The 62,508-nt window shown below is 37.2% G+C and overlaps 6 protein-coding genes and 1 pseudogene across 11 annotated transcripts; 1 reads left to right on the top strand and 6 right to left on the bottom strand.

Annotated features, from left to right (window-relative positions):
- Positions 1-1,813: 1,813 nt before the first annotated feature.
- Positions 1,814-3,987, bottom strand: LOC121266014. The gene is made up of 2 exons (XM_041169699.1): positions 3,113-3,987; positions 1,814-2,319 (listed from the first exon to the last, which is right to left on the bottom strand). Exons 1-2 carry the CDS (start codon positions 3,825-3,827, stop codon positions 2,159-2,161), a joined length of 876 nt encoding a protein of 291 aa, XP_041025633.1. The 5' UTR covers positions 3,828-3,987; the 3' UTR covers positions 1,814-2,158.
- Positions 3,988-6,460: 2,473 nt separating this feature from the next.
- On the bottom strand, positions 6,461-13,964 carry LOC121264741 (annotated as a pseudogene).
- Positions 13,965-14,748: 784 nt separating this feature from the next.
- Positions 14,749-20,594, bottom strand: LOC121264738 (shaggy-related protein kinase eta). Its single transcript, XM_041168041.1, has 12 exons — positions 20,238-20,594; positions 19,230-19,319; positions 18,987-19,046; positions 18,639-18,911; positions 18,492-18,566; positions 18,324-18,380; positions 16,767-16,907; positions 16,588-16,638; positions 16,422-16,517; positions 16,072-16,155; positions 15,671-15,772; positions 14,749-15,374 (listed from the first exon to the last, which is right to left on the bottom strand). The coding sequence occupies exons 1-12, from the start codon at positions 20,250-20,252 to the stop codon at positions 15,279-15,281; spliced, it is 1,140 nt and encodes a 379-aa protein (XP_041023975.1). The 5' UTR covers positions 20,253-20,594; the 3' UTR covers positions 14,749-15,278.
- A 4,172-nt stretch (positions 20,595-24,766) lies between these two features.
- On the top strand, positions 24,767-30,838 carry LOC121264734 (O-fucosyltransferase 8). Its single transcript, XM_041168033.1, is given in 11 exon segments — positions 24,767-25,323; positions 26,041-26,133; positions 26,240-26,270; positions 26,273-26,338; positions 26,550-26,620; positions 27,486-27,574; positions 28,108-28,228; positions 28,319-28,462; positions 29,107-29,441; positions 29,527-29,767; positions 30,357-30,838. Coding segments are annotated over 11 exon segments (1,824 nt in total). The 5' UTR covers positions 24,767-24,999; the 3' UTR covers positions 30,666-30,838.
- Positions 30,839-31,097: 259 nt separating this feature from the next.
- On the bottom strand, positions 31,098-41,151 carry LOC121264735 (nucleobase-ascorbate transporter 2-like). 3 transcript variants are annotated; one of them, XM_041168035.1, is made up of 13 exons: positions 40,659-41,149; positions 40,442-40,539; positions 40,087-40,263; positions 39,401-39,501; positions 39,265-39,304; positions 39,046-39,105; positions 33,112-33,296; positions 32,556-32,652; positions 32,330-32,475; positions 32,163-32,254; positions 31,975-32,052; positions 31,745-31,905; positions 31,098-31,505 (listed from the first exon to the last, which is right to left on the bottom strand). In XM_041168035.1, exons 1-13 carry the CDS (start codon positions 40,750-40,752, stop codon positions 31,293-31,295), a joined length of 1,542 nt encoding a protein of 513 aa, XP_041023969.1. In that variant the 5' UTR covers positions 40,753-41,149; the 3' UTR covers positions 31,098-31,292. The 3 variants fall into 3 exon arrangements, with proteins under 3 accessions (XP_041023969.1, XP_041023968.1, XP_041023970.1); XM_041168034.1 differs by having other exon boundaries at positions 39,229-39,304; positions 40,659-41,148; XM_041168036.1 differs by having other exon boundaries at positions 31,286-31,505; positions 31,840-31,905; positions 39,229-39,304; positions 40,659-41,151.
- Positions 41,152-47,158: 6,007 nt separating this feature from the next.
- On the bottom strand, positions 47,159-52,975 carry LOC121264737. 2 transcript variants are annotated; one of them, XM_041168040.1, is made up of 8 exons: positions 52,309-52,975; positions 51,697-51,757; positions 50,685-50,911; positions 49,273-49,474; positions 48,432-48,551; positions 48,215-48,315; positions 48,011-48,129; positions 47,159-47,385 (listed from the first exon to the last, which is right to left on the bottom strand). In XM_041168040.1, exons 1-8 carry the CDS (start codon positions 52,732-52,734, stop codon positions 47,319-47,321), a joined length of 1,323 nt encoding a protein of 440 aa, XP_041023974.1. In that variant the 5' UTR covers positions 52,735-52,975; the 3' UTR covers positions 47,159-47,318. The 2 variants fall into 2 exon arrangements, with proteins under 2 accessions (XP_041023974.1, XP_041023973.1); XM_041168039.1 differs by having other exon boundaries at positions 47,159-47,381; positions 52,309-52,971.
- Positions 52,976-53,794: 819 nt separating this feature from the next.
- LOC121264733 (calmodulin-binding receptor kinase CaMRLK-like) lies at positions 53,795-57,947 on the bottom strand. 3 transcript variants are annotated; one of them, XR_005940548.1, is made up of 3 exons: positions 56,425-57,947; positions 55,330-56,077; positions 53,795-54,332 (listed from the first exon to the last, which is right to left on the bottom strand). XR_005940548.1 is itself a non-coding variant. In XM_041168032.1 (2 exons), exons 1-2 carry the CDS (start codon positions 57,827-57,829, stop codon positions 55,395-55,397), a joined length of 2,088 nt encoding a protein of 695 aa, XP_041023966.1. In that variant the 5' UTR covers positions 57,830-57,933; the 3' UTR covers positions 55,130-55,394. The 3 variants fall into 3 exon arrangements, 1 of the variants encoding a protein (XP_041023966.1); XR_005940549.1 differs by having other exon boundaries at positions 53,795-54,327; positions 56,425-57,934; XM_041168032.1 differs by lacking the exon at positions 53,795-54,332 and having other exon boundaries at positions 55,130-56,077; positions 56,425-57,933.
- Between the last annotated feature and the right edge of the window lie 4,561 nt (positions 57,948-62,508).

Genomic DNA, 62,508 nt, shown 5'->3' with positions numbered 1-62,508 from the left:
TATATTCAAATACATCTCAATGTGATTCACAAAATATTACTATTTACATATCAACTCAGATCATCTGAAATCACCTCAATTTATAAATTCATCTATTCGGTTGCTTTAAGACGTCCATTGTGAGAGAATCTTGCAACTAGAAGATATGTGTTGAATCTTTTTAGCATGTCATTTCTAAATCCATTAGCTTTGTATTGTTGTATAAGATAAGGTCCATAAGAAACTAAAGTCATTCTTTAATAAAAGAGAAGTGTTACGGCTATAAAAAGACCTCGTAAAAATAAATTTAGACCTGCTAAAAATAAATTTATAAACCGATACAATTTTATATAATATATTAAATATAATTTTATAATTTAACATATCAAGTTATATTAATTTATAAATTTACTTTTATAAAATTTCTTAATAAAAGCATTTCACTTAATAAAAATAATGAAGCACCGATCTGCTTTTATAAAGCGGCGGGAGAGTCATAGACACCTTGATTTGAAGATGATAGACCTGCTTTCAAAAGAACTAACCGGAAAGAAACACGACGAATGAAAACGCCTTAGATCATCTAATTAGATGGAGGTTGGGTGAGTGGAGTAGGGAGGTAGGGAGAGGGAGCAACAATACCACGTACTTGTGGCCCACACGCTACTCGAAAAATTGTGAGATGGGTTGGGTGATGGATCCGGAGACGCATAGATCTAAGTAACAAAAGTCATCTGCCATGCATACCAAAGAAAGAAGCCAAAATATGCAAGACAAAGCGAAAAAAAAAAAAAAAAAAAAAGCGGAGTTAAGATCATATACGGTGAGAAATGGAAGGGTGAAAGAGAGGATTTGGAGCTCCTCGCGGAAGGGAGCAAGGGCTGGTGTTTCTTTTTTAAGAGTCTTATGTTTTCTGAACACTCTCATTTGGTGTGAGAGAGAACACCGCATGCTCTTTTGCTCATGAGTCGTGAATCTCTTCAAATAATGTTCCCTTGTATAATTTCTTATTCCACCTAAAATGTCAATCTCGAGTTTTCTACCCGATTTCTAAGTGGATTTTGAGAAAGAACAATAGAACTTGTCCAACTGAAAAACTCTCTTGGATACCAATCCAATCCACTTGTAACTGTTTCCTCAAAGATAATCATACAAACAAGAAACCAAACTAGTCTCCCATCTCTCTCTCTCTCTCTCTCTCTCTCTCTCTCTCTCTCTCTCTCCTACCTCCCATTCGTTCATCACTCCCTAGTTTTTATGATGTGGAATTTCTTAAAGGCAGGGCCATCCAGACTTACATTTGGAGAGTAAACCCAATATACATCACACCTTTTAGAACCATATTTATTATGAAAAATTTTACTCATCATCTTTACACCACACATAATTTTTTAATTTTTTTTTCTCTCACCAAATATGTAGTGTATAGATGATGAGTAGAAGATCTCAATTACCTTAGGAAGAATAAAACCGAAAAATAAAATAAAAATAAAAATAAAAATAAGTGTAGTGTGCGTTATGTTGAAATGATAAGTAGAAAAACTCATTTATTATTATATATATGTGCATGACTGACTTTTGATTGCGGATCATGCAATAAGTGCTTGTAGAGTTTTGAAAAAACAGAAAAAAGTTACGTCCAGGGCACTTGGGAAACACCACAACACTAGCAATATACATCAAGCTTCTTTGTCTCCCAGAAAACCAGAGAATGTAAATGGCTCCCATATACAAATGCCTGCCATACTTATGGCCAACAAATTTGTGGTTCAGACAATGTTTCATCCTTGAAACATGAAATTTAAGGCAAAATCTAATTCTTTTGGATAAGATATGAAACCAAGGAAGAAATTCTCATAACATTACCGGCCACACCAACTGCAAAGCAAAGAACAACAGTCTGATCTGGTGCTGCCTAGTTGTCAGGGCGACAACTTTTATCATCTGAACACTGAAGCCTCAAACTTTCAGGGCCAAATGTGAAGACCTAACTAGGCAGTGTGTCTTTGTCACACCAAAATAATGCCAGAAACCCCACATGATGCACCAACACCATGCATGCGTGAAAAAAAAAAAATGATATTCCCAGGAAGAACATTGCAATTTTATTCACTACCATATCAGAACATATTTACACGAAAAAACCATGGCAGCACGAAAGCTATTACCAGGCATGCCATCAGGAAGTTACAAAATGGCTGTCCCCGCCAACATCCTCCACCTCTTCCTGAGGAGTTACTACTGCCAGCTGTAAATCTCCTTTCATTCCACTCCTCCATAAATCTGCTATGCGTAGCACCCTTAACGTTTTTTGCAGTCTTACCACAAATCTCACACAATCTGCATGTATAAAAGAAAGAAAGAAAGAAAGAAAGAATTGCATGAGTAGTGAATTCTGACGCTAGTTTCTTATAGCACTTGACAAGAATCCAGCAAAAGAGTGCGGTCATTTCAGGATACATCAGCTAATCATGAAACTAGTTTAGAACACGGGAACTTGCAGATTCACTTTGATCAACTAACAGTTTTCACCAGAGTCAATTTCATAAAATTTTAACAGCTCCCTTCATACACATTTGGGATCATTAGTGCATGAAACCATTCACCATTAATCCTGAATCTGACAACCAGATGACTATTTTACTCCATGACCAATGCACCATATAGAAAGAGCATCTTGATTCCACATATCAAAATTAATGAAGTGCCACAGAGGACAAACCTTATAGATAGACCTTTGCATGATTTGCAAGGATACTATGAGAAAAGAATTGTTCCAAGCATGCACAACAACCAAAATACATATTGGTAACAGGTGATCAAAAGGATACATATATACAGTATCTACACAAAGACGCATCATTCTGCTTAGAAAAGGCAACTAACAGTAAAGGGACAAAATTATTCTTGAAGTCCAGATTTACCGGAGAAAAAACTGAAATCAAGATGGAGAAACCAAGGTTTAATTCCCTCAAAGGAAGCAAAACAAAATTAAATAAATCACATAAGAAGACAACCAAGGTTGCAAACTGCAGCTAAAATCCCAACAATGACACATAATACTTTCCTACAAATACATATAAAAGAAATTCCAGATAAATTTTGAGCCAAATAAAAAAGGCGAAACAATTACCTGTTCCCCTTAGCTTGAACCACACTTCAGCACAGTAACTATGTGCAATGCCAAGTTCATCTTTACACCCACAGCCAAGCTGAATTAAATCTGTTGTTGTCGTCATATCAGAATCACCAGCAACCAATTCCGTCATGTGAGATGATTGCTCAGAACCCAAATGGCAAATCCTACAAACCCTCTCCCCATCCCGATTGTCGCCAAACCCTATAGCACTACTGCACATCACATCAATCACACACGAATTCTTCTCCGATTCAGAGACCTCTTTATTCACCTCTTTGCTAGGTACCTTACTCGACAACAATTCATTAATTTTTGCTCCCAATCCCCTATCATCTTCACCAACAGGCAAAGCCTCATCCGAATTAATAACAATCCCAGTATCAGAAACAACCCCACCACCCAAACTACTCGAATCCTCACTTGTCCCTCGATCAACTCGACTCGGTTCCTCACCTCCGCCACACCGATCAATCACCTCCTGATTGACCCGATGTTCAAGCCTGTCCATTAGAACCTTACTTGACCCCAACTCACAAGCCAATTCGTTCAAAACCCCATTTTTTTCTTCACCAACACACATAGATTCCTTCTCTTCTGAATTCACCGAAATCATAGTCTCGGGCACCACCCCATTAACTGAACTGCTCGAATTCTCACTGGTCCCCGGATCAAGCTGACCCGGTAGTACCTTCTGCTCCTCCTGACCCATTAGCAAACAAGATTTCGGCCACCACTACATCAAATTTCAAGATTTTCTCACAAAACCCACCAGCAGCATTGTCTCTATATGCACCAAATCAGACAACCAATATTTATTTCTATGAGAAGCAGAGCATAGACGATGTAATCAAACCCAAGGTGTTTTTTTTTTTTTTTTTTCTGATCTACTCAAGCTCATTAAAATATACTATAATCTAAAAAAAAAAAAAAGCAAAAATATATACATATAGAAAACCAAGAAAAACAAAACCTTATCTCAAACAGCTCCAATCAACAGCTTAGTAAATTATCAAAATCTAAAAAGGGAAAAGAATAATAATGTAAAAGCCGGAGGTGAAGGTTTCTCTCCACTTCCAACCTCACGAACTGTAAAAAAATCTCTCTGCGTGCAGCGTGTTAGTGAGAGAGAGAGAGAGAGAGATCTCAATTCCTTGGAGTTGGCAGATAGATAAATAAAAGGAGAGTGCGAAGTTAGGTGAAGGAAGGGATTGAATTTGGATTGGATGCGTTACTTTCGTATTGCTGTTTCAGAAGCAGTAAGCAACGCGAATTTTCGCTTCGTTTGGCTTAACCATTTCTTTTGGATTTTTCGGATGACGTTTTGAATGGGTAAAATAATAATAATTATTTTCAGAACTGTATTCATTGTTGTTTTGATTTATGTTATTTCACCAAATTTTATAGTATAAATTGATGGTATAAAACTAAAACTTGTGGGTAAAGTCAACTTTATTTGATTGATTTGTTTGCCGTCTATCAACCTTGTACATACATGACCACTGAAACAAACCCGGGTACTTTTTCACTAGTCCGGTTTGGATATAACAAAGTTCCGTTTGAATTGTGGTATAAGATAAAATAATTTTATATGAAAATTGAATCAAATATTATTAAAAAAGTTATAATAATGAGATAAGATGAGATGAAATCGTTTATATATTTACACGAGGCTAAAATGTTTCATCTCATCTCATCTTTATAATTTTTTCAAATTTTCACACAAAATATAATAAATAATTCAAATTTTTCAAATTTTAAAATAATAATAATATTAAAAAATAATATTCTAATAATATTTTATTCAACTTTTAACTTACATCCTAACTCATCTTATCTCAACTCAACTCAACTCAACATACAAACGGCACCTAAATGAAATTGCAATATGGTGGGATGAAAATGGGCCCATAAAATTCATTGTTTGCAGCAAAGCTTTGAAAATGTTGGTCAATAATGTAGAGTAAGATTGGCAATTCAAAGTAGACTCTCATAATAACATGTTCATGTAGTAGGTTTGAAGTTTCCGTGTCAGTCGTGCATGCATTGAGCCATCAAACATGTTTTTTTTAATGAGGATACTCGAGAATTTGTTCATACTAATCTTATGGTATGTGTAATATAAGATAACTACAGGGTCGTGTTAAAAGTAATTAAAGTAGTATTTTGAACTATCATCTAAATTATATAAGATATTCATTAAGACTCAACTTATTATATAAAATCTTCTTTGAAATTTTACCTTCGAACAATACCTATTTTAACGTTTCTTCTAAGAAAATCAACAAAATATTCGATGTAGCCACCTTGTCATTTCTTGAATTTTCATAGTGGGATAAGAAGATCCTAATACACTTAAAAGAGCAATCTAAGCTAAGAATGGAGTGCTAATCACTTCATTGTTATCCAAGGAAAGGATCAAAATAATCTTTGTGATAAAAGCATTGCACTATATACTTGTCATGTATAGACCAAAATAGGAGGAAAGTGGTCCTACTTACTTTATCAAGCAATCAAGTAATCATGTTATGGTTGTATTGTGGGTACGAGTGCAATCCCAAAAAACAATTATGGACCCAATTGAGAGGGGAAGTTGGAGGTCATAATCTCTGCATTGTAGTAAGGCAATTCCTGATTCAAATCTGCAACATCTACCATTATTAGGAGGACAACGTACATGTGGGATATCAGTGGGTAGCCATGTTGGGATATGAGTAGATAACCATGTATTCAAACTAACATTATAGTAATTAATTTATTTATATATAACATATATTTGTTATATATGGTAGTACAAAAACTACATTAGAAATGTAATTCAATATGGGAAAAAGTCTTTTTCAACTACTCAAGATATTTTCATTACTCTTAAGTATATATGGCTCACATTTATGATACGAAAGCTCACTAATTCTTAATATTGATTTTTTTCCGTTCTTTCTTCAACCAAAAATTCGGTAGATTCAATATTTTCAAGTTGAATAATTTTTCTCATCAGTCACTATTCACTACCACATACCTTACGAAAAGAACAAAAAGCTGTCAGGTGTGAGGATGAATAGTGGCTGATATATAACAAATCTCTTCCAAGTTATGACCCTAGATATGAGAGAAAGCAAATGAGAATAAGAAAGAGGCTGAAAGGGGTAAGAATTGAGAAGAGTCGTGTGAAATTTGTTAGAAGAGAAAAAAAAATGGACTTTTATGAAACGTACAGGTGCAAACATTCAATGTTTAAGGGGGAAAAATGTCTTTAATATTTTAGACTAAACTTGAGAATTTTAAATGCATGAATCTGAGTTGAACTTATAAATAGGTATAGACCTAAAACATTAAAGGAACGTGGGGCCTAAAATAAGCAGAAAATTAAATGTTTGCAGCAAATACACGTCTCACCCTTGGTATGAAAAACGAACAAAATGGACTTAAAAGTACAAAAGTCATGGCTGGCAGCGGGAAATGGTCTCGTGGCATGTTTCCTTGCCAACAAATTTCCTTGTAATTTCCTTGGGCAAAGGGAATCGATTCCACTTCGGATCGCCAGTGAATCAACCAAGTGGCCCGAAATTAAAGGATCAATCATATGAAAAGTGTAATGTTTTGCCGACATGTTTGATTACACATGTATCTGTCATCTTATTTTTCCACCATCTAAGCTTGGCATTGTCTCTAAGCTGCACTCCTACACATGGCAAGGCAAAGCAAGAGTTGGACTGTCAACTTGAAATATGCACAAGAATCCAAGCATGCAAGCCATGCATGCATTTTTCTGTTTATATCAGGTTTCACAACTTAAAAAAAACTTTGATGACTTTACTTCAACCGTGAACAATCACTAATATATCAATTCTCAGAAATCCAACTTCAGAAAACGGATACTTCATACTTATTGCATACTGTGTGGGAGCCTGTGAATCCAACATCAGATGCTCAAGAGATTTTATAAGTTTTAGCTCTCCTGCAGATGATGCAATCCCACGTGCATTGATCCAAGCAAAAGAAGATGACAAGTTTGCATATTGTATCTGTTCTGATGAGGCGCAAAACTCATTTACAGTTGAACTTGGATCGTACTAAACTTCTTTGTCACTGAGGTCCAGAAAGCTCCATGGCTTCGATTGTAAAAGAAGATTCTTCGTGAGTGTCACTGTAAATTCTGGAAAAGCTACAAGCCCTCGCTTCACAAAGGTTGGTTCCACCTTGCGAATCCTCTGTATGTCCTGATTGCTCGACAAGACCTTCCAAGACCTTCAAAACTTCTGACATCTTTAGCCGGAGGCTGGGATGTGACTGTGTACACTGCAGAGCAACCTCTACTACTTTCTCCAGCTGCAGTGCATCGAAACATTCTCATAGATCCCTATCTGCTAGCACCTTCAGCCTCTTCTCCTCATATAACGTTCTAACCTGCATAGTTTGACTGTTATTTAGAAACATTCCTTATGCAGCTTTTCCATTTACAGCATGGATGAGACAAACAATATTTAACTTTTACAGTGTTGCTTGTTGGAAATATTTTCAAAATAAGTATATATAATATTTATTATTAATAATATTTTGAAAATTTATTTTTGGAAGTTATGAATTATTTTGGAAAGAGAGAAATTAAGGAAAGTTTGTAAGCTATTGCTTATGGTTATAATAATTTGGGTCCATTGTTGTGGTCGTTATTGTCAACTGGCTCAATGGTATTTACTATCGTTATCTACTTTGAAGTTAGAGGTTCGAACCACATCTCTATCAAAAGGAGTTTTAATTATTTTATAAGAAGGATGGCCTCCACTCAGTCCAAGCACTTGTGCGTGAAGGGATGCGCGTGTGGTGCTCAAAAGCCACAACTCTTGGCAATGAAAATGCCAAAAGTCGCACCAGTCACGATTCAAGTTGGTGGAGAAGCAATGTGACCGTTGGACTTACTAAGTCCAATGTTTATGTCACTCGATAACAGGTATAATATATATATGTTCGGTTCAGATTTCAGAAAAATGAAAAGTTACATCTTTATTTCTCTATAAATAGATACATTGACCTATGAATTCAAGAGAGCTTTTTAGAATCTTAGAGTTCAATAAGGCAATTTCAAAATTCTCTCTCTCAAAAGTTTTCATTTCTTTAAAATTTGTTATTAAGATCTGTTCATTCTGCAGAGAATAGATTTCTAATCTCTTGGTTGAATAGCAAAATCTAAGAGTATTTGGGGTCTAATTTCGTGTGTGCATAACGTAGTTAGACAAACAGACTTGTTCTGGACTTCATTGTATCTTGAAGACAAATTTATTTATAACCTGTGTGCATATCATTATTGGTAGGAGTGAATATTATCTTAAAAAAAGCGACATTCGTAATGCATCTTGAAGTAAACTTCTCTCTCACTATTTTTTGTTTTGCAGCCCTTTGTACCAACAATGGAGGAATCCGTCCCGTGAAGATGATAAATTATCTCCCAAAATACGTGAAGTAGGAATCAAATCTTATACACGTTGAGAAATAGGAGAAACTCGAAGTACGGGACCACTAAGAAAAACCAAATCCAGATATGGACAAAGAAAAAGCATAGTGAATCCATCTAATGATTAATCAATAAAGCTGGAGAGCAGGTATTGTCCCAGCATTAGGAAAAACTACCTTTTTAGTATGCTCAACTGAAGGCCAAACACATCCTCCAAAATTATTAAATTGCCACTTGTCCCCAAAGATTAAGTTAATGAAATTAGATGAATTTAATTATTTAATAAAAAAATATTTTCATCAACTACTATTTACCACCTCACATTTCACACCTTATGAAAAACACTCATACACCCTATGAAAAACACCTTCACACGTTATGAAAAATATTATAGATGTAGAATGTGAGAGTGAATAGTAACTGATGCATAGCATTTAATTTACATTCTAGCATTCCCATCACATATATGCAAAACTCCCCCTTAATAAATGGGCCCATCACATGATGTATTTAATTAATTGGGGGTGAATTAGTATAAAGTCAAGGTTCAAACTAAAAGTTTATGTTCTGATATAATGTTAAATCATCAATTGTTTCAAAATCTTAAATTAATGGGAAGAAATAAATTTAACCATCTAATTTATATTTTAACACAAATAAAAGATATCAGGCCACATAGCACCGAAGTACACCTTTACAAAACGAGTCATCAAAAACAATTCCATGGATTTTAGTGGAAACTAGAGTAATAACCATGGTATTGTCCTCACTGGAATTCACATTTTACAGAGTCATGAATGGCCTTTTATCAATCGTTATCCATAAGACCAAGGGAAACAACTTTACATGACTAAAACTACTTACCCAATCAAAAATCATTCCTTTCTGAACCTGACCATTTCCAGCATCTGGTGCCTTTTGACCTGTTATGAGTTCTAAAAGCAGTATGCCAAATCCAAAAACGTCAGTTTTTTCAGAAGATTGTCCAGTTGAAAGATACTCTGGGGCAATGTGTCCTACGGTACCACGCACTGCAGTAGTGACGTGTGAATCCCTCTGATCTAACAACTTAGCAAGACCAAAATCCCCAACTACAGCTTCAAAACTTTCATCAAGCAAAATGTTTGCAGCTTTGACATCCCTGTGGATTATTTTTGGATTACACTGTTCATGCAAGTATAGAAGCCCGCGGGCAGCTCCAACAGCAATCCTCATTCGTCTGTTCCAATCAAAGGACGGTTTCTCTTGACAAGTGTCTGCCAATATGAAGCAAGCAATATAGGAATCATCAAAGGAATAAGAGAAAATCTGCACTAGGGGTTTAGCTTTAATTGAAACAAAAAAGGGATGTATGAAATAGCTTCCAAATCCAGGGAATTAAGTATATATGTAGATAGGCACTTATAGCAGGAAAAATAGTTACTCATACTTGTAAAACGGATACTTGAAAAAGGCTATAAATGAAAGCACAAAAGATATATATTATCTGTCCCCGTAGAAGAATTCAAGTTGGTACCTCAGGCACGATCATTTTCTGAAAAAAGTTAAAAGAGGGGAAAAAAGATTCCCAGTCACTGAAAAAACTAGAAACTGTGGTTGAGATTTCCTAGTCCTCAACAATAAGATGTTGCAGCTGAGAAGCACTAGTTTGAACAAGTTCAGTTCTTCCACACACACACACACACGCACGCCACACACAACACGCACCACGCAAGCCCGCCCGCCCGCCCGCACACAAGCGCACACACACATGCACGCACACATGCACGTGTGCGCACACATGCACACACATGCGCACGCACGCGCACGCACATGCACACACGCGCGCGCGCGCACGCACGCACACACACACACAGGCGTGGACAAGCCACTATGAAACAAACCTCTCAAGCAGTCAGCAACCCTCCCATTTGGCATGTAAGGATAAACAAGCAACCTTTCATCTGATGTCATACAATATCCATTCAATCGTAAGAGATTTCGATGCAAAGCCAAGCCAATCACTTCAACTTCAGTTTGAAACTGCACTTCTCCTGTGTAATTTGGATCTTTCAACCTTTTAACAGCCACCATTGTCCTATTTGAAAGATATCCTTTATAGACAACTCCAAATCCACCTTGCCCAATGATGTTTTTGGGACTAAAATTTCCAGTGGCATTTTGCACTTCACGAAATGAAAACCTCTTGAGATGACTAATATCAAATTCCTAATCTTTCTGCACTGAAAATATAAATATATGAGCACATCTAAATGTAACATCCCTGTCTTATATTGGGAATATAAATATAACACCTCTTGAGATGACTAATATCAAATTCATAATCTTTCTGCACTGAAAATATACATATATGGGCACATCTAATGTAACATCCCTGTCTTATATTGGGAATATAAATGTAACACCCTACAACTGAGCCCCACATGGACTCCTTACTAGGTGAAACTAGATTTTATAAGTGATTCTAGGGAAGCTTTCAATTGACTAGTCCTTCTATGGATTGTTACATATGGCATCAGAGCCACCTAATAAGGCCAGTCATGTGAAACTAGAGCATTGCATAACACAACTATGACAAAGACGTGTGAATTTAAGAGGAGGAATTTGTAACAACCCTCTCCCATAGTAGGAATATGATTAACCCTCAGAGTTGGTAGGTTATAAAGGTACTGATTAGTGTTAAGTCTCACATGGCTACTCACTAGGTGAAACTAAGATTTATAAGCCCCTCTAAGTAAGCTTCAACTTGACTAGTCTTTTCGAGGTTATACTGCAAATGTGGCGCTAGCTCTCCCCAGGTCGTTGTATCTAAGTCCTCACTTCTTACAATCCCCATCATATAATTGATTGATAGAAAATGCTATAGTTTAGGAAGTACCATAAGGTGTGAAAAGAAGCCGAGACCTGTATGAATGCACCCAACAAACAAGCAACATCACAGAAACCACAAATGCGCAAGTGATGCCTACAACAATAGAAAGCGCCCAACGACGATGATTGCTGACTTTCTTAAATGAACCTGTATCTGTAATTAAATTACCATGCAGATGCATTCGGATGTATTTAAGAACTATTGCCAATGAGTTTGACATTTTGCAACAACATATCATTTATCAGTTTTGAAACACTGTGCAAATTTGCACTGATGAAGGAATGCAAAGAAAGGTATTCCCTGTAATACTGCAACCAAAATATAAAAACTGTCAAATAGCCGAAATGGCATATCAGGAAGAAGTTTTTTCTTAAAAAAGAAGAAGAAAGCATGCTGGAGAATGTAATGATGCTGAAAAAAAATTATCGACTGCTTAACTCAACATTGCTATGAAAGATTTATTTTCCTATTGTAGACCACAAAATTGTATATATTAAAATATGAAGTGCTGAAGCACATTCACAAAGAGAAGCTGCAGCAAAGATAATTTATTTTGTTATATATAGAGAAATTCCTTGTATGGAGAAAATTTGAGTCTGAATGGCTGCTACTTTGGTTTTGCACCAACTTCATTTTTCCTGTTCTAGTATTTCTGATACATAACACAGCAGCGCCCAACACAAACACCCCAAATGAAGATCTGACAGATAGGACTTACATATGAGCAACTTTATAAAATCAGTTAAAAAAATCAGAAGCCAAAAGAGGACCCTAATATTAAGACAATAGAATAGCATAAGCTTCAGATATGTGTTGGAGCATCCAACTGAAAGCTTAAGCTACCAGGTGGGGAGGCCTCATTAGTATATAATCCCACCCCTAAAATGAGTCTATCGTTGAGTGTAGGATCATTGGCATAAAAAAATCCGACATAAAATCACTTAACAAGTACTGGAAATAGAATAGGATTTATCGTTACAAAACAATTCCTCTTTCACAAAATACCTCACCTGTAGCCTTTCGCTAGTATTTTTGGAGTGGGACAACTGAAATTATTAAAATAATCCCTGTGCAACACAGTGAAAGATAATTAAAATCATTTTAAACAATTTAAATAGAGAAAGCAGAGGTGAAATCGAATGGAACACATACAAGTATGAAAGACCTGTGAGATTAGCAACAGTTTTAGGAATCTCACCAGATAACTTGTTTTTACTGAGCCGCCTGAAAAGCTTGCATGGCAGAGGTATACAGAACATATAGTTAGAGAGAACAAAATGTTAAAATGAGAAGGAATAGTACTGCTCAATTTATCTTTCAAGCCATACAAGTAACTTGGATGAGTTAGATATCCCAAAGAGCCAGGAATTCCTCCATCAAACTGGTTATTCGAGATGTCAAGAGTTTGACGCTCAGAAAGCTTTCCTATGTCAGGTGGGATAGAACCAGATAAGTGATTGTTCTGCAGTAATAAGGAATAGAAAAGATCCATTGGTGAATGCAATATAATGTATAACGTGCAGTAAGCATTGTATCAAATTCAGAATTTAAAAGGTGATCCCAAAAAAGGAGATCCCTAAAAGTAAGTCTCATTATGATGATTGAAGCTCCCAAATGAGCCACATTGAAAAAAAATAAGCTAACAATAGAAGTGAAAATTCGTAGCTTGGTCAAGTATAACCAAACACGCAATAGAAATAAAGTCAAGCAGAATGCCAAGAAGTCTCACATTGTTCGAAGATGACTAAGATTGCCAATACTTGGCGAAAGCGTTGCTGATAAAACCCATATTGGCCATTTCACTACCAACGTCAATAGGAAACAAGTAACAATGGAATTAGAATGAAGGGTATGATGTATATAGACCAACACATTATTGTTTAAAACTTTTCTCGGAGACCAAACAGGAGCAACAATGTGATGGCAGAATGGGGGACACTCACAGAGAAACAACGAAACCTTCAGCAGAGCAAGCGACCATGTTCCACGAGCAAGGATCGACAGAGTTAATATCCCACCCATTCAGCACATGTAACTCGTCCTTCATCTTACTCTTCACCGCCATCAGAGCAGCCACTGCTTCATAAAAAAAAATGACAGATTCGGTACAAAGGAAACAGATAAGAAATAAATATATCAATGAGCAAATAACCAAAGAAGAAGAAAGGCAAGACATGTTTTTTGTTTTTTTTTAAGGCCCTCGTGGCACATACCGTCATAGTTAACACCCTTGGGAGAAAGTAGACCGTCAGTATTAGCAGTAACCATTGGCATCCAAAAGAAGAAGTGAAAGAAGAAAAAACCAAAACCCAGCTTTACTCTTTCCATGGAACAAAACTGCAAAGCAAAAGAAAACCAAGAACCAGACAAGTAATTTGAAAGCTTTCCTGGGATTAAAAAGTACATGTGGTTCGGCCGTCGGACTGACAGTACGTCAGTATAATGCTATTAAATTGGAAACTAAAGTCCATCCACCATTGATTGAACATTAAACGGGGAAACCTTTTATGGAAGGAATCTCTCTTGCCTGAGGAAGCTAATGATAACTTCAAAAAAACAAATAAAAAGAAGAACGAATTCGAGATTGTAGTAGCAAATGGAAACGAGGGTCTTGAGTAACTCGAGATTTGGGAAATGGACACTGGTTGTCGGCTGGTATTTTCAGTTGGGGATTGTGTGTAGTCCGCTTGTACGGGCTTTTAAAATCTGAGATGCGAGTGGGCATGTTTAAGCCGTCGATTGTTAGTATTTTATTTGGAAATGGTAATCGACGGTCAGGATATGAGGGAGCGTGTCCGGGTGTAGGTGGTTTTACTTCTGGGACTGCTCGCTATTGGCGCGAAGAGTTACTTTTTGTGTAATTATTTACATAGCCTATAACCGCAGCACATCTCAGTTAAAAAAAAAAATCAGGTGTGAGATGTGCGGATAGTCTCACTAATCCCATAACCAAAAAAGGCAGTCTGAGCTGAATAATGAGAATCAACGAATCATATTAGCAAACGAATAATGCTATGTATCCTGATGAATGCTAGTGGATCTCGATTCAATTTTTTTTTTTTTTTACTTAATGATTAAGAAAATATTTTTTAACGATGTTGTAATTTTTTTTTAAATGTTTTAAGGATATAAAAAAAATGTATGAAAAAAAAAAAAAAAGCCCCAAATGGCCTTCCCGGAGAATCTATCGGGCTACACCCACGGTGGGTGTAGCACGCAACTTCTCAGTCAGCAATGCAATTCTAAGTCAAGGTAAATATGCAAAAGCTTATCCTCAACAAGAATCAATGCATAGAACAAGCAAAGCGGTACTGCACACAGAACAATAGCATTTAATTCGGAAAACAGTAAGTAGCAACATTAGGCTGCAAATACAATTCAACCAGCAAAAAACCACCAAAGGACTAACGGAAACAACATATGCAAATTAACCATACCCAACAACCAACTACAAGACCACCCCCTTTTGTTCAGGCATTCTATCAGGGGCTTTCTTCCTAGCTATAGATACACTTCCCCTAGCTGTTCCTCTGCTAGCAGCTTTGATCAGTCCATCTCCAGCTATTTGAACTATCAAACATGTACAGAAACAAAATGGTGTCTTAAGGAAGGAGGCTTGGAAAGAGAAGTTTGGGGGGAGGGATAGGGATGGTATCCTAGAAACGAACTCATCAAGGAATTGCAGTTATCCAGCCATTTGAGTCTCTGTGCGTCTTGGTAGAGCGCAAGAGCGATAAATGATACTGGTCAGGCCTCAATGCATGATGATTCCAACACAAAGATAGTACCTCCCTGTGCCAAACATTAACCGGTAGACGGAAATTCCCATATAACTTTCACACTTAGGAGCCTGCTGGATGCAAGAAACTTAGACCCATTTGGCGTTTCACGTGCTCTGGTATCAACTTATTAATAAGCTCTGGAGAAGCCCCCGACAACTGTAATCATCACAGAGAAATAATGTAAACAACTTGCTTCATAGTTGCAAAAGATTTCATTTTTCCCGAATAACCCAACAAATGAAAAAAAAAAAAAAAAAAATTGGAGCCATATCCACAAATTAAGTGGCACATACATTAACTGGTAGATTTGACATGAAAAAATAAATAAATAAATTCTTGGTATGTCAGTATTTGGCCATTAAAGATCCGTGCTGAAGGATCATCCTGAATCCAATCAATAATGGGCATGCATATTAAAGATAAATTGGCAAAAGAAGCACATCCATACATACTTCCTGTTTAAAGTTGAAAAGCGGTGGCAATGGGCGACCGTTTGGTAGGCGAGTGTTGGGTTCTCGGAGTTCATCAAAGAAAGAGTGCACGCATGCTTCTAGCTGTGATAACAAAAGATGCTCGCAGTCAAAAGGAGAACAATCACAAACACACCCTTTCAAAAAAATAAAGGTCCGTATACACTGGCACATATACACAAAAGATAATAAAATAACAGTAAAACTCTTAACCAAAAATATATTGGTATTAACATCTCTTTTGGCCATTAGTTAAGCTCAACTCACGTATCAAAAAGTAATGTATTGGTGGTATTTACAAAATAAATTCAGATCAGTATTGGCTACACCAAAATAAATGCAGTCCCATATCCCTATAAAAATAATAGCAGAACTGAACTCACTGCTGTGCAGCGAAGACTTGGCGAGTATTGCAGCAGTCGTGAAGCCAGATCAATTGCTTCTGGAGGCATCCTTTTGTGGAAAACCTAAATCCAGAAACTTAAATGTAAGCTGGAATGTACCATAAAATTTGTAGAAGGAAAACATTAGTATTAGAATAATCATATTAATTTTTTAATCATTTAAGAGCCTTTGGAAAATAAACATTGGAAGGGCACCTAAAATAAACAAGGAATTAAGAATGTAAATCAATACACAAAAAAATTCCAAATGCAAATGGCAGATGATGCCTATTCATATTAACTTAATCTCCTGACAATTCCATTAATTAGAAAGGAAATAAAGTGCAAACCTTGTGCCAAGGGTGTGCTTTTATCTGTGGAAACCTAAAATCGGTATAACTCGGATTCATGCAACGGATTTCTTCACGAGTTGGTGTACCAAGAACCTGTATGATAAAACATTAGATGTTGATCGCAAGGGTTGCATGCACTAAAGCATCATTGATAAAACCAAACCTTGATAATTTCTACTAGCTGGTCCACTGCGTTTTCTCCAGGGAACAGTGGCTAAAAAATTACAAAATAAATAGGTCAGATATAACATACTGCATTTTTGGGGGGGGATAGAGAAAGAGTAAAAAAATCTTATTCATGCAAAGACTGCAGGAAAGTCAGATTTGTGAAAAAATGCTAACCTGCCCCAAAAGAAGCTCTGCAAGGACACAACCAGCTGACCAAATATCGATTGAGGTAGTATATTCTGTGGCACCAAATATAAGCTCGGGAGCCCGATAGAATCGTGAACATATGTATGATATGTTGGCTTCACCTTTGACCTGATCAAAAGGAAAATTATAGCAAATGTCAGAAACAATAAACTAGAAATAAACCAAAGAAAGAAAGAAAATCCCATTTGGCAACATAAAATTGTAAGCAGTCATAAATCAAAGTGTCTTCCAAATACAAACAAACAACCAAAAGCTGGCTAAGCAGGCAGCTTAAAGACACAAAACCACCAGCACCCTCAAATTTAACCTCCCCCTCCCCTTGCCACAAAAAAATAAAGAGAACCCAAAAATAAAATCCCTTTCTGATCGTTGAAAAATCTCATGGCTGCTAAACTTCCCTTTCCAAGACCTAATAGAAACAAATCAAAAGAGAGCCTTGCTAATAAAAAGCACCATCATCCTATTCTGGCTGCTAGATGAATGCAACCTTTTAGCAGGAAAGGAATATACTGTCAATTACTATACAAGTAGAAACTATGCAATTAGAAACTATGCAATCCCCCATAAACAAGATTAGTAGCAACAGAACATATTGCGTAGTAGTTACAATAAACTCAATAAGGCACTTCAAATCTTTTGCCTAAACTGCAATAACATTTTTTTATTGGCACGGGATGTCCGGGAACAGCGTCCCAACTAATCCTGCAGGTGCAATAACTTTAAATAAATTTAAATAAACAATAACATTATTCATAACATGATACACATAATAATCTGTTTTTGATGATCTCTTTAAGTTAAGGTGGGTAATAGACAGGTGGCAGATCTGTTACGTCCTTGGAAGTGGTGGTTTGATATTCAGCATAGTGAGACCTAGTGGAAGATGATCACGGATTGTTTAATGTGGTACAGACAGAGGGAAAGAAATTATCAACGACCACTGAAGACCTTAAAACTGTCTTCTTCAATGTTCTATAACAATGGGTGGCAGCCAACACAACAATTTTCCATAAACTCCTCTCTCTCTCTCTCTCTCTCTCTCTCTCTATCATTTGATGTACTATTGTATACACCATGTGTACTTCGATTAAGTCTTACTTTTTTTTATAAGTCTTACTTTTTTATAATCAATAAAAATGTTCTCAAGTATTCAAAAAATGTTTTATTTTATAAGTAAAAAATTTATTAATATCAATAGACATAGCCAAGTACACTGGAAACTGGATGTATACAAGAGAAAACACCTAGTTGGGGTGCAGAAATAGATACAAGGAACATTAAGCCCATCTAGGAAAATGAACCTAACAAAGCCCTAGCTGAAGCCCAAAGATGCGCCTGCCCCAAACCACCACCAGTGTTCAAAAAATATGTTGCGACTAAAAAAATCACAGAAAAGACAAATCACGCCACCAGATTGACATCCTAAAGAAACCTGGAGTATAAATAATTAGTCGACTGGAAAATTATAATTGCATTAGAACTGGAGGAAACATGCTAAACTTTGAGACTAAGAGGTCGACATACTAGCAGCTTTGCACTTCCAAAATCACAAAGCTTAACCTGATGAGTGAGAGGATCAACCTGTAGACAATTATGAGTAATTAGTAAAACCAGTCAAAAAATTGTATTCTCGAATTCTTTTTAGCAAAGTTCCAACATTCTGATCATTTTCTTTCAATGAGTAGAGCATACCAAAAGGTTTTGAGGCTTCAGATCCCTATGGCAAACTCCAGGGACAGTGTGTATATAAGCCAACCCCCTAAAAATCTGGAAGCACCCCAGTTAGTGTCAGGGAGAACATGCGAGAAGCCAGACAGCATAAGCAAGCATCATGTATACCTGGTACATGTAAAGTTTCACGTAGATGAGTGGCATCCTCTGATTTGCATCACTGTAATGTTTCAAGACCCGATACATGGTCTCTGGGACATATTCCATTACAAGGTTGAGAAAAAGTTCATTTCTACTCGTCGTGGAAAAGAAACAATGCTTCAAAGAGATCACATTTGGATGATCCATCACACGCATCAATTGCAGTTCACGATTCTTATATCTTCTGTCCTGCAAGACCTTCTTTATAGCCACTGTGTCCCCAGTTTCCAAGCACTTTGCCTAAGAAAAGAAAAATCTAAGTCATATTTCTTGCTAGATAAAAGGTATAAAGACAGGTAGAGCTGCAAATCATACCTGGAAAACAATTCCAAATGACCCAGTCCCCACAACACGCTCTGCCATGTAACTAATTGTCTACAACGAAAATCACACAAAAGACGCCAACAACTTCACATGTTAGGAAACTGAACCTAAACTGTCTAAATCTCCAAATTGTTCAACATCCATATTTTTAATAATTAAAACAGTTAACACCATAGACTTGATAGAAGAAATAAAGAGGAGAGCAACAAAAGAGGTATTCCCAAGAATGTGTACCTGCTTAGGTTCTCCATTTTTGCCTCCAATCGTAGTAGAAATTATGTGACCCGTCGGATCATTTCCATCAACAACAGTACCAGATATGTCCTGCAAAATATTTCACATCGAGGTTTGAAGGATTTAAAGAAACAATACTTTCAAATAGGTGTGCACGATATTGGCAAATGACTTCCTTTCCAGGAAGGGCTGGGAAATTTTGTTTGGTAGAAAACACTAATTAGCGGGTGCCATTGCTTCGACTATGAAAGAAAAGAAAAACACGCAACTCAATAATTTGAGCGCATACTATCAGCTTAGACTGTAAGAAATGAAATCCGTAAAAATACCATGAGAGCTACAGATAAAGAAGAATTCAATGAGCCGGACACAGTTGTTTGCCAGTAAAGAAGCCAAAATGCCTCAAAACTTGAAGATGTTACATAACAACATAAGCAGACCAAACCCACTAAACTCATGAAGCACTCTTAATCTAAGCAGAATACAATGGCCCCTCACCAAGAAAATTAAGCAAAAACACTGGAAATTCTAGTCAAGAACCGAGGCATCTATCAAATAAGCTTGATCTGATGGAAACCCAATGTTCAAAATCTTTGACCGAGTGAATATAATTGAGCTTTGAAAACTGATAATTAAGTCAAGAGGAAAAAGATCCTTGATGGTAGAGGCAGATCAGAGAGGCGAACAAAAGCCTAAAAATCAGAAGCAAAAAGAAAGAAGATCCAGCCATCTGAAGCACTAGCCTCGATCTCAGATAAACAAAAAATAGACCAACAAGATCTCGCTCCAGAATCTCCCCACAGATCACCGCAAACCCTAATACGCCATTTGGTTGCACAGAAAACAAAAGAAAAAGAAAAGAAAAAAACACAGAAATCATGGATCCCGCATTTCCCACTCGAAGGCCGACGCTCCAAGCAAAAACAATCCAGCTCATTTGTAGGTTCTCTCAGGAACGGAACCATCAATACACAAACTTCATAGTTGGGGAATGTGAACGGGGAGTACCTTATCGTCGGCCATGCCGGGCGGAGGAGGAGGGGGAATATTCTCCTTGAATCAATCGGTGAAGAAAAAGAAGAAGATCATAGTGTGGAGGAGGAGGAGGCCCCAGCGAGAGACAAAAACAAGAAGGCCATGTGATTCCCACTTAGCTTTTTCTCTCGACTTTCTCTCTATACTTTCCGTCTCTCTCTCTCTCTCTCTCTCTCTCTCTCTCTGTCTGTCTCGCTCTTTCTTTGCTGTTGGGGGCAAAAGGGACCCTACAGTTTGACAAAATTACGATATTGGACTTTGAATTTTTGGAGTCTCTGCCGACGTCAATCCGATTGGCTAATTTCTGCCTGTCTGCCTACTTCATTCTTCTTTTTCTTTTTTCCCTTTTTATCCATTATAAGCAAAAAATAGGAACCAAACCAAAAACAAAATCATGTGTACAACGTCCTATTATTTATTATTCGATTTTTATTTATGGATAAAGGTTGTTACACTTTGAACATTCGCTATTATTTGGTATCACCTTTCTTATTATATTATGAAGAATTTACTTGTTATATTTATTTTAGATGCATATATTCTTCGTAGCATTCTATCTGTTTCTGCTTGTATTTTTTTTTTTAAATAAAGAGTAGGTTTGGATAGTGAGTTGAAATGAGATAAAAGTTGAATAAAATATTATTAAAATATTAAGATTTGAAAATTTTGAATTTTTTATTGTATTTTGTGTAGAAGTTTAATAAAATTATAATGATTATATAAGATGAGATAGGTTGAGTCAAGAGGCTACATCAATTCAAACAACTCTTAAATATCATCAAGTCCGCTAGTGCACTCCTAATTGCCAAGCCTCGTGATTGTGACAAATAAATCTATAAGTTAGATTAAACTAAACCCCTGTTTGTATTAGAAATTCACCTCAACTCATTTCATATAATTGTTATAATTTTTTCAAATTTTCACATAAAATATAATAAACAATTCAATTTTTTCAAATCTCAAATCTAATCGTTATTATTGTTTTGAGATTTGAAAAAGTTGAATTGTTTATTATATTTGTGTTGGAATTTGAAAAAGTTGTAATGATATGGGTTTGAGATCCAAGCGTACAGTTTGAAAGTTGAGATGAGTTGAATTGAGTTGTGAATAATAGTTTTTGTGAATCCCATTAAGATGGATTTAACTTTTTTAATTTGATACGGGTTTAACTTTTTTGTAGATCCCATTGAAATAAGTTTAATATTTTTAGATTGAAATGTATGAAATATATTGAAATGAGTTTAATTTTTTTAATAGGAAGTTGAAAAAATAGCGAGTCTTATCAATGATTAATTTGAAATGAGTTGAATTTGATTCAATAACTAAACACAATCTAAAATTCCAAATAGTTGTTTATCCTTAATAAGAATGGGTAGGGATCGTTTGATTAACATTGAGCGTTTGTTAAGATCCATCGCTCCTCGCTTTAGCATCATTTAAGCTCTGTTTAATATTTATGTGAAACGTATTTATAGAACAAAAACTGACCACCACCACCACATGTAATTTCCACCTCACTCCACATGCTGTTCTCTTTTATTTTTATTTTTTTTTCAAAATTAGCAAGCAGTTATGTCCGGATAATTACGAATCCCAAACATTTTATATCATATAATACCAATTATTTTTTTTATGATTGATGTGATAGTATATGAACGTTTGTCACATCAATGAACGTTACACCAATGTTAACCAATCACTAACAGCATGAATATTCATTTTCAAACATAAATAAATCTTGTTAGAAAATAAAAAAGGGAGAAAACCCACCTTGAAAAATCGATGAATATCAATTTTTTTTTTTTTTAAGCGAAGTCTTTAATTATATGTAATTTTTAGCCCATGATTTTGTGGTAAATGCACCATTTTTTAAGTACTCTACGACACTATGCATCGGTTGAGTAAAGCACGAGGAAAAATAAATGCATAAGACAAACATGTTCATAAATACATGAGTATGATCAGTGGAGAAGATATAGGAGGAAGCGTGGCTGTCTTTGATTCCAGGCTATTGGCCTTGGTTAAAGGCATGCACAAGGGGGGAAAGGAAAATGAAAGAATTAGTAAAAGAATATGAAAAAGAGGGTGTCTTACTTTATGAAAGTAACGTCATTGCCCTTTCTCAGTCTCCAAAGAAGACTTTTGAAAATAAACAAGCTTTCTGTATTTTCTTATTCATATCCCATCAATGGCAACGAATACTACAAGCTGATTGTATCAGATACTTCCAATTAACTCAAAATTACTTTGGGTTATTGTTCTAATGTGGTGATTAGGTAATTAAATAGTCCATGCATGCAAACATTGTGACTTTAATCTTTTGCTAGCATTCATAAACTAGGCTTTTCAATGAGATAACCCAAGAATGCAACACTGCTAGGATAAGTAGGCTTTTTAGTTGGTTGTAATTCAGTTCACTAGAAGTTAGCCCAACTATCTAAAACGTGTCCCTAATATCGAATTAGATAATATCATTGCTGATGAAAGATATAGCTTGGTTTCTCTGTAATTTTTTGTTTAAATATTGAACTGAATTGAGATGAGTTGAGTTTTTTATGAGTAGTAATGAATTGAGATGGTGGAGTGAGTTTTATAGAGTCCACTTAAGATGAATTTAAATGTATTTAGATGTTAAAATGAGTTTAAATATATTCATAGAAAGTTAAAAAAAGTTGGGTCCTACGTGTAAATAGATATTGAATTGAAAAATATTATGAGTGATGCATGTAAAAAGATTTTGATTTGAGTGTTTAAATGTTAGACTCAATTTAAAATTAGATTGAACTGAATTGATCTCAATTCAGTCTAAATTTCAAACGAGACCTTATGAAAAATTAAGAAGATCTACAAGAGTGCCAATTCTCTTGCGTACAACGTGATCAAATGGGCCGCCTCCAATGGAACTACTAGAAGCATTCAGATCTCATTTGTCATAAGACTGAACTTATCTTCAACTTCTGTAACAAATCTAGAATGCACATCAGCAAACATTTTCTCCATGTTAAATGTTAACAAGACCGAACGTGCAAAAAGGGAAGGTTGGAAAATTCTAACTAGGGCCGGTTTAAATTTAAAGATGAGATGAGATGAGGTGTTTTAGATAGAATATGAAAGTTGAAAAAATATTGTTAGAATATTATTATTATTTTGAGATTTAAAAAAATTGAGTTGTTTATTATATTTTATGTGAAAATTTGAAAAAGTTATAATGATGAGATGAGATGAGATGAAATATTTTCTAAATCCAAACGAGACCTAAAGCTCACAACCATTCTCATCTTATCTCATTTCATCGTATCTAATTATTACAATTTTCTCAAATTTTCATATAAAATAAAATAAATAATTCTACATTTTCAAATTTCAAAATAATAATCATATTAAAATAATATTTTAATAATATTTTATTTAATTTTTATCTTTTAAACTCATTTCACCTCATTTCATTTCATTTCATATACAAAAACCATATAGAACTGATGGCCGAACATGATAGATAGAAGGCCCGATTAATTTGGTAGTGGGCCGCGTGAGGCAATGAGGAGGCCCAATGACAAATGTGACCAGTCTTTCCCTCTTCCCCGTTTCGGTTTAGGGAGCTCGGCTTGCTGCCAAAGACTGGTGCAGTTTGGAGAGAGAGATTTTCTCTCTTTTTGAATGTACAGGGGGCTGGCTATTTGTTTTCCTGCATTTTGCAGCTTCAGCTATGGATCAAATGGCAAGGTAGATGTACTCGAACTAGTTCGCCAAATTTGCAAGCTAGACAAGGAACACTTTCACTGTAGGCTTGATCTAGCTGTGCCTCACTCACCCCAGAGATTTTTGGAAGTTAATTTCTGACATGATCATTTGATCCATATATTCGGTTGGTCAAGACAGCCCGGGTGCTCCTTTTTTTCATGGTAGCTACTGGCTAATCTCTTGAAGCCCAAGACTCGAGGCCAAAGTTTCTTATCTTGCTATCTCAGAAGAACGGATAATGTAATTAGATGAGATGATCCCCGAAGCACCCTGAATTCGTTAAAGACGCTCTGAATTCGTTAAAGACGCTCATCAAGAGCATTATCAGTGATGTCCATCTAAATCTCCAATTGATGCATGACATGTCCAAAGAATACGTACGAAATCTAATTTTGTAGGGAAAATATATTGTCAAACGTGCGTAATCAAGGCAAAATGACCATGGTCGTCCGACCATTTCTGTCTCAAGCAGAGCCACTCGGCCTACAGTTTTGCCTTACCCAGAAAGCGCAAAACCAACGTTTGTTCTGGTTGGTGGCCAGTAGCTGTTACACATATGATTCTTGTTTCAAAAGGTTGGTTCCTAAATTGTTGTTGGGCTTCTGCTTCTCGCTTGCTTTTCACTCATCTTTATGTCTATTACTATCACCTACTTCTTAGCTTCGCTTTGAATAGATTCTTGGGCGTTCTTAATTTATAGATCATCTTTCTTTTTCACGATGCCAATACGTACCACCAAATCCTGAATTTGCCTCATACGGTCTAATAGGTTTGTGGTTGGTTTGTGTGTGTGTGTGAGCGCCCCTAGAAGTAGAGGTTGGTGCTGGTTAAAAAGTTTATTCTAATCGTTGTATTAATAAGAAATGGTGGTTGTGGTGCTGTGTTACATTCCTGGATACTTGAAGCTTTACACAGAGGTAATGGTCTAATGGGGAAGCAACTGCCCCCAAGAAGTTAGCGTCCTGAATTTCAGAATGCCGACTAATTTTTAGGGATGAAGGACTATCACTTTAGAGGTCCAGAAACATTACCAGGAAGTGATCCTTCAATTGGAAGGAGAATTTCATGGGGAGATAATCATTGTAATCCCAAAACTGTATTACTTAATGGATGGAGGAATGATTCTGCAAACCATACTGCTTGTAAGGGAGGCCATGTGGGGAAAAGGCATCTGTGGCTTCGAAAGCACATGAGGTCAATTGCTTTTATGGTTGTGTTGATGGGTTTCATTCTCCTGCTTGATTCCCTCATGATGTCCATTTTTGATTCGAGAAACCTTCAGTATCATCCAGCCCAAAGCAAATCAGGTGGGCTCGAGGTAAATATATTCCGAGGCAATACTAGATGCCCTACTATTGAATTAGCTAGTGATGTTAGTACTGGTCCACGACTATGTTGGAACTCGAGAGATGGAATTGGAGTTGGCCAGAATGTAGCTGTCGAGTTTACGTGACAATCATATTCTATCCCAATTGGTGCTTATTTGAGAAATTTGCTATTTCATTCTTGGTTTCCTTGTTAGTCTGCAGCCATCGTGGTGAATGGTGATTAAGTTGTCTAATTTTGTTACGTTTATTTATACTTTCTACCTGTCACCAAGCACTCCTGTCAGATACAATTTAACAATTATTTTACTATTCGTTTTCCTGCTGAGACTGATATATAAGCATTATTGATGGATTTTTAACGCTTCAATTACTGAAGTCCACTTACGTAACATTTACCCTGTTGTTTGTCAAGTAACCTGTGGATTAAAGACGTGCATATGTATATTTTTGTTTTCTCTACAAGACTTGGAAGCCATTCTGTACCTATTTTCACTCTGCAAGCTCAGATTTTAGGTGGTTATGGGCATTATGCATTTTGGGTGTCCTTTATGTGAATCATTTGGTTTATAGAGTATCTTTAGTCATTTGCCAAGGTTTTTCTCTAATAATGTGCAAACTGTAATTAATTATCAATTTTATAATTCTTTTGATATGCTTAAGTCATGCCGACTAATTGTTCTCATATATACCGCATCTTATTTTCAAAGGAGGAAGATAGAAGTGCCTACATCAATGACGAAAAATTACCAATACAGATGTATGACCGGCTACTAAACTTGGCATCCAGTGCTCTTGCAGAGGTTAGCTGCAAAACTTCTATGGTTGGTACACATTTTCAGATTCGCTTGTCAAATTAGGTAACGGGATTTCTTTATCCCAATATCTGAGATGTTAGCTATGTTATAGAAAGAGTTTAAGCAAGAGACGTCAAGACTCTGGAGGAACCATATTCAAAGGCATCTGCATGGAAACCATGTGCGGACCGAAAGCTTCCGAGCAATCTAGGTATTTGAATTTTTATCCTGCCTAGATTGATTCATGGGAAATATGTAGTGCTATAAGAGTATCAATAATATTGTCTTAGAAATTAACAATAAAAAATAATAATATTGTCTTATAAATTTTTAATCATAGTTTTTATTTTAATTTTTGCAAGTCAATTGCAGCAGGTTACCATTACTGTAAATACTCTTGAATTAGTTATATTCCTGGACAGGAAAATTCGACAAAAATAATGGCTACATACTAATCAGTGCAAATGGGGGTCTCAATCAACAACGAGTTGCTGTAAGTACCAAGCTGCCCGAGTTCATAATTATCCACACACAATAATTTAAACCCTGATGAATTTTTTGGAGTTAGAAAAGTAAAATATTTGGGGGCAACAATGCAATTCCACTTATTGAGAAAAAGAAATACTTAGGACAGCATTAGCCTCGTTATATCAGGGGGCTCTTTGTCTGAAACGTTAGTCTAGAAAATGGCCATGGATCCTGCATTTTTATGAAGAATAAGGGCTTTGAATTGGGGGAGAAGCTACAGTTCAAGCTTCACCCACTCACCATTATCTGACACTTGTTAAAGGAGAGACGTGTGTGTATATAGTTCAGAATGAGTCGTTCATGAAGCAAGGAGTAATTATCCTGAACTATTTTGTATTGGATTTTGTGTGCTTACTAGTATAAGTTTGCTAATTTCTTCTGCAATTAATATGGGTTTTCTGAGAGCTCTCTCAGGTAATGGGTTCTTGATATTGAGATTTGAGAACTATAGTTCAATCCAGGGGAATAATAAAATACCTAGAATTTGACTTTTGAAAAACTTCAGGCTGCTTATGTAAGAATAGGGCATAATATAAACTTAAGGCCAAGTGTTTAATCTTTGGCTCTGTTAGACTGAATCTTCTTTCCTCAATTACATAGATTGAGTTGCAAACTTCATGTATCAAACAAAATATGAATTTGTCTACTTGAAAATAAGTTGAGCACACATTATTTGCATATCAACTATAATTTTTGTTATTATTTTGATTATTTCTAGCTTGTTTTCAGATGTATTTCTGGGGAGCTTATTTTGTAGTCTCTTCTTGTGGTTTTTCTTCAGTTACCTACTCCACTAGCTGAACTGACTAAGCTATTGGTAATGCTCACAGATCTGCAATGCTGTTGCTGTGGCATCTCTTCTTAATGCAACTTTGGTTATTCCAAGATTTCTATATAGCAATGTTTGGAACGATCCCAGGTTTGAGATCATATCTATCATTTTTCCCAATAAAAAAATCAATGCAAATATGTAAACTCCCAAAAAAACAGCAGTTCATGAAGCAAATCTTACATTCGACAACAACTAATTAAGTTGATTTGTTCAATAATATTGACCTGAAAAGCTAAAGCAATGCAAATATTGATGCCGTAAGTCACTATCACCTTTATGAACCTAAGATTGAGGTTGATGATCAGCATGGATGACATGACTATGAATAACATATTTATAGCTTTACATTGTATACAGTTAGTAGATATTATATACAGTAGTATCACAAGTTTCAATGAACAATTGCTTCCGATCATCTGAAAGACATGAACCAAAGAACATATTCTTAACTATGCTGGATTATACACTCATTCCTTGGTTTCCTGGTTGACCACTGAGGTTTTTCATGATATCCCTGATTCAATTAGGTTGCCTAAATGGAATTAGTGGTTATTTGGAAATTTTTAACCTTGGCGTTCATGCCTCAGTTAATTCATGCATTTCATTTGACAAAAGTGCAGCCAATTTGGTGATATTTACCAAGAGGAGTATTTTATGAATGTTTTGAAGGATGAAGTCAATATTGTAAAGGAACTCCCTCCTGACCTGGGATCACTTGACATTGAAGCATTAGGTAGCCTGGTATGCTATCTTCGTTATTTGTGTAACATACTGTAATGAATAAATTACACTCATTTTGATAACGTTCTAAAGCTTTTACCTTGCTTTCAGATTACTGATGCAGATCTTCCAAAGGAGGCAAAGCCTGCTGATTACATCAGAAATATACTTCCCATCCTCTTACAAAATGGAATTGTTCACTTCCTTGGGTTTGGAAATCGACTAGGCTTTGATCCATTTCCTTCTAAACTTCAGGTTATAAAACTTCCCCTAAATGTTTGAATATTAATATACTTGTTGTTGATTGGGGCTTAATTTTTCACTTAATATTCACAAGCGTGATGAGTTATGATCATCATTTTGGAGTTGCTTTGCGACATAAGAAAATTTCTTTGCACATTAGGCGTATAGCATATATTGGAAAACAGAAATGCACACATACACAAGTACATACACATTTTATATAACTAAAATGACTTACTCTAAATGCACTCTTCTATAGGCCTTTTCCTTCTCTGGCGCTTATCTCAAGTCAAATCTTTTATGCTCCCTAGGTGGATTTTTTTTCTTAATTGGTTAACATACCCTACAAGTTTGAATATTCTGACGTCATACAATAATTTTTTTTTACCTATGCATACTTCAATCACACAATAATTCAGAAGCATGCCTCCCATTAAAGGGAATGTCTACTTCAACTCCAGGCCCAATGATTTACTCAAAAAAAAAAAAAAAAAAAAAAACTAACTGATTACTGTTATGATTTAACTGATTTACTCTTCACCATTCCATTTACTCGGATTACATGTAATTTCTTGAATTACTCCTGTATAGTTATCCAGTATGCATGATCATGATGCCTTTACAAATCAGTTAAACTATACTTGAACTTATGACAGAGATTAAGATGCAAATGTAACTTCCATGCTTTGAAGTTCGTGCCAAAAATCCAACGAGTTGGTTCATTATTGGTCAGAAGGATTAGAAAATATGATGCCGCACGGAGTATGCTGGACAGACAATTACTAGGAAACTTTATGCCCGAAAATCTATCGAATGAGAATGATGCTGCTAGAAGCCCATCCAAATACCTTGCTCTACATTTGAGATTTGAAATGGACATGGTGGCTTACTCCCTGTGTGAATTTGGAGGTGGAGCAAGTGAGAAAAAGGAACTTCAAGCCTATAGAGAAATCCATTTTCCTCTGCTTATTGAGCGCTTAAAGAACTCAAGGTATGGGTTCTTGAGGTTTAACATTGTTTTTACGAATATATATTAGTTTACCAATCTATCTGCCACACTGTATTGCTGTTTGCAGCCCTGTTTCTCCAGCAGAGTTAAGAAAGTTGGGAAGATGTCCACTGACACCAGAAGAAGCAGCACTGGTCCTATCTGGACTTGGTTTTAAGCGTGGAACTTACATTTATTTGGCTGGTTCTCATATTTATGGAGAAAAATCCAGGATGGATTCCTTCACCAGTCTCTATCCCAATTTGGTCACAAAGGAAACCATTCTAACTCCCCACGAACTTGCACCTTTTAGAAATTTCTCTTCTCAGGTAAAAAACTAGTCTTCTCTGAAAAAGATAGGTTCATCATACACAGTATGGAAACTCTCTCTTTAAATTCTTGGAAGAATTTAAATCTATTCCTTGTATAGCCCCAAGACAAACTGAGAAGTAGGCAATGGCCACCTTGTTCAAAGGATTTAAAGTTGTACGTACTAACTGAACAGGATGCAAATCTCTAATTGGTAGTCGGTGTTCTTTATTTTGAATGCCATGAAATTCTGTCATTCATGAAACCAAATTATATTGTAGTGCGAGGTTATTTTGCATTAAAATTACCCCATATACTTGCCTAGGAAAAGAATGAATTGATTAACACCATGTACTGAATTAATTAGCACCATGTACTTGGTAAGTGATCTCGTATGTGTCACTAATAATCACAGTGCCTTCCCTGATGTCATATGGTATTAATTAAGAGAGTGCATAAGATGGGTGCCTAGAGTTATACGGAACAGGATCCTCTCTATTTCACTTGAAATGGATAGTATCGTTAGTATACCTTTACAATCTGGACTCCAATTCTCTACTCACGTTGGTTAATATATTTACTAACGATAAAGAGTTGCTGTGTATGCAGTTAGCTGCACTGGACTTTATTGCATGTGCAACTGCGGATGTTTTTGCCATGACTGACTCTGGAAGCCAACTTTCATCCCTGGTGACTGGACTCCGAACTTACTATGGTGGTGGCCATGCTCCTACCTTGCGGCCTAACAAGAAGAGGCTGGCAACAATTTTGTCGGAGAGTAGCACAATTGGATGGAACAGTTTTGAAGAGAGAGTGAAAAAGATGATCGACGAAGGTCAAAGGGTGCGTGTGAGGGGCTTTGGTCGGAGCATTTATCGACAGCCAAGGTGCCCCGAGTGCATGTGTAAAGCTCAGTAGCATGTCCTATCTTGGCCACTCTTTTAAGCTCTCTTATATTTTCAACGTTTTTTTCCCCTTATCTGTTCAGCATAGTTGAGATTTTCAAGCGGATAGCATATGCAGAGTGTTCAAGCTTACAGTGTAATTTTTTTTCCCTTATAATTATTTCTCTTATCTTTTTTTTTTCGATGTAGTTGATTCAAAATCTCTGACAATTGGAACATCTTTTGATAGCAATATAAATGGGTATAGATGAAGCCCAACACATTTCTGCATATGTATTCGTCTCTAGATTTTGGTACTACCATCTCTTGAATATCAATGAGTGTGTTCAGAGCCCTATTTAATTTTCATTGGGTCTCTCGAATAGCTGCTGCAACTTGTCCTTCTCGAACCAAACTGATTGCTAACGCCGAACGGGAGGTACAAATTAGTGCATTATACCCCAAATAATCCGAGTCAAATATATTATAAAGCAATGAAAAAAGGAAGAGCAAGCAAAGGTGGCATTCCTTTGCCATTCAGAGAACATATGGATCTTTGTTGCACGCTTCTTTCACGGAAATTGTGATCATCATGTAATCCTCATCAGGAAATGATGCTTTTCCTCTGACATCTTTCTTCTTAATGGGCACCACCACTTGTTCAAGATGGAGGGAAGAAACGGTTGAGATTAAAAGGGAGGGTGTAGAACTCCTCATTACGGCTGTCTCCCTTAAATGTCCGAAATTTAACCCACCATGGCATTCCCCTGTCTCTGGCACTATCCTTGTAGTCGAGTGTGTTGTCCAAGAAAATTGCAACAATCATTGCAACAGTCGGGGATGAAAAGAAGATTGTATTAAGGAAATCGTTGAACTGCACATCAAAGAAACACAAGTAGATCAAATTTAACAAAGAGTTAAGGTAATGTAAATAATGATGCTAGTGGTGATATGCACAAGTTACTACTCTAAATCAGTACAAAAGCATGGATGAGAAGATATTAGAAGTGCGATCCTTTAAATGATAATCTTTTTTATAGATTGTAATTTCTCGTGGCGGTTGTGTACAGTTTCAAATTGCAAACTTGAGTACAGATAACGAGACAAACTCACCCATCCAGCACTGGTATGTGCAGGACCATGAAGAGCTTTGGCAGTGTATTCCCTAAAATACTCGGGAACAGACAAACCTAGGAAGAAGGCTACACCTGTGATAAAGAGGTTCCTCATCGAGTTCATGTTCGTGAATTGCAGAAATGACAGCCCCACCGAAGCTGAAAACAAAATTATGTCAACACTTGTGCAGAGAAGAGGAGAAGAGAAGCTATGAGCATAACACACACCAACAAGACCAAACAAAACACAATACACAGCAGCAAATATAGTGAAGGGTATTGATGCAAACAAAGCTCCAAATTTTCCTGCACCAATCAAGAAATCAGAGTTAAGTTAAAAGCGAAAACATTAGTCTCAAGAACAAGAAGCGTGATTATACAGGCAAGTACATTGAATAATATATTCTGTCCCTCACCTAGCATAGAGAAGAATATCATAAAACCAGCAGAGATTTGGATAACCCTGCGGCTTCCAACACGAGTGCTTCCCAGAAGCCCTACATTTTCTCTGTTGTTTCACATAAATTATGAGCCACAGCATATAAGTGAGAAAGTTAAAAAGGCAAGAAGGAATCATGCATACACGGAGACTGTTGAGCCAGTCAATGTTCCAAAGAGTCCACTCAGCAGGATCCCAATTCCTTGCCAGCCAATACCACGGCTAAGAACATAAGCTGGAGGTGGTGTAGCGCTTGCTAGACGTGATGCAGCCTTGTAAGCACCAGTTGACTATAAAAGCAAACAATAACATTACTCTCGTATCAAAACTACTACATCTTTGATGGATCCCATAGTTTACACGGTAATACCTCAATCAATGAAACTAGAGCGGCAGCCATCATTCCAAAAGCATGACCCGCGTCAAAGGTTGGAGCACCCCATTGAAGAGGGTATGGGATCTTTATCCTGACAACAAATCAATTTCAAGGTCAAACAGGCAGTTGATAAAAGTTTCGTCCAAATTTTCACAATCTTTCTACCAAGTTTGGGAGAAGAATTTATGAATATTCTTTCAATCATTGTATTACATCATGTTCTAGTGCAATGTGTGAGATGGAGGCAATCAAACTTTCTATTTGCCGCTTCCCTCTTTATGATTTTCAATTGCATATCACAAGCCCATTTTCTTCTCCAGAAATTTCAAGTAAACAAAATTTAATTAGAGTGAATTTTTTTAATTTGTTGGGAGGGGGGAGGGAGATTAACCACCTCCCCCACCCCCCAAAGGTGATGTGACATTCAGAAACCATTATGATCCTCAGCAGGATGAATCCCGGATATTGTGTATCATCATCTATCGGTGAGAGTCTTTAGTCTCTTACATTTGATAACATTTATTTGACAAGGGCTACTTTAGCTACCAACCATGGAGCAGAAGAAATGAGATTGGCCCTGTCAGTTCGACAGTTAAGTTGGGTTAAATCTGGTCGATGTCTGTATGCGCCACTGGCTGTCAAGAGGTGCGCATATGCCCATATCACAGTGATTGATATCAAGAGAGCAAACCTCTCTAGTATTGGAAGTTGTCTTGCCTGAAAATTTTTTAGGTACTGTATACAAAAAAGCAAACAGCCACGGTTAGAATGCTTATCATGTATCTTTTTTTTTTATAAGTAAGATATAAACTTTATTGATGTGAATGAAATAGGCATATACCTAGTACACAGGAAGTATACAGTTGAACACCTAGATACATTCTAAGAGCGTTAAACTAAAGATAGGAATTCATGTATATCATCCCCATTTAATACAATAGCTGAAAACCAAAGCAATAAAGTGTGCAGAAAATAATTCTTCAGCTCCATCATTGTTCTTTCCTTGTCTTCGAAGCATCGCATATTCCTTTCCGTCCAAATACACCACATGATACACAACGGAATCATTCTCCAAACTGCTGCCACTTGATGACTGCCCTGCAATTTCCTCCAACAACCCATCAGCTCCACCACTCTCCTAGGCATTACCCAAGCCACACCGACCCGTCGAAAAATCTCATCCCACAACCCTCTTGCTACATCACAATGTAGTAAAAGATGATCTACCGATTCTCCACTCTTTCTACACATGTAACACCAATCCAGTACAACGCATCCTCTCTTCCTCAAATTATCCGTGGTTAAGATCTTCCCAAGGGCGGCATTCCAAACAAAGAAAGCAACTCTAGAGGGCACTCGAGACCTCCAAATGTTCCTCCAAGGGAATGAGGTGTGATCCTGTGAAATCAAAATTTTATAATACGCTTTTACTGAGAATTTCTTATGATCCTGGAACCTCCATTTCAAGCTGTCTTGTTGCGCCATAGTAGACCCTAAAGAATGTAGCAAGCTGAAAAAATCTGAAACCATAGATAATTCCCAATCATGAATATCTCTATTAAACAGAATATTCCACTGATGCGAACCATGAGCAAATAATCGCACTTCCGCCACAGAAACGTCCTTGTTAATTGCAATACGATATAAAGCTGGAAACACCCTTTCCAATGCATGATCTCCACACCACACATCCCGCCAAAAACTGATTCGGTCACCCTCACCTGCGACAAAACGAATATGATTTACTAAAATAATCCACCCCTTCCTTATAAACTTCCATAGCCCCACTCCATGCCCCCCTCTCACTTCTTTAGAACACCAACCACCCCAATCAACCCCATATTTAGCATCTATTATTTCCCTCCACAAAGAACCCTCTTCCATATGATATCTCCAAAGCCATTTCCCCAACAACACTTTATTAAAAGTTCTCAAGTTACACACACCCAACCCCCCATACTCAACTGGAGAACATACTGTCTTCCAATTAACCAAATGAACTTTCTTCTCCTCCCCTAAGCCTCCCCAAAGAAATGCCTTGAAGAGTTTCTCAATTCTATTCACCACCCCTGCAGGCATAGGAAAAAGGGATAAAAAATAAGTGGGGAGGTTTGTAAGGGTACTCTTGATAAGAGTGAGACGACCTCCTTTCGATAGATACACCCTTTTCCATCCTGCCAACCTTTTCTCTATCTTTTCTACCACCCCATCCCATATAGCTCTACTCTTGAAAGTAGCACCTAATGGAAGACCTAGATATTTCATTGGGAATGAGGACACCCTGCAACCCAGAAGACTTGCTAGATTGCGTATATTAGAGACCACACCCACCGGAACCAACTCAGACTTGTCAAAGTTCACCTTAAGCCCTGATACTGCTTCAAAACAAAGTAATAATGCACGCAAAGTTTGGACCTGACTCCTATCCGCTTCACAAAACAACAGAGTGTCGTCTGCAAAAAGAAGATGTGAAATGATACAAGAGCTACCAGAGCTATGTCCCACCTGAAAACCAGATAAAAAACCCCACTAACAGTAGCCTGCAACATCTTGCTCAATGCCTCCATAACTATGACAAAAAGAAAGGGAGATCATGGATCACCCTGTCGCAAACCCCTCAAACTATGAAAAAAACCTGCAGGAGTGCCATTAACTAACACTGAAAACCGGGCCGTTGAAATGCAAAAACGCATCCAAGAAATCCACCTATCTCCGAAACCACACCTCTTCAATAAATACAAAAGGAAATCCCAGTTCACATGGTCATAAGCCTTCTCCATATCTAGCTTGCAAAGAATACCTGGACTTCCCTCCCTCAATCTAGCATCCAAACATTCATTTGCAATGAGCACCGAATCAAGTATATATCTCCCATGAATAAAAGCATTTTGAGGCTTGGAAATAATATTTTCCAGCACTAGACTAAGCCGATTAGCAAGGACCTTTGAAATAATCTTATAGACACTGCTAATCAAACTTATTGGGCGAAAATCCACAATATTCGACGCCCCATATTTCTTTGGAATGAGTGCAATAAAAGTCGCATTAAGTGATTTTTCAAGCTTTTGATAAGCATGAAATTCACTGAACACCTGCAAGACATCACCTTTCACCACATCCCAACAAGTTTGAAAGAAACCCATTGAGAAACCATCCGGACCCGGCGCTTTGTCCTTAGCCATACCAGATATGACCTTGAAAATCTCATCTTCCACAAAAGGTCTCTCCAATACACTCACAAGCTGCGGATCAATTGCCTCAAATGGTAAGTCATCAAGCTTCGGCCTCCAAGTTACTGGTTCGGTAAGCAGAGTCTCATAATAATGTGCAATATGACTTTCTAGATCAGCCGAAGAAGATAGCACCTGTGTACTTGAATGTAACAACTCAATCGCATTATTACGTCGATGAGAATTAGCCATTTTGTGAAAAAACTTCGTACACCTATCACCCTCTTTCAACCAGAGGGCTCTGGATTTTTGACGCCATGAAGTCTCTTCTAACAGCAACACCCTTTCCAACTCTGCCACAACCGTTACTTTTCTCAATAACTCCTCCTCCGAAGCCCTTCCCAATAATTCCTTACCCTCCAACTCCTGCAACTCCTCCATCAAAATAGACTTTTGATTGTCAATGTGACCAAAAACTTCCAAGTTCCATTTCTTCAGGTCTTGCTTTAGAGCCTTCATCTTACCTGCAAGAATAAAACTCGGAGTGCCACTAAACTGGTACGAAGTCCACCAAGTTCTCACCATCTCTACAAACCCATCCACCTTAAGCCACATATTTTCAAACTTGAAATACCGGCGACCCCCTTGAATGCCACCACAATCTAAGAGGATGGGAAAATGGTCTGAGCTAACTCTAGCTAACCTTTTCTGACTAACTTCTGGATAGTGGGCTTCCCATAACGGTGAGACAAAAAATCGATCCAATTTCGACCAAGCACGGCCATTAGACCAAGTATACTCACCACCCACCAAAGGGAGGTCCATAAGATCCATATCAAAGATGAACTCAGAGAATTCCGCCATGGCCAAAGATGATGCCCCGATCGTTCACTAGGAAAACAAGTAATGTTAAAATCACCCCCCATACACCACGGCACATCCCATAAAGAGTGTATTCCCGTCAACTCCTCCCACAACCGTCGTCTATCTCTATCTATGTTAGGACCATAAGACCCTGCAAAAGCCCAAATCCACCCATCGCTCACATTTTTGAATAGCACCGAAACCGAAAACTCTCCAACACACTCCTTAATCGCCTCAACCACTCTTTTATCCCACATTAATAATACTCCACCTGATGCTCCCTGAGAGGCCAAATAGGACCAACCCATATAAGAACATCCCCAAATACTACGCACAAAACTTCTATCAATAAAACCCAACTTTGTTTCTTGCAAGCATATCACATCTCCCTTCCATGATCTCAATAGCGCTTTGATCCGAATGCATTTGTCCCTATCATTGAGACCCCTTACATTCCAAGAAACGATCTTAGGCTTCATTAAAACTTAACTTACCCCTCCCTTTTGATCTAACCCTTCCACTACTCCCCTCCTTGACATCATAATTGATGGAGCATGTTAAGCGTTTAAGTTCCCTATCTTGTTTTGAAGCTGATTTCGAACGGCTAGCTTCAATAGCCACAAGAAGGGCCATAAATTGTTCCTCATAACCTCCAAAAGAGACCCCAAAATTTTCTGTAACTCCTCTACCTTTTTAAAAATCCAATTCGTCGAACAACTCCCATAATCACTGGGAGGGAGTGTACATAAAGGAGTAAGAGCCCCCTCTTCCCCAACACTGTTATTGGGAATCACCAAAACATCCAGCTTATTTGTTTCACCACTTAAAATCATATTATTAAGAGGAGAATCATCCCCAGAAAATAACTCATCAGGTCTACTCATCACCAAGAGTGAAAGACCACTCTGAACCACATCACTGTCCCGCAAAAACACCTCACCGCAAAGGGACATCTCTCTATCCCTCAAGCTTGACTGCTCGTGCACCACTTCTGGGACTTCGTCCACCACGCATAGTTTCGATAGTCCCTTCTCCACAGACGCGGAAGTCAACGCCAGAAACTCCCCCTCCTCTACCTCTTCCCCGTCGGAACTCCTTTACCGTTTCACCTGAGTGGTCGACCGAGAGTGTCGGCAACTTCTGTGCCGGCAGGGTTGCCAATAATGCACTTATCGGCGCCACAGGAGCAACATGACCCTGGTCCAACATCTCGGATCCGAGTCGAATCTCCTTTTCCGTCTAACCAGAGGGTTCGACCGAGGTTGTCGACAGCTTCTGTGCCGGCAAGATTGCCGGTAATGAACTTATCGGCGCCACCCGCTGTCCCTGGTCCGATATCTCGGATCCGAGGACCTTCCCCGACCCAACTGTCTCCACTGCCCTCCAGGCCTTCACAGGGCCTGATGCCTGACCCTTGCCCAAGCCCATCGCTCTGCCCAGACCCATACCAAGCCCACCATTTCGGCCCACCACCTCCTTACCTTTAACACAGCGTTTTAGATAATTATTTCATCTAACACAATGCCGATCTTCTCCTCCAATCCAACTAACATCTTCAAAATGCTTTCCTCATTTAGCCCCGCCAATCTGCTTTCTGCTACACCATGCCGCTGCACGTCCTCAGAGATGGTTACACCTGACACCACGTCTAATGCAGCACGATGCGGTACCTTCTTCAGCACCTCACTGTACGACCTTGCACCTCCTGCCCACGATGATGGAGCACCTCCCTCACCTTTGTTCTTCTTTGCAGCAACTATCTGGATATCAGCCATCTCCATTAAAATATCAGCAAGCTTCTTCCATCCCTCCCCCTTCCTTCCTTCCGGAATCACAAGCAATCCTCTCCTCTTATCACGACCAAGTATATCTGTTTTATGCAATGAAGAAACCAGACCTGGCACAATATAGCACATTTGGCAACAGTGAAAGAGAGATCCCAAGGACATTTTTTCCCAATTTGCCCGATCACCCTTTTAAATCATCCATATAAATCACTAGTAGTTTTAGAAAATGTAATATTGTTCAATTTCTGCACAATTAAAATGAGTTTCCTGAGAACTTCTCTTAAAATTCGGACTGTGTTGACTCTTAAATAGTACATTTGAGTTTCAACTTCCAAAAATTCTCACTTTGACAAAGCTTAAAAATTTATGATATAATTAATAGATATTCACAACCAAGATTAACCTAACAAATTAATTTTTTAAGTAAAAGTTTCTCCTAAGCATGGAAGTATTTATGCTACTCAATGTGGCATCTCTTTTCTTTTTTTCCCTACAGGATGTGTTTTTTTTTTAATCAGTAAACAAGATTTTATTGATGTAAAGAATAGGTAAAAACCCAAGTATACAGGATATATACAATAGCAATGCCTAAGCGTGCTTTTATATATTTATCAGCACAAATTTATAAGTAATCTTGGCTAAAAAAAGACATAGCAGTAGTACCTGGGAGAAGGCTATAAACAGAATAAGCATGGGAACACCAATTTCCACACACCGTCCAACCTGATAGAAATTCACTAAATCAAAATACAGTGTGAAGGACATAACAAGTGATACTTTTTCTTTAGGTTCAATTTGGAAAAATACTGAGGATTAAAAAGAAAGTTGGCAATAATATTCTTATACCACAGGGAAACCTCTATCAAACAGACCAAAACCCACCAGCGCAATCACTGGGGCCATTCCAAGAGGGCTGAAGAACCTGAAAAGGTGAAAAGAATGCAATCATGTAATCAATGGAAAAAGAAAAACTGGTACTCGGATTCGTAACTTTGACTAAGACTGTTAAAATCAGTACCTGGAACAGATGGCCCACATTTGACTAAATCCCAAAATAATTTGTACGCTTGATGCTACTATCAGAGCACCTTGGACTGCTCTCATGGTGTTGAGAAATCTCTACAAATAAATGCAAGCCCTTTAGTTTTGCTCTATAAAACAACAAGTAGGCACTCAAATTCTCCAAAATCAGCATATGAGGTATCAGGTACTTATGATATAACATGTTAAAAAATGAATGCAGCTAAATACAACAGCAGCTTGCCCTTGGATTCATCCTTAATTCATCCAACGTAAACTTACGAGAAACTCTTTATCGAGATCTTATGCAACTCCAAATTATTAGTTGGGACTTTGCTATCAATACTCAATGCCAAAGGAAACAAAAAATATTGCAGCTTGCCATTACATTTAACTGATAAGAGTTGCTGTGAATTGAGAATTTAATATTAAAAAGATAAGATTATGTTCGAAAACACACTTGGACCCACCAACTCGCCCATCCACACTGGAACACCTTTATCGATCTTGGATCTTCACACAAATTTGAATAGATTAAATTTGATATGATAAAGACAACTGGGTAAGTGAGTAGGTCACACGAGTATCCACCGAAAGAACATGTCCCTTCCACTGAAGGTTCAACTTTTAAGAAAAATAATAAAGAAGTGAGCACTGAAAAATGATAGAAATCATTGGACTAACCAGATGAGGGTCTTCGATGCTCATCAGGGACTTATCATGAATTATGGATATAATAGGGACCATGAATGCATAAGATCCTCCGATCACTGTTGGCAACCGGGTCCCAAATAATGTTTGTAGTAATGTATTGATTCCTTCAACGAAAAGCAGAGTCTGTACCACCCTCACTTTATCATTCTGGAGGATCAAAGGCACACAAAAAAATCGTATTAACTATGCAAGCCCATGTAGATGGGCAGGAAAAATAATCACACTTTTCTTAAAAACTGAACACAAAATCACGGAATTTACTATCTGATTTCCAACTCAGAACAAAGTTGTGATAAACAATCTAAACCACAGAGAATTGGCTCACATCTGTGCCGCCCATTAAACGGACAAGGAATGTTGGGATCATAACTGCAGTTCCTAAGGCCAAAATGTAATGCTGGAAACCCAGAGCTATTGCCTCCCCTGTTTTCATACGCAAACATGAGAAGGTAAAAAACAGAGAACATTAAAAAATGGGCCAGAAAACGAGAAATCAATGAATGGAGAAACGGGGTTGGGAAAAGGAATAAAACTGGCCATACCCCATGACGGGTTCGAGTCAATACAGTACTCAAGGCCTTGAAGTTGGTCCGTTGGTGGATGATGGCTTATCTCTTCTGGTTTTGGAGCTTCCATGGCTCACGCCCACTTCACAACTCTTCTTTTGCCACCAAATCCAAATGGATAGAGGGGGGTGGAGAGAGAGAGAGAGAGATCCTCTCGGGGTGTTTTGCTTACCGCAATGGAACCAAGACAAATCAATGCAAGGAGGGAGAGAGAGAGAGTCAATGGCGGTGGAAAGCAGAAAGAAAAAAAAAACAAATGGACGATAGAAGCAAAAGCAAGAGATTGAAGAAAAAGTTCAGAGAAAGAGAGAGTTAACAGTTGAGGATAGACTGCAGGATTAAGAAAGAGAACGCACTGAGAAAAACATTGCACTTGCCGCCCAACTATGAGCTCTCTCTCTCTATCTCTGTAGTTACATCTCTATCTCCCTTGCTTCGCTTTTCACTCGTAAAAAAGTTCCGTTAACCTACAACTGAAGGTTACCGTTGCTCCCTTTTCTCTCATTAATTTTACAACTCAACTTCTTTAATACATGGTTGGCATGTAAATTTATTACCCAGAAAAAGTAACTGCTGCAACAAATAAAAAGGGCAAGTTGGGTGTTTTAGAAGAAGATGTTTCTATCTCTGCAAAATATTTTATTCTTTTGTCTTAAAAGGAGGGAAAGGAAAAGAAAAGGGAGAAAGAGATGATCGTTTTGCATCTAATTTCAGATGGACTAGCACTCATAATTTCTCTCTATCTGCGCCTTTTTACTTTACATTTGCATCTCAATTCTCTCTCCCTCTCTTTTTCTTGTGTTCTTGTTTTCTTTCACAATCTGTATGTGTTTAGTCTGTTACGAGTATTGATTGGTTGGCTGAGAATTATATAATCAAAAGAGTTCTCTTCTCTGCTATATATCTTATTTTAAAAATACTGGTATCTTCTTCCGTGTAAACGAAAGAGTGCCCCCAACGTGTGAAGGAACAGTGTACGAATCTCGAACGTCTTTTTCATGGCAAAAGACAAGCTGCATCGAAACTAGAGCTCCTCTGCTCACACCTTTTTCACTGCCAGTGCCAGCAAACTTCATTCATGATATTTACCGCTCTGACCATCTGCCCAGGCCAAGTTGCTAACCAGAGAAAAAAAAAAAAAAAGCAAAAGGAAATTAGTTTATAACATTTATTGAGCATTAACAGTACTGTCAAAATACTTGCAGGAATAATAATAGAATAATGATGGATCCTCTATGGTTTAAGTCCTAGAGCTGATCAAGCAGCAATGACACTGGAAGATCTTGACCCTGTAAAGCCCAGTTAAGAGTTGAGGAAGGGGCCAACCAGTAATTCAAAGATAACATAAATAATAGAGAAATGCTTTCCAACAGTCCGGCTGAAAAGTTTACAAAAATAATTTTCTATTCAGCTAACTCCACATAAGCCAACACGTTGTAAGAGAAATACAATTCACCACAAAAAATCATGATTGCATGCTTTTAGCCCTTTTGCCTTCTCATTTGCACCCCCGCCCGTCTCTGCCCCTCTCTTCCTCGATGCATCCCTTTGAACCACCGCCCCTCTCTTCCTTGCACTGTCTGACTCTGCCCTTCTCTTCCTCGTTTACTACAGAATTATTGCCAACCATCTCCATCTCAGAATAGATCTTTTTTATATCCTATTCGTTTTCGTTTCTTGGATCAAGAAAACCAAAATCCAAGCAACATGTATATATGTCAAATTACGCTTAGGGAGGCGAAGATGAGGTCGATGATTTTGACCAGTACGATCCAACGCCGTACGGGGCAGTTTTCTTCTTTTCTTCAACTGCAGGATATGTTTGTGTATTGACAAACAACTCTCAACAGACTCAACACCTGCAGAAGTAGTTCCTACAACGTAGGAGTAGGATATGGTGATCCTGTATTTGAATTATAAATTTAAGTTAGTGATTGTAATCAAGTATTTTGAATTTTAAATACTCAACGATAACTAGAACAAAAGCAATAAACTAGGACTTCTGTTATACCAGCAGCTTATATAAACACAACAATGTATACGTTCAAGTTCAATGAAAAACAGAGTGTTTTCAAATCTCCTAGTTATCGTGTTCTTCTACATGGTATCAGATTGAACCATTTGACCCACGTCCTTCCATATCCTCTCCTTCTTCAACTGCAGGATATGTTTGTGGAACTTAGATGGAATTGGGACTGAAAAACGACAGCCAAAAATAATAGAAAAGGTAGTGAGGTCGAAGATGGAGTTGGTTTCGTTGCAGACGGAGGACCCATGTTGTCTGGGCTGCAATCTAGGTGATCGCAGAGGGAGGAGATGCTGTGGTTTACGGTTGGGTTCTTTTGTGGTTTGCAGCAAGGCAAGGGCTGCGACGTTGCTCTGTTTTGTGGTGTGAAAACAAAGTGTGCATTTGCGTATAGCTTGCGACATTGTCGTGAGAACCGTGGTGGTGTAGGCGACGGTATAGGGCTGTAAGCTGGTTGTGCTTTTGTGACCTTGAGGGAAAAGGGCCTAGTGATTTTCATTTCGATCTTGCAGGAGAAAGCTGCGCAATGTGAGTGGTCTGGCTTCTGCTAGCCACGTAGGGCAGGTCTCCATTGGTTCTTTTTGCTACCCTAGTTTACGTAAGATGGTGGAGGAGCTGTCTGTGGCTGAGGGGGTTCCTTCGGGTGTCTCAGTCGTGGGGTTGAAATCAGCTGGGGGTTCGGGTGCGAGGGGTAAAGGGCTAAATTATGGTGCAGTGTTGCTTCAGGAGAATTGTGATGAAGGCTTACGTGTTATCATGTGATTGAAAGATTGTTATTTTGAATATAAGCAGCCCGACCGGTTGTAAGAATTTTTCTAAATAATGTAGTGATTCCACCAAAATCGTTGCCTTTCTTGTAGTGAGTTTGATTTGGTTCGTTATCGATTCTATTTTTTTAAAAATTAATCAAAATTGATCTACTTTCTTTTTTCTTTTTTTAACATTAGATTAAACCGATTCATATATATATTTTAAATTTTTATATTGTATAAATATTTTTTATATAATTTTCTGTATTATATAAAATTTTAATTTTTCTTCAAAAAACAGAAAAAATACGAGCAACTCTGATAAATCAATTTCAAATATAGAGAGAGATCTGGAAAGGGGCCAAAGTCGAGCTAAGGAAGGGGACGGCAACTTCAAGCTGAGGAAGGAGACGACCGTCTCGAGCTGACGAAGGGCTCAGATGGATGTTGCACTGAGGAAGGGGGAAGGGGATGGACGTCTGCCAAAACAATGTGTTTTTTTTTATTTAATAAAACGCATCGTTTCATCACAAAAGACGTGCGCGTGCAGTCCGACTACAAACATAATTTCTCATAACAAAATAATGAAATTGAAATGAACAATTACTATTAATACTCATGTCAGAGACTTTGGTTTCCAGAAAGTCCAAGTAGCAGCAAACTGAGGCCCCCTGGCTCTTTGCTCGGGTGACCGAAAACCTACCCAAGAATAAGAACCCAGTTGTATCGCAACGGGGCCTGTGACAAAAGTCCCTGCGAAAAGAGTCCAAGCAACCATAACTGGAAACCAAAACGAGAAATTTTCATCTTCATCTTTTGTCTTTGCACTAACTAGATTTGAGTGAAGTAAGTTTGTATGGAAAGAAACTAAAATTGCATAAGACGACGCGTTGGAGAGAGAGAGACCTAATTCGTGCAGAGGAACTTGGGAGGGAGAGGGAATGAGGGAGGGGATGTATTTGGGATGAATGAAACGAGCCGTTTCATTAATTCGTGCGCACCCAAGCCTCAACTGGGACTGTATTTAGAATTATTCTAAAAATGGAGAGTAACTATTTCAGAAGTTAAAAACACCTAACTTTCGGTAACCATGCAATGGAAGTGTCAATGTCGTTTAGAAAAGAAAAAGCAGTTTGTTATCATGGAATAAACCCCACAGATGCAAAAAGCTGTATCTTCAAAAGATGAGAAGGCGAAAATATTCTTGTCTCTTATATAATTAAGGTTTCAGTAATATATATACGCTCACTATACATGAATCATGAGATTCTACAGCTTTAAGGTGCTATATATATATATATATATATATATATATAGATCAAAACGCAATGCTCCCACCATTAATACCACGCACATGAGTACTATATATGTTAGGGCGACCATGCTATTGCTGAGAGTTTTTTCTCCTTCATATAGATTGTACGTTTAAAGATCAGGAAATGAGGTTGCTTTATAAAGGTTCATTGTAATGCTGTTTTGTTTGATCACGAGAATCACTACCCAGAAAAGGAGCAGTAATCAGGGACAGGAAAGGGAAAGCTACTTCCTCCTTTATTAGTAGAAGCTGAAATTAAACTGAATATCACAGTCCTGAACAAAAAGATTCGACTCTCGACAAACAGGCTGATGATCAGTCTGTTATTGCATCCTCTTAGTATGTGCACATCTGCAGCACTCGAAATCCTTTTGCATGCAAAAGCTTGTCTAGTCGTCAATATATAGCATTACAATCCCACGTACAAGAAGTTGACCATCTGCATGTGATAATTCACTCTCACGCACGCAAAACCAAAAGATGTCTAGGGAAGCTGTGATGCAGCATGATCTAGCAGAGAAGGGGGAAAGTTACTGCACAACTCAACCTTAGAATACATGATGTTGAATCTATATATAAGGATCCATACATAGAGATCGATCTAAACACACGTACACACTAATTAACAGCACTACTTGAGAATATTTCAGAGGCTTTATTCAACTAGCATTATATTTAAGGAACAAGTACTGAATTGTGTATTCTGATTGCATTTTTGTTCCTTTTCTCTTATCGTTCATAACAAAAAGAAAAAGAAAGAAAGAAAGAAAAGGAAAAGAAGGGTAGAAAGAGATTTTGTTTTTTAGGCCATTTATTTTTAAGAGACTAGTACTGCTTTAATATTTGGTGGGGGATTGAACCCCAACCATGAACCCCATAATCCCTAAAGCTCACTAAGGGCCATTAGCCTTTTCCTTGAATCACACAAAACACCATTTCTAAAGTCATTTAACTAGGAGATTTAAAGCGTGCAGAGCAGCAAAATGGTCATGATGAATATGTAATCGCAAAACAATACTTAGAACAATAGATAAAATACGTACGAGATCATTGCATTTGTATGTGACTTCGAGTAGAAAAGCTACGGGGGAAGTAATATTGAGGTAACAGACGCCGAAAGGGAAGGCTGCATGGCTTTCGATGGGGACAGAAGTAGAATCAACAAAGCATGAGTACGTAGTAGTAGTGGAGGCAAATTAGGATGATTTTGTCGACTGCCTGCCCATGGATACCAGCTAGCTAATTCGACGTTGACCTCGGAATGATGGGCTGGGGGAAAAGACGACCCCTCAAGCAAATGATTTGTAAGATCACGCCATTCAAATAAAGAAAGATGGAAAATGATAAGATTACTCCCCATTTACTACTAACTTACTATCTTTTTATATTTGATTTTTTTTTTTTAATTTTTTATTTTACTTAATGGTTAAGGAAGTGACTATTAGTAAAATTATATATTTTTTTAATTTTTTTTAGTGATTAAAGATATTAAAAAAATACTTAAAAGAAAATGATAAAAAAATAAAAACTTTAAAATATTGTATGAGTGATAAAGGAGGAGTAAACTGGTTGAAAGTGTATCATTACCAAAAAAAGATAGCATGTTGATGATATGGGCTAGGTGGGCTAGCTCCTAATTAAGATTCCTTCCGGTTTGGATAGAGGATGATTTTTTTTTTTACTAAAATAAAAAGGGTAAAGAAAACTAAATAAATTAGGAATACCAAATTGCTCATGATGTAACCAAAAAAAGAAGGGGAAAAAAAAAAAAAAACTCTCCTCCCATTTCAAAAAAACTCAAATAAAATAAATAATTGAAGATGATCTTCAACAATTTAAGAAAAAATTGCAAACCATACGGTAGGAATGGCTCCTTTATATCACAAATGATTTCCCCTTCCACGAATTAGATCCGAGAGTACTTTTCACACTCTATTGAAAAGGATGGTGCGAAATGCTGACTCCTCTATCAACAATCTTACTTTAATTGGACGTGCATCCTTCGTTGTTTGGGCTTTATTAAATATTTTTCGAGTTGGAGAGCACAATAATTAAACCTTCCACTTTCCACTGTTTTTCAACACGCTTATCTACAACGAGTATTAATTAGAAGCTGTAGGCTGGAGTTCCTGAATAATGGCTATTGATTTAAGGACAGATTTTCTTTGGTGTTTATTTGAATTGAACATGAAGCAATAATTAGAGAGAGTACCTGTTCTTGATTTACTATAATATTAAGGGACGGAAACAAAAACAAAGCCATTTAATCCGTCAGTATAGACATCGATACTTCCCCCACAACAAATTATATTCCTACCAAGAACGATAAATTAAAAAAAAAAAAAAAAAAACAAAGGGTTCCTAAACTGATGTTCTAGGAATGAGGTGAGAGAAAAATACATTTTCATTTTTGAAGTGGACAGGACGTATGGTTTAATATAAAATACAAGCCCATACATTTGCCCTTGGGCCTTAGCTAAGGAAAAAGAAAACGGATTTATCCATTTCAAAAATGTTGTTGTATGGTGAGTAGTACAATGAATGGCTCAGGATCTCCTCTCCGCCTTCCTTTCACTAGATCTTTTTTCTTCCGCCTCGCGCCGTCTTTGCTGCCTGCCACATGATGAAAACCATTAATTATTTAGTTACTTACCGTTCTTTCTTTATTACAGCAACAAAATCAGAATAAAACTGCCAATCCCACCAACAATCTTACCCAAACCCAACAACAGAATCAGCAGTTGAACTCAGATGGATAAATTCAGGTATCGGAGAACTTTAGAATAAAATAAAAAAGACATCCCTACATATTCATCATCCCACAACCCCCAAAGCTACCCATTTAACCATTTACTCGGATGCATTAGCAGTTACTGCAACATGTAATTCCTCATATAGAAGCATAATATATATGATATAAACCCAAGTATGTAATCCTCAGATGCATGCATTATGGCAGTTGAGAAAACAGTTTTCATAGCCGATCTTTGGGCAACTTGCAAGGGTAATACATGATGAATACAACAGACACCAGAGAATTCTTGCAAGAGCAATACATGAATACAATAGGCGTCTCAGAATTCTTTAAGAATCATTAGGGGCAACTAAATCATCAAATACTTTAGCATAAGAATTCTTTTTTAAGAAAGTGCACAAACACAAACTAAAATCATAAGTATAGAAATACTGGGAGAAGAAAAGTAACAAAATATCATTTGAAGCTGTTAACAAAACTTACGCAAAAGCCATGTATCCAGCGCCAGCATTAGCGGCAGATAAAAGTACAGCATGAGCCCCAGCTGAAGAAATTGAATCCTGCCCCCCAGAGGGCAAAGGATTTCTTCGATCCCCATCCACCTGAAACAAAACGAATTAACACTTAAATATGGCGAGTCTACTGCTATGATTGGCAATTATAAATGGCATATGCATTTATGAGAACCTTATCCCACTTAGACTTCTTGTTCTGTCGAATGTCCCTCGTAGCAGTGTCAGCCACAGGTGGGGCAGATGGCAAACCAGTAGCTGCTGCAGTTGAGACACCTACAGAAGGACTTAATATATGAACATGGTATTGCCCAATTTTATTTTAAAAGGAAACAAATAATAACTTCTAAAAGCATAACCCACCAAATTAACAAATAAGATCTTTTCCAGACCTGGAATAGGTATATTAATTCTTGATGCAGGTGCAACTGTTACAGGTTGTGTTCCTCCAGAAACAAATTCGACCTTCTGACTCTTCTTCTTTTCTTGTTCTGCACGCCTCATATCAGCCTCTGCTACACAACATATGAGATGTAAGTGGCAAGCAATTATGTTGAAGAGATCTATGATAGCAATACCAGATGGACACTGTCAGGTAACTTCAGAAGACAAACAGAAGCAGCAAACAAAGAAATTAATGCGATCAGGAAGATGCACAAATCGGAACAACAAACAAAATAACTTGACCCTGATATCTCCATTGGTAAGTCAAGACTAAAGCTTTGACCCCGTAATTCTGAAAATAAATATACCTGACATAATATAGGTCAATAAAGAAATACACCCTTTCAACCACAGTATGAAATTGAATATTCACCAACCCTCGTACTGGATATAAGCAAAGGCAATGACAAAAAGACTGAAATGTTCCATAACACTGACTTCAGATAGACAAATGTTTTAACTTCTCAATTTGTTTAAAGCAATCCAAAACGAAGGGTCTGGGTTTATGAATTTAATATATATTCATGATCTCTCCAATCTTGTTCTATACAAAAATTCTCTTATAAAAGCAACAGAACCAGGAAAATACCCACCTTAAATACACACTCCACAGTCCACAGTACCAAACACATGTTATACTGACATATCCCTCCTAAAGGCTGTAATCACATATTCTGTGTAATTGACCAAGAAGTCTAAAAGTAATAACATTACTAAAAAAAATGCAAACAGGCTGCCATTATAAACACAGAGAAGAGAGAGAGATCTGCAAAAGGAACTGTTAATGACCTATTTCGTCAAAGTAGTCGTTTTTGTCATATCCATGAGGATCAAATACATCTTTCCTGAAGCAAGACCCTATTTGATCAATATCTTGATACCTCACTGCATGTAGTAAGAAGTCTGGGTTCCTATAATCCTTCCTGTTGCGTACTTCTGCATTGAAGCTTTTTCCAGCTTTCTTGTAATCAAGAAACTTATTTATTTTCCTCTGCAATAACATAACAAAAGGATAAAGACATCAAAAGAAATAAAGCATGCTATACCGTACATCAATATAAAAATATTATTAATCCATAATACGTAGTAATGCATGGAACAGAAATTTTTTGAGATATTAAAAAAATCTTAAATTAGAAGCAACGTTACAGCAATGCAATCACAATACAGATTCCTATGACAAGTCATTGTGCCAACTTTACCCTAAGATATAACAGTCTTTTTCACAGGGGCATACCCTACAGGCTATCACTTAAATTTGCATACATGATTATTTTACGAGTAACAAGAATTTCATTAAAAAGTGCGAAAAAAACTTGCATACATAAATAATTTGGATGTGTAAGCATCAGAGGTTATATTAAGTGGTACAGGCACAAACCATCCCTAATTTCAGCAAGCCCAAAACAACTTGCGATAAATAGAGTTTGTGGAGTTGCTGTAAACACAACATTGTACTGCACTTGATCACTGTAATTCCCTCAAAAATGTCTATATAATTCAATGGAAATAATCCTCACATTTTATCATTCAATCCAAAATGGAAAATTTTCCTTAAGATTCAACATTGATGATAACATAGGTTTCATGATAGTTTTTTTGTTCAAATCCAAAAAAGCAGCTTAACAGAAGATTTACAATGCAAAAAAGTAAGATATTTTTATGAGTACAATGTGAAAAAGTAAGTAAAACGACTTACTCACATGTTCTAACTATATGCAACCCCCCCCCCCCCCCCCAAAAAAAAAGAAAAAAAAAAAAAGAAGAAGAAAGAGGTAGAAAGAAATGGATTAAGTATGATGACCGCCATGTCCAGCACTAAAATTTTAACCTCGTCTTCATACCGATCAAAAAAAATTATGATGACAGAAAAAGTAAAATCTCATCTCTACAAACCAATAGGCAACATATGCATATAATGGACAACAGCTCAAATTTATCATTTTAGGCAAGAAAAGTTGCATTACCTCAATCTTGTAAATATAAGAATTTGGTAATGTGAAAAATGCAATAAAAAACCTCAATCTTCTTGAGAAATAAATAAATAAAATTTTGAATAGAAATTACTTCTCTTTAAAAGTAAAAATGAAAATTTATTCAATCTCACAAAGTGAAAATTTACTCAATCTTGCAAATTTATTCAAGTACACAGCGAGTATACAATACACATACCTAAACATTAGAAATTTTGAAGGACTTACTTGTAGCTCTTCTGAGCATTTTGCCTTTGGTGGTGGTGGAAGAAACTTATCCATTGGATTAACTTCTTTTTCATGTTCCATGACAGCATCCTCACAGTGTGCACCGTCTGATTCATGCACCGCATCGTTCATTGCATCATTATGTGATGGATCAGATGATGGAGTTACTTGATTGCTAGGTGTTAAAGCCTGAATAGATCCAGCAGGCGTTTTCTCATGGAAATTACCTACAACAAACAATGAAAGTAATGATAGAAAAGAGGAGACCTACTATTGGACTTACAAAATAACACATAAACAAACATATGAGTTTTAAGTCCTTTGTACTTAATACTTATTTATTTATTTATTTATTATCAGTAAGACATACTTGACCTCCCCATACTCACCCCACCACCACTTTACAATCTCCGCATATGACCAAGAGCTCAAATACGCTTTGTGTTTTAATTTATATTTAAAATTTTACAGTAAACAACAATTATGTTTCCCAATAAGTGCGGAAATCAAACACCTTTGCGATATTTTTTTAACCTGAACTATGACATCAATAGGGCAATGACACAATTCATTCACAATGCTCATGTTATCTTTGTCAATAAACTCTACCATTTTCTGCATTTCCGACAACTTTGGCAACCAAAGGAAAAATGGCTCAGTAGGCAACTTGGCTACCTATCTGCAAATCAATGTGACCATTTCGATACATGAATATAATGCTGTATTTAAACGATGATAGCCATTATGTAACATTTATCCCTTTGAAAATATCATGAGCGTATTTTGATGATATACAATGTCAGCATGCCAGTTTGCAAAACAAATGTCCATCTCCCAATGAACACCCTAATTGGCAGGATGAGGGCATCATGAGCACATACAATGTTACTTACAAAAACGAGTATATACAATGTTATTTAACAATACAGTCTATGTCACAAGAAAAAAAGCGATTAAATGTGCAGGAAGTACAAAAGAAAGTACCAAATACTCACAAACACATCATACATACCATTAGCAATTTGAAGCTCCTCTCCAAACATCACTCGACCACTTCCTCCTATTTCTCCATCCTACCAAAAATACCACAAAGAAAAATATAAATTGAGACAATGCAATGTAGGATAAAACTGAGAGTACGTTCACCAAACCTCCCCTCCACCCAAAAAAAAAAACTTCTCTCAGAGGAAGAGGCACCATTCGCTGAAGTTTTTACCAACAAAAACATTGACAAAACCTATTATCCAAAAAAAAGTTCCACGAAGTTACAAATTTCTCCCAAAACATCCTCCCAACTTATTCAAGTATCCAGAAACTCTGCACAAAATCTCCAATCTTGATTGCAACGTTCGGTATCAGATAAAAACACCATTTGGTGGCAGGGAAATATATATTATACGATATCTAACGCTCGTACAACCTCCCCCTCATGACTGATTCTTGATTCATTTTTTTTTTATATAAGTATGATTGATTCTTGATACATAAAGCGCACAGAGCACTCTCATTCGAAGCTTAAACATCATAAAAACATAATATATTGAATCCTATTACCATTTCCCAAAGTCTCGTGGCAACTAAACACGGTTTGTATGAAAAACGAAGAAAAGAAGAGGGGTAGTACCTCGGGTTCAGGAGACATAGCAACCTCATCGTGACCATAATCCACAATCGTAAGCTGCCCTTTTCTACCCATCCTCGAACTACCGGACAACGCTGCCTCTTGCTGCGGCGACACCACCGGAACCGGAAGCCGTGGCATCGTACTCTCATTATCAATCGGCGGCGTGTCGTCGTTAGCAGAATCACCACCAATTATTCTTTCGTCGATTGCCATTAGGTCTTCTTGCTCTGTCATGATCGAATCCCGGTAATCTTCGTCTTGTTGCTCTCGCACTGATTCTTGTCGCTCAGCTTTTTCATCTTCTGGTCGTTGTTCTTCTTGTTCTACTACATCTTCCATACCTTCCTCCTCCTCTTCTTCTTCTTCCTCGTCGTTGTACATGGATAACATAGCAATGCCTTCGAATTGCTTTTTCTTCGATGCCATGGGGAGCTAGGGCTTATTGGGGATCTAATATGGGAGTCGGAGAACTAGGTTTGTTAAGGTCGATTTTCACAGTTTCGCAGAAGAGGAAGCTGTTAAGGCTTCGAATTGGAGGCCTGCAAGAAAACTTGGCAGTAATTAAAGTTAGGGGAGGAACCGAGGGTTTTGTGGGGGACGAAGCTGGAGAGCTAGTACTAGGAGTTTCAAAGAGGAAACTCCGGCATTGTGGGCTGGGCCGACCTAAAATTTGATGATTTAACTATGGGTCACGTATAAAAGGGCTTGAGCCTTTGCGGGCATCCCGATCCAGTGGTATCCCAATTTGGATGTACAACATTAACGCAAGAACAATGTTATTTTTCGGGAATTTCCTATCTATTAATTACAATTCACTTTTACACTTTATATCTATAATTTTTTTTATTGAATGTATGGGTATTTTTTATAAAATATAAGAGTATTTTTTATAAGATGTGAGGTGATAGATAATAACTGATAAGAAGAATTTTTCTATTTTTCGCCTTCAATTTAACTGGTGCGGAATCCAGAGAAGAAAGAAAACATTCATTTTAGTGAAGAACCATAATTAATCTTTATATATAATCCAAAACGTGATTAGGTAGAAAAAAAGGGGAAAAAAATATGATTCTTTTCTGTATTTTTGTGAGCAAAGGAGAATCAATAATTCCTTTGTGCAAAGCAAGAACAGGGAGTAGTAGTATTTTCATTACATTTATAGTCCACATCTTAGAGCCCATGCACATACATGATCTGAACAACTTGTCGGATAAAAAGAAATCGAAGCAAATCTTATTCCCGGTTGAATCAGCATTAGTGGAAAGCTGACCACTAGCTACCATTCAAGCTATATTACACTACAGTACTCCTCCAATCAGATAAGCAAAAATGGGTTCGCCATTTGTTTTAGAGTATGCAAATCTATTTAAAAAGAAAAAAAGATATATTATAATATATAAATACACAAGCAAACCCTGCCTAACTGATGCACTTGTAAATGAAAATGCAGCAGATGGATTGTCGGTGAGTTTGACATGGTCAGGGGTTAATGGAAACCAGATTATCTTTCTTATTTATGTAATATAATCAAGTAATTTGCCAGAAAAGAAAAGACTATCCAAAGCAAAAGTATCAAAGACATGAAAGCTAAAAGGATGAAAGATAAGAAACTCCTAGAGAGTCCCACCTCTATGGTCCAAAAGACAACACTGGGTAAAGCACTTAGTCCTAAGCCGATTTGTATGCCATTCAGCAACCTTTTTTCTTTCTTTCCATAAAGAAAAGTGTGCGCAGCAAATTACAGCAACACCATGCATGACGGACAGGGCGCGGGGCAAGTGGCAATTTAACTGGTATTACTAAGTGTTAAGAGCCCCTGCAGAGCACGGCATTTCGTTGAATTCGCTGTCTCTTTACATACGATACATTATTCGTTCAACTCTCTTTTGCCTTTTTTTTTTTTACTCCAATTTGCATATACTTCCAACTGAGAATTGAAATGCCAGCTTCAGAGGATCATCATGAGAATGATTTGTGTAAATAATCAAGCATTGAATGACGCAGAAACGTCTCCAGCCTCTGTACTGCTTGTCCACCATACATCGATAGGAAGATGTAAGAATTACTCCAAATCAAGTGGACAAAGAAATTAAACTAGTTTGACAGCATATATAATGTATGAGATTTTCCGAGTTTCTCACTCGGTTTTAACTACTTGCATATTTATATCGGGTTAATTTATTCAATGCATTAAAGGTTCAGATCCCACGTAAAGTATAAGCTTGGCTACGGATCATCTATCATTTGTGTTCTTTTAAGCACCAAGTGCTCATATAAGTTGTAATAAACTGCCTTTTTTTTTTTAACATAAAATTACAACAAATTAACATTAAGTTATATCTTAAAATTAAGTAACTATATAATTTTTCTATAGGCATTATTACTAGGAAACCTCAGGCACGAATAGGAAAAATTTCCAAAACTAAAGGAAAAGTAAAATCAGAGGAATAAAGGTAACAAGAAATTAAAAAATAAAAAGAATAAAAAGAAAAGGAAAAGAAAGAAAAAGAAACCGTATTCATTCGAAAAGAAAAGAGATGAAAAGGTATAAAAGGTATACCCAGCTCGCAGAAGAGACAAGCAATATTAATTGGGATTATCTGCCTTCTTTCCTCACCCAAAACACAACCATGCAAACACACTCCTTAATTCCCCATCTTTTCTACATTTTCTCTTTCTTCTCCATTTCCTTTCACTCTCATTTTTATCTTTACATCACAAATTAAAATAGTTTCAGAACTCTTACTTGTTTGAACTCTAAGATTTAGGGTGAAATCAAAAGATACATAAAATGAACTCCACAACATTTAACATCATCAAATATCTTGAAAAAACATTAAGATACTGAATAAATAATCTGAAAACTAATAATATATGTCAATATATCTCATTCTAAGTTTTAAAATTCAGCAAGTTTTTGTGACATAAAATCTTAATCAAGACACAAAAATAATTGTCTAGAGTCACGAACAGGTGTAAACACATTGCCTCAATCAAAGCTGTTAAGTATCGAGGCAATACCCCTCTTTGTGAGGCTTCTATTGGCATGCGCTTCAAATTAAGTACACGAGGGTGGCACTCCATTATCACGGGGCTTGAAGCTGGGACAAAACAGGGTCGAGACGAATGAGATCCGCACCATGAGCGGGATGTATATCCTTGAGTAGACCTAAGGCCTGTTGCATGGTGGGCCTCTTCCCAGGTGATTCCGACGTACACAAGTACGCGACTCGGAGGCTCTCCACCATCTCCCTCACTAGCTCTTCCCCTCCTAGCCTCACCCTCGGGTCTAGCGCTCTTGCCCCCACACCTTCCCTCACCAACCTCCTCACCCACACCACCGTCTCAGCGGACCCTACCCTACCCGTTAGCAACTCCATTAGTACCACCCCGAAACAATACACGTCCGTCTCCGTGCTCCATTGGCCCGCATCTTGTGTCCTCATATTTCGAAATCCGAAATCCATAATACGTGGCTCGAAACTCTCGGATAGTAACACGTTAGAAGCTACAAGGCGGCCATGCACAACGGGTTTGGATCCGGCATGGTGGAGGAATGCCAGCCCTCGCGCTATGCCCACAGCAATGCGGTGGCGCGTGACCCATACCAATTTCTCCGGTGATGATAGTTGGGATCCAGAGGCATGGTGCAGCTCCCACGTATCGCCGCTCCAGTCCTCCACATTGGGCTCCCCGGTCGGTAGCTCGTGAAGCCACCGGTGCAAGTTGCCGTTGGACATGTATTCGTACAAGATCAGCTTCTCTTTCCCTGAAAAGGAAAGTGAAAAAAAAAAAAAAACAAAAAAGACAAAAAAAAAAAAATTGAAAAAAAAAAAGAAGAGGATCAATCTTAAGAGCGTCCATATGTGACGAGTCTCTACAGAATCTAATCATGGCCTGCGCTAGATTTCCGTGACAATGGTCATGCATTAAACAACAGTCTACGGTGCAGGGCAGTACTGAAAGCAGTTAAAACCCGTGAGGCTGATTAATACAGTTGGTCAATTTAAAAATAAAAATAAAAATTTACAGTTGGTCAAATATCTAAAGATGCTACAAGATTCTCGAATATAAAAAACTTAAATGTGAATTTTAAAAGAAGGTGCAGTACACTACCTGCAATGCAGTAGCCAGAGAGGGGGAGTAGGTTGGGGTGTTTGAGCCGGGAAAGGTCCTCGAACAAGGATACGGCATCGTCGTGATCGACGTCCCTGGCGTTTTCCAGGACCTTGATTGCCACGTGGATTTCTCCCGGGAGGATGGCTCTGTACACGGGCCCACTCCTACCTTCTGCGAGCTGGGACTCCTTGCCGAAGTGTGAAGTGACGGCGATCAGATCCTTGAAGGTCAGATTCATCAGTGGCTTCTCGAACATCACCACTGGAGCCGAGGTTGGTTCTTTGATGTCAGCGACCCATGACGTGCCCGACTCCGTCTCGAACGAAAACGGCCCTGATTTCTCGTACTTGAAGGGCAATTGGACCGGTTTGGAGATTGCCCATTTGTTCTGTCTTGCAAGTCTGTTCCTTCTGTACAACAAGCCCAAACAGATGGCCATGAAAACAAAGACAGATGCAGATGCACATGTTAGACCCAGAACCAGAGCTTTGGTTTTTGATTTTGGGTTTTTAGTGCTGGAGTTTTTGTTCAAAGGGTTGTGTTTTTGGACGGGTCTGCGACTGTGAGGTGGGGTTTTGAAATGAGGTTGGACATGATCAATGCTTGGCGTTTTGGAAGTATTGAAAACTGAGGTCCCAGAATGGATGAACGCGGATTTTCCAAATCTCCGGTACTTGTCTGGGTCAACTACTAGTGTGAAATTGTTAAGCGAAATGTTAAGGAAGTTGAGCATACCAAGGGGAGGGAAATCAAAAGGGAAAGTACCATTCATGGAGTTGTTGGACACGTCTAAATATTTTAATGACCGAAGAACCGAGATAGGTTTTACATTGCCTGACATTTTGCAGCTTGAAATTTTGAGGTGCACTAGCTTGGTGAGGTTGGCGAACCCAGAAGGCAAAGCTCGGAAATTGTTGCGCGAGAGGTCAAGAACTCTAAGCTCCGGATAACCACCGAGCCGGGCCAAATTGGTGAACCTGTTGGTTGACAGATTGAGCATCTGAACCGACGAGAAGGAACCATTTCTCGTGGTGGGTTCAAATCCAATGCTCCCTCCAAACCGGTTCTTGGACAAATTAGCATATGCCAAGCTTGAAAGGGACCAAAACCAACCAGGCACAGACCCTTGCAGAGAGTTCCCAGAGACATCGAGAATCCGCAACTGTGACAAGCTCCCGAGGAACCTCCATGAGATGATGCCGCTTAAATTTCTGGAGGGAAGCCTTATTTCTGTAATATGAGGCCTTGAACAGTTCCAATCTGCAGACTGAAACCAAGAACGATTAAATCCATTGACTGATTTGAAAGCCTTGAAGACCAGTTCTTGGTCTGTACTGTTGCATGCGGATTCCACAAGTACAACCAGAGAAAAAACGACCAAAAATCTGCAGAAGGTCTTCATTTTTCGGTTCAAAGGTAGTTTGAAAACGAGATTCTCTTGCTTACATACTCTGGGAGAGAGAAACAGAGAGCATATGAAATGCCAGGAGACAGAGCTTTTATATTTTTGGTGTTAAGAGAAAAAGTGGGTATTATTGGTATGAGTGGGAACGAGGCTAGTGAGTGGGAACTAATGGCGTTAACTTTGACGGGAGGGTCAAAGGGAGTGACCAAATATCAGATGGGGTAGAGTTTTTTTAATGCTGGTGTTTGACTGGGATTGACTTTAGTTAGAGGAGACAACATACACCTTGATTTAGGTTTTGCCAATGCATTTTATTCCTCAACTTCTCACAAATGTAGATCGATTGCGTTTACATATTTTGTGGATGAAACTACATTCCGGATTTTTCTTTCATTGTGATAAACAAAGGTAGAGTTTTGTTATAAATAAGTTGGCGTGCTAACACATCATTTATAGCTGAAGCCATTTTAACTTAAAAAAAAAAAAAAATTCAAAACACCAATCATTTTTAGCATACCTGATATCACTTTATGGGTGTAATCGGTCCGGTCTGATTTTAGACAAAATTTAAAACCGAACCGGTATATATCGATTTTGTATTTTTTAAAACTAATTACGTCTCGATTATTTTCTTAAACCGGTACCTCCAATTTTCTTTGTTTCCGGTCCGATTTTTCGATTTTTTTAAAATATAAAAAACATAGAATAAAGTGTTATTTTTTATGATAAGATGTTATTAATAATTTAATATATATATATTATATTTAAAGAATATGATCAATTAAATTTTCATCTTTAAGATTAAGCTTTTATTTTTTAAATTATAATAACAATATCTTATATATAATTATATTAAAAACATATGATTAAACAAATTACAAATGTCCATATTGAAGATTAACATTTTATGTTATAACTTATAAATTATAATATGAAATTATTTCATATATGATATATAATTGTATACATTATATATAAAAATTTAATATATATTATATATTATCTATAAAACTTATATATATATTTTGTATAATATATAAAAATAATTTTTATATATATATTTTTTTTCCAACCGGTCCAATTCCGAAAACCACAGAACCGAAACCAGACTGAGACCAGCCGATTTTCATAATATAGGAATCGATTTTGGATTGGACCGGTTCAAATGCGAACAAACTGGTCCGGTTTCGGTCTGAACCGATTTTTCGGTTTAAATTTACACCCCATTGATATGGATAATGGATGTGTTGGGTGCGTAAAAAATAAGATTTATAAATATATTTTCTCGTAAAAGGCATATCATTTTGAATTGTAGTGATTTAACCCAACAAAAACCAGAAGTGAATTCACAAAATGGATGATCAAGCCATCCTCATTAGCCTAGCTAGCTAGCAAAAAACATAGAATCGAGATATTGGCATAAACATGAAGAAACCGACAATTATAAATGCCAAGCGTGCAAAAGTAGTTCATATTTAATAATTCACATGCGTATGATATTCTGCAAATGACTAGCTACACATAACAACATTTGGCATTTTAATAAGGCAAGGGAATTAACTAATTCATACCTTATTGATTCAAGTTTGTCACAAACCTATTGGGCTTGAGTGAGCTTTTGAATTCTCTCTCTATAGCTAATAACATACCCAACACGTACATAATTATTTGAAATTATAAAGATCTAAACAGAAAGTGTTTTTGCATTGGTACCTCTTAAAGCGAAGGAGTCTGATCTCCATTTAAAGACTCCTGCCACAAAATGCTTAATATATATATATATATATATATATATATATATATTGAGAAATCCCACGTGGCTTAAGAATAAACTCATCTTGATATTTATAAAGAGTTATCTCACTCTTTCTATTAAATCTTTTATGAAGAGAAATATATATATATATATATTTATATATATATGCAACGACGTCCTTGATCACCTGAATAATTTTTAAGTCATCCACCTTAATTAGCGGCCTTAGTCTTTAGTCAAGGCACCCTTTTTTTTGTGAGTGATTGAAGCATTATGAGGGAATTCATGTTAATATGACACTTAAATGGTAACCATTATATATATATATACACCTCGTCAACATCCGATAAAAACAATCAAATGGGTTTGGAAGCTGCTGGCAAGCAACTTGCACCACGATTTCCTTTATGCATGTGAATGGTCGACCTGCCCTGGCACGTGACTTTTGGCTTACTTCTTTTTGTATTGTATTGATCCTTGTGTTAAGAAAATGAAGGCAGGCAGGAATTAATATTGTTTAAAGGGAGGGTAAGTTAAGTGGATTGCATCACCTAACCCACGTAAATCCAAACCAACATTCCAATAGAATGACAACTCAGATAGATCCACACCATGACTGATCACTCACTCTCGAAAACGAAAACACCAGAAACAGCATAACCACGACTTCATATGACTACAGATAGATCAAAACTCCCAACTTTTTCACTACCATCCGAAAGTTAGGTCAGCAATCACTTTACCTATATATATGTTTTCTCTTCATGATCTTCATGCTCAAAGCATGCATGCAGAGTACTTTAGTACTTTAATGGCTTCTGTCGTATTATGTGAATAAGTTATTACTTTGTGCCGATTCATGACACATATGCATGATGCATGCATAGCATGGTGGGTGAAATCGAAGTCTGTCGTTTTACTTTTATTATTACTCGATCGAGATCATCATCTAAAGTACTCAAGCCTAATCCATTTCGAACAACAAATGGCTCTATCTAGCAAAAAGAAGAAGATAAAACAACAGACTTTATTTAGACTACTTCTGTCGCTTTATAGATCTATCTTTCTGGTACTTTATAATTTAGACAGTGATAATTTTGGATGCCTAAGTTAAAATCTTTGATAATTAATAATGCAAAGGGTATCTATTTACATAATTTCCTTAATAGCAATGTAAATAGTTCTATCCTTCTTTTTTTTTTTTTTTTTGTTTATATTCGCAAATTTTAATTTGTTTTCTTCTATTTATAAATTTAATTTTTTTTAATTTTTGTAACAATTTCTTTTGAAACTTTTATTTTTTATACACTTGGTGCACAGTGCACACATGGTTATTTAAACCCACGGGGCATAAAAGATTCAATTGAAAAGTACTTAAAATAAATTGACTTGATTTCAAGATAAATCACATGGACCAATTTTGTAGTTAAACCCGTTAATAAAAAGAGTTATACTATATACAATTATTTTTATGTATTTTTTGTGTATTTCACTGATATGATTGATCAAAATAATTATTTTATATTAAAAAAATAACGTAATTAATTGCATTAATAAAATGTATAAAATGACTGTAAATAAAATTTTTGTAATAAAAAAGACACATAGTGTGCATCTTCGGTTGTTTGCACCGAGAAGTCCACTTAATATCACAATTGGGCTGGACTCTGGAGTCTTGCAGCATCCATCCAAGAGAAATGCAAAATTCCTACTGCCAAGCCATATTAATTACGAAAATCATGCAGCCCTGGCCAATCCGATAGCCCCACCATATAGGTCCAGAATCCCACTGATTATCCTCTCACCTGGTTGATGGAATGAATGCACTACATATATATATATTATAAATCTGCCCTCACCCGGGCGGCCTTGAGACAGAGAAGCCCACCCATCTCCTAAGAACTCAATAATCCAGAAACGTGGGCACAAAACCCCACTCAACATAAACTGGACCAACCAATACGCCAAAAACACATATTAGAACCCATGCAGACCCTTAGTCCAGTCCGAGGCCCAAACATCCCGCCCCATGCCAGCCCAGGGGTATATATTAGTTATTTCAGTATTCGGAGATCAATATTTGAATAAAAGAAATAGAGTAGGGTTACTCATCATCTTAATTCTTATTATTTTTTTATTATTTCATGATATAGTATTAAATGATTAAAGATTATTTATTATATTTAATTTATAAATCTATCATTTAATATCACATCATCATCAGAATATGAATAGATTTTTCATAGAGATATATGTATAACGTGGACTTTACAGCATTAAATGAGATGGTCGAATTTGCGTTTAATCCAATTTACCTAAAAGAAATGCTTCCCTCTATGTAAAATGTTTGACTCATGTGATAGAAATGGCCGCGTGACAGATGTCAGATGGGCGTGGAAATAACACTTAGGGTTTGGTTGTTGCGAAATCATCACCGACCATCGTGTTGAGTTTTCCATCTCCCAAGCCATCCACAATTTTTATACACACCGCCCCAAAACGTGCGCGCTGCAGGGTTCATCCATCTTCCCCGGGGGGGGTGTGGCGTCAAACCGTGGGGATCAAAGGGTTTGGAGATGCTCTGTATCAAGGACCCGATGCGTACGTCTACGTGAGTTGCACGAAGCCACGAAACCAATACATTACACGTCGACGCCATAATGTCCATTGCTTCTGCTTACTCATGTAGCTGGTGACAGTTTGGTCGGATGTAAGGTGATCAATTTTTTTTTTTTTTGGATGTAGGGATGTAAGATGATCATTGATGATCTTCTAGAGTTGAATTTTGTTTAAGCAAGCAAACAATCCAACGTGGCGATGGAAACTACCCTTTTTTTTTTTAGTGGCGAGAAAATCAATGATATTTGACCTTCAACCATTCATTGGTGGGGGAAGGAAACTACTTATTCTAATAACGATG

Source organism: Juglans microcarpa x Juglans regia, chromosome 5D (assembly GCF_004785595.1).
Source record: "Juglans microcarpa x Juglans regia isolate MS1-56 chromosome 5D, Jm3101_v1.0, whole genome shotgun sequence".
NCBI lineage: Eukaryota > Viridiplantae > Streptophyta > Magnoliopsida > Fagales > Juglandaceae > Juglans > Juglans microcarpa x Juglans regia.
This window is presented reverse-complemented; position numbering and strand designations above follow the sequence as displayed.

Excerpts from the sequence above, each read along its gene's own strand:
- LOC121264735 (XM_041168034.1), bottom strand. The coding sequence starts at position 40,752 with ATGGAAGCTCCAAAACCAGAAGAGATAAGCCATCATCCACCAACGGAC. Across the intron at positions 40,264-40,441 it reads GTTTAATGGGCGGCACAGAT|AATGATAAAGTGAGGGTGGT; the intron begins GTGAGCCAATTC and ends TTGATCCTCCAG. Across the intron at positions 33,297-39,045 it reads TGTTTATAGCCTTCTCCCAG|TACCTAAAAAATTTTCAGGC; the intron begins GTACTACTGCTA and ends TTTTGTATACAG.
- LOC121264733 (XM_041168032.1), bottom strand. The coding sequence starts at position 57,829 with ATGAAGACCTTCTGCAGATTTTTGGTCGTTTTTTCTCTGGTTGTACTT. Across the intron at positions 56,078-56,424 it reads CTCTGGCTACTGCATTGCAG|GGAAAGAGAAGCTGATCTTG; the intron begins GTAGTGTACTGC and ends TTTCCTTTTCAG.
- LOC121264738 (XM_041168041.1), bottom strand. Across the intron at positions 16,156-16,421 it reads AAGCACACCCTTGGCACAAG|GTTTTCCACAAAAGGATGCC; the intron begins GTTTGCACTTTA and ends TTCTGGATTTAG. Across the intron at positions 15,773-16,071 it reads CAAGTCTTCGCTGCACAGCA|CTAGAAGCATGCGTGCACTC; the intron begins GTGAGTTCAGTT and ends TTGTTATCACAG.
- LOC121264737 (XM_041168039.1), bottom strand. The coding sequence starts at position 52,734 with ATGGCATCGAAGAAAAAGCAATTCGAAGGCATTGCTATGTTATCCATG. Across the intron at positions 50,912-51,696 it reads GGAGCTTCAAATTGCTAATG|GTAATTTCCATGAGAAAACG; the intron begins GTATGTATGATG and ends TGTTTGTTGTAG. Across the intron at positions 48,316-48,431 it reads AATTAATATACCTATTCCAG|GTGTCTCAACTGCAGCAGCT; the intron begins GTCTGGAAAAGA and ends GTCCTTCTGTAG.
- LOC121266014 (XM_041169699.1), bottom strand. The coding sequence starts at position 3,827 with ATGGGTCAGGAGGAGCAGAAGGTACTACCGGGTCAGCTTGATCCGGGG. Across the intron at positions 2,320-3,112 it reads GTTCAAGCTAAGGGGAACAG|ATTGTGTGAGATTTGTGGTA; the intron begins GTAATTGTTTCG and ends TTATACATGCAG.